Source organism: Hippopotamus amphibius, chromosome 10 (genome assembly GCF_030028045.1).
Source record: "Hippopotamus amphibius kiboko isolate mHipAmp2 chromosome 10, mHipAmp2.hap2, whole genome shotgun sequence".
NCBI classification, from domain to species: Eukaryota; Metazoa; Chordata; class Mammalia; order Artiodactyla; family Hippopotamidae; genus Hippopotamus; species Hippopotamus amphibius.
This window is the reverse complement of record NC_080195.1, coordinates 115,760,958-115,821,905: the sequence shown is the minus strand read 5'-3', so window position 1 is coordinate 115,821,905 and position 60,948 is coordinate 115,760,958. Positions and strand designations below refer to the sequence as shown.

General features: G+C 59.8%; 2 protein-coding genes across 10 annotated transcripts; both read left to right on the top strand.

The window, feature by feature from the left end:
- Positions 1-5,347: 5,347 nt before the first annotated feature.
- DNMT3L (DNA methyltransferase 3 like) lies at positions 5,348-19,666 on the top strand. The gene is made up of 11 exons (XM_057697990.1): positions 5,348-5,453; positions 5,754-5,798; positions 6,511-6,590; positions 6,666-6,778; positions 7,594-7,765; positions 9,697-9,784; positions 10,938-11,026; positions 13,126-13,201; positions 13,626-13,765; positions 16,717-16,802; positions 19,501-19,666. The coding sequence occupies exons 1-11, from the start codon at positions 5,348-5,350 to the stop codon at positions 19,664-19,666; spliced, it is 1,161 nt and encodes a 386-aa protein (XP_057553973.1).
- ICOSLG (inducible T cell costimulator ligand) lies at positions 16,791-35,115 on the top strand. Of its 9 annotated transcripts, none has more exons than XM_057697988.1 (7): positions 24,553-24,728; positions 26,908-26,951; positions 27,890-28,145; positions 28,841-29,122; positions 31,133-31,303; positions 32,250-32,285; positions 32,386-35,115. In XM_057697988.1, exons 3-7 carry the CDS (start codon positions 28,010-28,012, stop codon positions 32,805-32,807), a joined length of 1,047 nt encoding a protein of 348 aa, XP_057553971.1. In that variant the 5' UTR covers positions 24,553-24,728; positions 26,908-26,951; positions 27,890-28,009; the 3' UTR covers positions 32,808-35,115. The 9 variants fall into 9 exon arrangements, with proteins under 9 accessions (XP_057553964.1, XP_057553971.1, XP_057553969.1 ...); XM_057697983.1 differs by having other exon boundaries at positions 24,583-24,728; positions 27,780-28,145; positions 33,144-35,115; XM_057697980.1 differs by having other exon boundaries at positions 24,583-24,728; positions 27,780-28,145.
- Positions 35,116-60,948: the final 25,833 nt, after the last annotated feature.

Here is a 60,948-nt window from a genome sequence, read left to right as displayed (position 1 = left end):
CGAGCAGCCAGGAGCCCGAGCCCAACACCTGCAGACAAAGGACAAGAGCTGAAGCCCAGGCCCCGAAGGACACTCGCACTCCTGTCGCCTCTCTCAAGCCGCCGCCGGGCAGTGGTCCCGTCGTCCCGTCCCCCGGCCGGTGTGCGCTCCTGGGGAGGCGCAGCTGCACCGGCTGCCGGGCCCCCTCTCTCCTTCGTGGGGCCCAAACATCCTCTGCAGATGCCTGACGTATGACCCGAGGGCCCCTGCTACTGTAGGGGCTGTGCAGGAGTGCAGAAGGGCAGCGTGAGGGCCGGGGGCGGGGAGGTCTCTTCCCATTGCCAGGAAACCTGGTTCGTGCCCTGGTGTCAGGCCAGGATCCGCCCAGGCTGTACCTGGCCCCCTCCAGACCCAGCCTCGGGTGAGGGGCCGCGTCTGACGGATCTCAGGTGCCCTTCTGGATGCCCTTGGGCTCAAAAGCCTCCGAACTACACTGGGATGCAGTTGTGGGTCACCCTGTCAGGCCAGCACCCAGAGGGTGACCAGCAGGCCAGGCGGGACCTGCCCACCACGGCTCTGAGGCCCGGGGGCTCCCGCGGGGTGTCGGCAGGCCTTCACTGCGCCCACGCCAGCCCTGCAGAAATCCTGGCTGGGGAAGGCAGGGGGGACGGCAGGGGAGTCAGGCAGCCCGGGCTGGGCGCTCCCAGAAGCTTCAGAACTGCCGGGTGCGGGGCTGTGGGGGAGGGTGGAGCTGGCATCTCCCCATGGAGATGGAGGCCTGCTTTGTGTCCTGTCCCTTACCCCCACGCCTGTGACCCTCGGGCTTCCCCGGGGTGTCCGCGGGTGAGGACACGTGCACCCTTGGCCAGTAGAGGGGCCTGACACGTCAGGGTCTGATGCTCGTGGCGGCCTCAGAGACTGAGCCGGTCACTAAGAGGCCAGCTCCTCTGAGGCCTGTTTCCAAATCACTAGGGCTCCCCTGACTCTGTGCCCCCCTTAAGACAAGTGCTGGTCTCTGCCAAGCTGCAGCAGGGCACACAGTGACCTGAGGCCCTGACAGGAAGACGCCTGCATGTGAGCGTCCTGTCCACCCCCCACCCCCCAGGGGCCTTGTCCATGTACCCTGGGTGGGACCTTCCAGGAGCCTCTGCTCCTTGAAGCCAGGCCAGGTGCTCCTGCCCCTAGGACTCCCTCCACGCTGTTCAGGCCCAACAACGAGAAGATCATCCCTCCTGTGGAGCCAGAACGGGCCCTCGGAGCCCCCACATTCCCCTTCTGTCACAAGAACAACACAAACGGGGCAGAGCAGGGACATGGGAGTTGGGTTATGTGGTCAGGTGACAGGCCTGCACCCCAATCACTCCTGGTCCTTATAATCATTTTTAATCTGGGGTCTTACTTAAAAAAACTAAGCTAACCTACGTAAAAGGAGGAGAAAGCAATCATGACAACGTACTCAGACATGGGGAGATGATTTCATTGTCACCATCAATATTCTCTTCCCTTCACTAAAAAAAAAGTTTTAATAAATTCTTTTAGAATAAATATTCTAAAATGTTTAGAAAGATATGCTTATAGATTGAAAGAATAATATTGTTAAAATGACCACACTAGCCAAGGCCATCTACACATTCAGTGAAACTGCTATCAAAATTCCAAAGACATGTATCACAGAAATAGAAAAAAAAAATCCTAAAATTTATGTGGAACCACAAAGACCCTGAATTGCCAAAGCAATCTTGAGGAAGAAGAACAAAGCTAGAGGTATCACAAACCCTGATTTCAAACTATATTACAAAGCTACTGTAATCAAAACAGTGTGGTACTGGCACAATGACAGACACATAGATCAATGGAGCAGAATAGAGAGCCCAGAAGCAAACCCACATAGATATGGACAATTAATTTAAACAAGGAGCCATGGGTATACAATGGGGAAAGAATAGTCTCTTCAATTAATGGTGCTGGGAAAACTGGACACTACATGCGAAAGAATGAAACTGGACCACTATCTTACACCATACACAAAAATAAACTCAAAATGGATTTGAGACTTCAACATAAGACCTGAAACCACAAACTCCTAGAAGAGAACATAGGTGGTAAACTCCTTGACATTGGTCTTGGTAATGGCTTTTTGGATTTTATACCAAAAGTAAAGACAACAAAAGCAAAAATAAACAAATGAGACTATAATCCTACTAAAAATCTTCTTCAGTATAAAGGAAACCATCAACAAAATGAAAAGGCAATGTACTGAAGGAAAGAAAATATTTGAAAATCATATATCTAACAAATGGTTGATATCCAAAATATATAAAAAATTCATACAGCACAATAGCAAAACAACAGACAATCTGATATATAAAATCTAGGCAAGGAATCTGAATAGATGTTTTTCCAAAGAAGACATACAGATGGCCAACAGGGATGTGAAAATGTGTTCAACGTCACTCATCATCAGGGAATTGCAAATCAAAACCACAGTGAGTTATCACCTCACACCTGTCAGAGTGGCTATTATCAAAAAGACAAGAAATAACAAGTGCTGGCAAAGGTGAGGAGAGAAGGGAACACGTGTGCACTGTTGTGGGAACGGAAACTTGGTGCAGCCACCACGGAAAACAGTATGGAAGTCCCTCAAAAAATAAAAAATAGAACTACCATACAATCCACCAATTCCATTTCTGGGTGTTCATCCAAAAACAATGAAAACACTAATTTGAAAAGATAGCTGCACCCCCATGTTCACTGCAGCATTATTTACGATATCCAAAACATGGAAACAACCTACATGCCCATCAATGGATGAATGGATAAAGAAAATATTTATATATACAATAGAATATTACTCAGCCATAAAAAAGAATAAAATGTTGCCATTTGTGACAACATGGATTGCCCTTGAGGGCATTATGCCAAGTGAAATAAGTCAGACAGAGAAAGACAAATACTATATGATCTCACTTAGATGTGGAATTTAAAAAAACAAAACAAAAACCCCGGGACTTCCCTGGTGGTCCAGTGGCTAAGACTCCACACTCCCAGTGCAGGGGGCTCGGGGTCGATCCCCGGGCAGGGAACAAGATCCTGCCACAACTAAAGATCCAATGTGCTGCAATGAAGATCCCACGTCGTGCCTCAACTAAGACCTGGGGCAGCCAAATAAATAAATATTTTTTAAAAATCCTCATAGATACAGAGAAGATGGTTGCCAGAGGTGAGGACTGAGGGATGGGTGACATGGGTGAAGAGGGTCAAAGGGTGTAAACGTCCAGTTATAAATACATTCCCATAGACAAGGATGCAACATACAGCATGGTGACCACAGTCAATAATACTGTGTTGTTAAAAAAAAGAAGCTGGTTTAGAATAATTTGTATCGACAGAACATTTGTGAAGCTAGGACAGAGTTCCCACAAACCTCACCCAGTCTCCCCTACTATTAACATAGTGCATTACGTGATACAATTGTTACAATTAATGAACCAATACCGATACACCCTTCACTAGACTAATGAGCCGTTAGTCTACTAGATGTCCTTGCCCATCCCCCAATGTCCTTTTTTTGTCCCATTTAGTCATTATGTCTCCTTAGGCTCTACTTGGCTGTAACAGTTTTTCAGATTTTCTCTGCTTTTGACGAGCTTGACAGTTTTGGGCAGGTATTTTGCAGGCTGTCCCTCCCTTGGAATTTTCTGGTGCTTTTCTCGTGGGTGGAGGCAGGGTCAGGCGAGGGGAGGGAGCACACAGAGGTGACACGCCAACCTCATGTCATCGCCTGCAGGGCAGTACCGTGCACTCCACTCTTGACATCGACCTTGACCACCTGGCAGAGCAAAGTTACCCCCCCCACCTCGCGCCCAGCTTTTTTTTTTTTTTAAATAAATTTATTTATTTGTTTGTTTGTTTGTTTGTTTTATTGGCTGTGTTGGGTCTTCGTTGCTGCACACGGGTCCTCTCCAGTTGCGGCGAGCGGGGGCCACTCTTCATTGTGGTGCGCAGGCTTCTCATTGCCGTGGCTTCTCTTGTTGCAGAGCACAGGCTCTAGGCGCATGGGCTTCAGTCGTTGCAGCACATGGGCTCAATAGTTGCGGTTCATGGGCTCCGGAGCGCAGGCTCAACAGTTGTGGCGCACGGGCTTAGTTGCTCCGAGGCACGTGGTATCTTCCTGGACCAGGGATCGAACCCATGTCCCCTGCACTGGCAGGCAGATTCCTACCCACCGCGCCACCTAGGAAGTCCCGCGCCCAGCTTTTTACAGGAAAGTCAGGAGGCCCAGCCCACACCCAAGCAGAGGGGGGGCAGTTATGCTCTCTCCAGGCCCCAGCGGAGCCCCTGCACTGCCCCTTGGCCCCCACGGCAGTAAACGCCCCCCCTTTACCGTCGCCCCGCACCTTCACCCCCACCCCGCACCACACCCCCGCTCCCTCAGCCCCACTGACCTCCCTCCCCCCCACTCCTGCCCTCCTGCCCCTCCCCCAGCCCTAAGCCCCGCCCCGGAGCCCCCAGCCTCCCCGCTCAGTGCCCGATGACTGAACCCCCTCCCCCCCCCCGCCCCCCCCAAGCCCCACTTCCCCGCGCGGGTCTCTTCATCCCTCCCCATCCTGGGGCCTCTCCTCCCCCTCCCCCCTCGCCGGACTCCCCAACCCCCCACCCAGCAGGAGCGCCCCCACATGAGCCCCCTACCCTTCCACACAACACCCAGTGGCTCTGAGGGCCCCCCGCCCCGCCCCCGCCCCGCCCCCGCACGTCCCGTCATCCTTCGGGGCCCCCCCCCAGCAGGCCCAGCACCCGGTTTCCTGCTGGTTTCTGGAAGGCCCCTTCACAGGTTCAATGGCCCTCTCCTCTCCGGGGACTCTGAGCCTGGAGACCCTGGACGGCTTGGACCCTGACCGAGTCCCACCGCTGGGTGGGGAGCGGTGGCCCTCGCCCTGTGAAATCCGTGAGGCCCTTTCTCCTTCTCCACAGCCCCCCTGCCTTTGAGGCTCCCACGGGAGAGAGCACAGGCTGGGATCTGGGGGACATGGGGCGGCAGGAGCGTGGAGGTGGCGGAGGGACCCACAGCTAGGGCCCACAGAGGGAGGCAGGGGCCACTGTGGACCCCAGGTCCTGCAAGGCCCCCTGCCCTCCCATTTGTGGGGAGAAGGGGCCCACCTGCCCACGCCCGCTGAGCTCCCATCTTGAGGTTGGCACTCACCACCCGTCTTCCTGCCCCTCAACCCTGGGTCACCGTGGGAGGTGGGTAGGGGCCGAGCCGGGTGGTCTGTTCAGTCCCCATGCTGGGGGCCAGGGGCTCCAAGACAGAGGCTGATGGAGTGCTTTCTCCCTCTCTGGTGCGTGTCCTGTCTCCTGGTTTGGTGTCTCCATGGCCACTACCCCAGTCCTGGACCAGGAGGCAGAGCACAGCATGGACGTCATCCTGGTGGGCTCCAGTGAGCTGTCATCCCCACCATCACCTGGGCCCCGCAGAGGTGAGCGCCCATTCAGGTACTGCACCCATCACTTGGGATGCTGGCCCCAGGCCTGGGCAGCGTCTGGGGTTTCCAGCTTCTGGAACCGTCCCACATCATTCAGGACCAGGAAGGCTGCACCCAAAGCCTCTCCCACCCCACCAGCTCAGATGTTTAACATGTCCCCGTGAAAGGTGGAGGGGAGGGGGGGTGCCCTCCTCCGGCTCCTGTGACTTCAGAAGATGGACCTGTGAGGCTCATCTCTTGACCTGTTGAATTAGGAGACAGGCAGAGGAAGGGGCTACTTGTTTTCTTTTCCAGATCTTATTGCATATGAAGTCAAGGTTAACCAGCGAGACATAGAAGGTGAGCATCGCGCACCTGCCCAGGCGAAGGGATGTCAGCCAGCTGGGGAAAGGCTTGCAGCCTCACTCACTGTCCATCCCTGGAACAGGGCAGTGGACACTGCTGGTGCCCAGCTCCTATCCCCTCCACCTGCCCCAAGGACCCTGACACTTCATTTAAAGCTTACACTTCAGTGTCTTTTAGTATAGTCACAGATATGTGCAACCACCATTACAGTCTAATTTTAGGGCACTTTCATCACCTGCGAAAGAAACGGGTACCCATCAACAGTCACTCCTTGCTCCTTACGCCTCCGCCTCCCCTCTTTCAACGCTAGGCAACCGCAAATCTACTTTCTTTCTCTATGGGTTTGTCTAGTCCAGATCCCCTGCATTTAGGTATGAATTTTAGAATCAGCTTAGCAATTTCTGAAAAGAAGGAAGGAAGAAAGGAAAGAAGGAAGGGAGGGAGGGAGGGGCAAGCCAGCTGGGATTTTGGGAGGGATCTATAGACTGATTCAGGGGAGGCTTGCCACTTTAACACCATTTAGTCTTCTAATCCATGAACATGGGATACCCTTCCATCCCTTTGGTTATTAATTTCTTTCAAGAGTAGTTTGTGGTTTTCAGTGTACAGGTCTTGCACATTTTTTTGTTATTGTTAAACTTGTTCCTAAGTCTGTTGCTGTGTCTGATGGCATCGTGACACGTTGCACTGTGGGTTTTCGCCTCAGACATGTGTATCTGCTGTGGAAGTTTCCAGGTGCACACGCAGCACCCTCTGTTTGAGGGCGGGATGTGTGCTCCGTGCAAGGTAAGCCGGGAGGCAAGGGGTGGCTTCATGGAGGCCTCGGAGCAGAGGAGGCAGCCTGGCTTTGCCCTCGCCAAGGACAAGTTCCTGGAGTGCCTCTTCTTGTACGACGAGGACGGGTACCAATCCTACTGCTCCATCTGCTGTGCGGGAGAAACGCTGCTCATCTGCGAAAACCCCGACTGCACCCGGTGAGGCCAGCGGCGCCGGGGGTCTGGGTGAGGGGTGGAGGACCACTGCCCACAGACCTGGGAAACGCCCAACCTTCTCCGCTCCGTATCCTGGAGTCCAAGGGGATTTCCCCCTCCCCAAAAGGATGACTTTCTCCAAAGCTTTCAATTTCCATCTCAAATATTTCATGTGGTGTAGAGCCTTGACCTGTGTGAGGGGCAGTCAGAAGCTTTGTGCTTGTGATTTTTCTTTCTGTTTTTATGGCCAAGACAACATAGCTGCTCCCTCGATGGTCAAGTAGGGCAGCGACAGGAACCCACACAGCTGGGGTCAGGCAGGGCGTGTGCCCTCCCTGCTACACGCCCGCCTGAGCTTCATCTGCGGTCCCCTCCCCTCCGTCCTTCCGGGCTGTGCTTGTGTTCATAGCTCTCCCCCGCCCCACATCTGCACCCCCGCCCCACAGTGGCTGCCCCTGCACTCGGGCTCACGGGCACATCGTACCTGGTCTCGCACGCAGGCTCTGCAGTTTGGAGGAGGAAGATAGCTGGCTATGGGGAGTCTTTGAAATCTGTCATTGCCCACAGATCCTGCCCCGTCCTCTGTAAATGGCTGGGTTCCTGTCGCTCTGGGTCCCGAAGAGGGACTGGTCCCCCTTCCCCGGGGCCACAGCCTTGCCTCCCCACCCTGCCAGCTCTGTCTTTTCACCTGAGTGTGCCCTCCATCGCCCATTCCGGAGCAAGGAGCAGGCTGTCCTCTGCCTGCAGGACCACCAGGGTTTCACCTGGTGGCCAAGGCAGTGTCATTTCTGTCTCTGTGGTTTTCTGTTTGACTCCAGATGCTACTGTTTCGAGTGCGTCGACACCCTGGTGGGCCCCGGGACCTCGGGGAAAGTTCACGCCATGAGTAACTGGGTCTGCTTCCTGTGCCTGCCCTTCCCCCGCAGTGGACTGCTGCACAGGAGGAGGAAGTGGCGGGGGTGGCTGAAGGCCTTCTACGACCGGGAGGCGGTGAGGACAGAGTGGATCCACGGCCAGCCCTAACTTTGCCCGTTTCCTCTGGTGACTGGTTGCAAAACGCCCGTCCGCTCTGCTTAGCGATGACGTTAAAGGCTCTTAAGCAAATGCTTTTCTTATGTTCCTCTTTGAAAGCAGTGTCTGTTAGATGCTCTGTCTTCTACAAATCACTTTAGCATGGCAGCTTTGTTTCTTCTAAGCCCAGGAATGAGGCATTTGTAGAGAGTAGGAGAGGGGCCCAGCAGACGTGTGCCTCTAAGTCCAGCAAATGGGAGCACATGCCCAGGCGGGGTCTCCTGGTCCAGCCCGGACAGCTGGCACGAACGTGGGATCTTTCCAATGTCAAGTCTGGGAGCCAGGAGCTGGGCAGGAGTATGGGCTCCTCACAGTGGGCTGAACTCTGCTTCCCAAAGGCACGTCCAAGTCCTAATCCCTGTTAGCTGTGAACGTGACCTATTTTAGAAACGGGGTCCTTGCAGACGTCACTGAATCAAGGACCTCGAGGTGAGGGCATCTTGGATTATCAGGTTGATGTGTCATAACAGGAAGCGGGGGGACAGAGCCGCACAGAGGGAGGGCGGCCACGTGACGGGGAGGGGTGAGCACTGACCCGGGCGTCCGGGGGCCTCGGGCTCTCTTCTCTGTGGTCCCTGACCAGGCTGGTTCTGGAATGCCGTCGCACACACGGCGTGGCTGGGCCACCCACAGGGGCACATGGTGGCCCCAGAGCCCCGCAGGTGCCTCTGTGGTGCTTTTCGGAACAAGGCACCTGCACTCCCCGTAGAGCCACCTTCAGGTCCATTGAGCGGCAGAAACCGCCCCTCTCAGTATAGAAAGACCCTGTGCAGGCAGACTGCAGGAGGACTTTCATGTCAAAGGGAGAAGGGGTTGATACTCAGAACTGCTGTTACTGCCTCCAGGTGCCGGGGTGCAAGGGTGGGGGGAAGCAGTCTCCTGCAGCTACCTTGGGGAACCAGGGTGTGTGTCCCCAGGGGTCCATCAGGGCTGGGCCTGCGCGGCATCTGCCCTGCCCTCCTCACCTCCCCGGCCCCCAGGGTAGCCCAGAACCTCTTGCCCTCCCACTCACCCGCCTGCCCTGGGGGCCATCCACCTGCTCCAGCCCCGGGCAGACCCTTCCCCCTGGGGCTCAGGGTCTCCGGGGACCACCCCCGCACCCCCTGCTTTGCAGGCAGCGCCCCTGCTCAGGCCCGGAATCCCAACCACAGCTGGATGCCCTGCTCGCTGGAGGCCAGGCTCCCCCAAGTGCAAGCTCCTGGGGGTCAGGGGTTCTGGGGGTTCTTGTTTCATGAATGGACCCACCGGGTCTCTGCTGGCCCGGTGCCCTGCAGGGGAGAGCGGGGCTCCCCGAGGCCTCCCCGCTCCTTGACCTCAGCCCGGCTCCTTCACAGAGGGACTCGGTGCTGGCTCAGGCTGGCCTGGGAGAGGCCCTACGCTGGTAGCCTTCAGGGGTGCCGGGTGGCTTGGGGGCCCCCTTCAGAGCCTGCCGAGGAGACGGAGAGGGATGGGGTGAATCCCACGGCCATGCGTATTCAGAACCCGCCCCCCCCCCCAGGTTTGAAACTCTTCCCAAGAAATACAAGGGAAGTGGTTTCTCTTGGGATGGAATTAACTTCTTCTACAATCAGGAAAATCCCCTTGCACCTGCCGTTCCTCTGCCAGGTTTGGGGGTGGGGGAGGTGGGCAGCAGTCCACTGCCTGGGGGATGGGCAGGGTCTCATGGAGGCCTGGGCGTCATCGCGGTCCAGGCGGGGCTACCCTCCTCGGCAGGTGTGTCACCGTTCATCAGGGGAAACACTTCTTCAGGGCCAGAAAGAATTTTTGCTTGTCACTCATGGACTCTATGTCACTCAGGGGTCCTACGTAGTCATCAAAACATCTTTTTTTTTTTTTTTTCTAATAAATAGGAGAGCCCCCTTGAGATGTACAAAACGGTGCCCGTGTGGAAGAGAGAGCCTGTCCGGGTGCTGTCCCTTTTTGGGGACATCAAAAAAGGTGGGTGCAGTGACACCGGAGGACTCACGTTGGAGAACAGGTCCGCCTGCAGCGAGACCCACAGCAGCCGGGGCGTGTGTGGCGGGGGGGTGGCGGGGGCCAGATCAGGAAGTCCCCAGCGTCCCACCCGCTGTGCGTCTGGGGCTGGAGGCTGAGCCAGGGGACGGCCTGAGAGCCGTTTTCAGGAGGAGACGGGTGGGGGTGGGGTGACAGGAGCATCTGCGGCTGCTTCCTTCAGCAGAGATGCCCTGGAAAGAAAATTCACGTAGCAAGACAGTGGGTGTGAAATGCCACAGTGAGGGCCGTGGGGCCCAGGCTCTCTGCCTAGGAGAGCCCGGCCCACGGCCACCAAACCTCAGACCACACCCCTACACACCTGGCCAGCCGACAGGGCTCCCTGCACCCTCCCTCTCCACCCAAACCTCCGGACGGCCCAGGCTGGCGACGTGCCGCACCCCAGCCTCGCCTGGGTGTCCTGCCCTCTGGACCCCGAGCAGACCCCCACTGCTGGTGTCTGGAAATCCTGTGGCTTCTTCTGGGCCCAGCAGATGTAAAAAAGAATCCATGAAAACACTGCTTCGTCTCTGGCCAGATGGAATGGGGCAGGGCACTCTGCTTCTGGCGCTGTGCCGCGTGCCTTGTGTGGTGTGGCCCAAGGGGCCTCGTGCACACCTGTGTTAGGGGCCTGAGGGGCTGAGACACACAGAGTGGGCACAGCTTTCCCCTGAAGGAACCCAGGAGTCACGGCCCACGGCCGCCCAGCCTCTGAGTCCCAGCCCGGACGACACATCCTTAGTTCAATTTGTAAGACCCGCCCCCGGGCTTGTCCTCCTGTGCCTAGACTGCAGACTCCCATGCAACCCAGCTGCGTCACACAGCCTGACCCGGTGGCATCAGTGGGGACTGCCACCGCCCAGTGGTTTCCTAACCCAAAGGGTGACGCTGCGGCCAGGAGGGCCTGGTTTTGCAATACGTCGCTTAACTTTCTGAAATCAGTACTCGGCAGAGCGTGCTTGCTCACCCATCGTGTCGTGGAAAAGACAAAGTCTGCTCGATAACGACAGCGTGTGTTCTGAGCAAGCACTGGCCTGTGGTTCCACGTGCAGTCAGAAACCAACGTTGGCCCCCTGTGCCGTCTTTGTGCCCCACGCAGAGCTGATGAGCTTGGGCTTTTTGGAAAATGGCTCTGAGCCAGGAAGACTGAAACATTTGGATGATGTCACCAACGTAGTGAGGAGGCATGTAAGTACCGCTGTGCTCCTCCAGGCACCCAGGTGAGGGCCGCCTCGGGGGTGCTGCGGGGGAGGGGGCAGGAGGAGCAGGGGGGAGGGGCAGCCCGGCTGCTCAGCCCCCAGCGGGGCCGACCCGGGGGGTCTCGCAGGGGTCACCCACCCGCACTGGGAGAGATGAGAGGGGCATCTTCGCGGCCCCGACGCTGCCCACCGCCCAGAGCCATCGGCCAAACCTCTTGCCTGACTTGTTGAAATCAAGAGGGGCTTTTCCCGCTTCCTGTGATGGTGTCACCCAGCGTGGTCCCCCACCTTCTTCTAAATAAAATGCTGAGCCTTGAATGAAACAACCACTGATTGTTTGAAAACAGCCTCCGCGCGCTGTCGCAAAACGTCCTGGCTCCCTTGAAGGCTATTTCCTGCTGTCCCGGACAGCGGCCTCGGAGAAAGGGCCGGAGGATGACTCCGCAGCAGCCGGCGGAGGGGAGGGGCCGGACGCCTCCTCCCCGCACCACACAGCCTCTCACTCAGGGACTCATCGTCCCCAGGGCCCGACAACCACGGGCACAGGGTCTGAGGGGCCGGAGCACTGGCCGCCGAAGGGGGCAGTAAGGAAGTGGCCCACATGGGGGTCTGCTCTGCCCCCCCGGTGCTCCGCCCCCCGTCTGGCCGGGGCAGGGGTGGGGGGCTGTGTCCCGGGGCCAGCCCTCCTCTGGCTGAGACGGGAGACGCCCCCCTGTTCCGCCGCCTGGGGTCTGCCCTGCCCTGAAGCCCAGGCAGCTCTCCTCTCACCCCTTGGACCCCTTCAGACGTCCCAGCATGAAGCACGCCTGGAGCCTGCGCCCACCTGCACGCGCATCCCGGGCCCCCCAGGGCGGGGTCCTCCCTCGCAGGGCGGGACGGGCAAGCCAGGACTGGGCAGGGACACGCGGCCTCCCCAGGCCGCAGAGCTGCAAGAGCAGGTCAGACGTGACGGGGCCGTCGCGGGCGCGGCCGAGGGCCTGGACGCCCCCCCCATGCTGAGCCATCGCGTCTCAGTGGCGTCATCGTCGCTCGGGTCTCCAACGACCAGTCCTGGTGTCAGTCCTTTCTCACGTGGCTGTGAAATGGGCTCTCCCACCGTGCAGCCCGCCCTAGAGATGGGGGCGTCCGGCTCCCACCGGCTCCGACGTCTGCACGGCCAGGCGGGGCTGCGGGTTTTGGGGGGATTTAAGTGCACTCTGGAGGGCTCTCAGGGAGAGGCGGTGCTCCCTCTAAGACGCGGCTTCCTTCCTGGGGCGCTTACAGCAGCCACCTGCGTGCGGAGTGTCGGGGTGCGCGTCCTGGGCCCCCGCCCCCACCCGTGCATACACCCCCCTGCGCTTGCTCCGGGCCGCAGGCCGCGACGGCACCTCCAGCCCAGTCGTCCCCAGGAGCGCACGTGGGTCGGGGCGGAGCTGGCTGCGACGGGGCTTGTGAGGTCGGGGGCGACGTCGGTGCGGCTGCTGTGGATGACTTGGGAGGGCCCAGGGAAACCACGTCTGCTCTGGACCGGGTGCTGGCGGAAACCAGGGATCCAGTATTTGGGTGTTTCATGAATTTTTTTTAAGAAGAATGACACAGGCTAGAGTCTGACCTGGTCCCTCAGTCACCTGGGGAGGGGCGCGTGGGCCCCTGGTGGGGGAAGGGCATCCTCCGAGCCTCCGCTCTGGCGGGGCTGGGGGGGCCCTGGGTGGGGGGGGGCTGCGGGGCAGGAGCGGCTCGCGCTCGCCAGGGAGGGCTGCCCGCCGACCCGTGGCCCATCAGGGGCTCGACCTGTATTTTCCAGCAACACAAAATCCGCACGAATCCTTGGGGGCCCATGTGGCAACCTCCCGGGAGGGTCTGTGCGGGCCACACCTGGCACAAAGGAGTCCCTGCCCTCGGGTTCCCAGGGCTCTGCCGAGGGCCGTCCTCCCCCAGATGGAGAAAGCGGGGCTCCCTGCACCCCCGAACCAGAGAGGCGGGTCTGACCCGGTGGAATCACCGCCCCCCGCCAACCCCTTCCAGCCTAAATTACACGGTTGGGCGAACAAGGTGCCCAGGCCCCGTGGGGAGTGCCCTGCCCTCCCGAGCGCCCGCCTTCTCCTGCAGGTGGAAGAATGGGGCCCCTTCGACCTCGCCTACGGCGCTACGCCCGCCCTGGGCCACGCCTGCGTCCATCCCCCGGGTAAGAGACGGGGTCTGCTCAGACTCCAGGCCCCACCCCCTCCTGCACACCCCAGCCCTCCTCAGGAAGGGCAGAATTGAAAACTGTCTGCATTTTTTAAAAATAAGAAAACAGCTTTATTGGGGGTATCAGAGACATTCGGTGAGTACACACTTCACCACAACCAAGAGGGGGAGCGGGTCCATCGCCCCAGGGCGGCCTGGTGCCCCTCCCACCCCGTCCGCTGGACTGTGTCCCTGTGGGGCGTTGCCCGGCCTCTCGCAGCTGCCTTGTCTCAGTACCTGCCGCACCTGTGCCCTGGAGGCAGCTGGGGGGCAGGACTGCCCTGGGGAGCAGGCGGCCATGCCCCGGCCAGAGCCCCACCCTCGCATCGCAGGTCCCTTCAGGCGGAGCCCAGACACACCTGGATGCCTCCCTCCTGCAGTGTGGTACCTGTACCAGTTCCACCGCATCCTGCAGTACGCGAGGCCCCGGCAAGGCAGCCCCCAGCCCTTCTTCTGGATGTTCGTGGACAACCTGGTGCTGACCGAGGATGACCATGTCGTGGCCACTCGCTTCCTGGAGGTGTGTGTGGGCCCGGGCCTCCCCAGGGGACCCTTGGGCGCCTCGGTGGGGGAGCTGTGTGCAGCTTAGGTCCCAGCCCCGAGGCCTGGGTTTTCAGAGCTCACGGGGCCCACAAGGGCCATTGCACCGCTGAGGTCCTGGAGGTGCCTTTGTGCTGCTCTGGGTCCGGGATGCCACCACCACAGGTCACGTCCTTCTCCCCCTGTCCTTCTGCGCACACACATACACACACGCACTCACCTGTGCACACCACAACGTGCAGTGCACAGGCCAGTTACACACACACTATCACAGCTGTCCTGGAATGACCCGGGCCGTCCCTCCCAGCTCACCTCCCCCCACACAGGGCAGCCCCAGGCCAGGCCCGGTGGCCCCTCCTCTCAGGATGCCTCCCCAAGTTCAAGTGTTTATAAACTGATAGTGAAAGTCTCCTGGCTACCCCACCCCCGCCGTCCCCATTGCGTTTGCCTTCAGATCCTTGGTCACCTCTAGGTTGTCTTCACAAACCTACAAGTCTGCTCACACCACTGCCCTGTGTCAGGCTTTTTTCACTTAACAGTTTCCTTGGAAATCTTTCCCTTGGAAAAGTACCTTTCTCATACTTTGTTTCAATGTATGTGTTTCGCGCAGCTTTACTTTGTGTGGATGTAAAAATGCCTTTAACCTGTTCCCATGAACGGATAGTTGGGTTGTTTCCAGTCTCTTGCTCTTATACAAACAATGTTCCAAGGAAGGGTGTGAGTGCGGTCGGCTGTGGGATGGATTCCGGAAGTGAGATCACGGGATCTGTGTGCTGATTTCAGGGATGCCGCCACTGCCCTGGGAGGCTGTCCGCACAGCCCCACCTGCAGCCGAGCGGCCGTTTCCCTCCCCTGCCCACAGGGTGTCCCCAGCTCTCCGTGTTCCTTGCCTGCCTTGCGTCCCAAGTGTCCTGCTCTTCTTCCATCCTACGCAATGGGAATTTCCATCTTGCATCTTCCTGGTTTTGATGCGTATTCAAGAAACTATTGACTTTTCTATGTTAGTTTAGCTCCTGCTGCCTTATTGGATTCCTTTGTGGGTGATAGTGGTTTGCAGTTGATTCCATTAGACTTTCTAGGTATTGAGCACATTATCTACAAATCGTGACAGTTTTTCTTTCTAATTTTGTACTTTGGATACGTTTCTCACGTCTCACATTGAATCACAGCAGTGACAGGACGTGCCTGCCTGGTTTCTGACTTTCATGGAAATGTTCCCAGCGTTTCTCTACAAAGCTGATGCTGGCTTTGAGGTTGAAGCTGATAGATTTCACTATGTTAAAGAAATTTCCAGAAGTTTCCCTTGATTTCTGGCTTTTTTTTTTTTTTTTTTTTGAGCCACTTTATCAAGAATCATTGTTGGATTCTGGCAAATGTTCTTTTTTAAGTGTATGGTGATAAATTTCTCTTTTAGATCTATTAATAGATGTACTATGCTAACAGATTTCCTGATAGTGATTTGTCTTTCTGTTCCTGGAAAATACCTGCTTAGTCGTGGTGTGTGGCTCTCTGGACAGATCTGGTGAATAGCATTTCATGTAGGATTTTTGCTTTAAGAAGCACGAGAGAGATGGGTGTGTGAGGTTTCTGGCTTTGTTTTGTGCTGTTTTTATAGGGTTTGGACGTCAATGTTAAGTTTGCTTCATAAAAACATTTAAAACTTTAACAGACTTCTGTGAAATTGCCTGGAGTGGCTGCTGTTGACATTGTTCTAAAACAGGAGCCACTTTTCTGTGGAAACTAATATGTTAAGATTTTCAATCTTTTCTGAGATCAATTTGGTAAGTTATGTTTTCCCAGAATGTCACCCACTTAAAGTTTAAAAATCATTTTCATAGAGTTGAGCAAAGTGGCCTCATGATTCTCTTACTTTCTTTCCCGTCTGCGGTTATTTCTCCTTTTCAGGAAGCCTGGAATTTTTAGATATTGACATGTCGCCTCATACCAGCAGGCAGGACCAGGCTTGTCAGGTGCCTTGTTTATTGAAAAATCTACGAATAAGTAAATCACGAGTCCAGACAAAAAGCGCAGTCTCCAAACATAGGCGCCCGTTGTCAGCAGACTTGGAGGACAGCAAGGATACTGGCTCTTGCTGGTCTTGTGAGCACGTCTGGTAGATCAGAATTGGTCCCTAATCAGAAGCAGGCAAAAAAGAGAACGTCCCGCATGTCATGTAAGTGCTCCCATCTTGCCGCAGAGCTGAATTCCTGCTGACAGCAGGGAGCAGCTAGGGAACAGGACTGTCTCTCTCCGGCCTGCACCTGCTGGGACATCCAGGGGTGAGCGCTCCTCCCAGGCAGGTGTCTGGACACGGGAGGAGGCTGATGTGTCCAGGGACGGTCGGGCTGGGGACCGGTCCACGTGGGACTTTCCGCTGGCCCCCCTAGTCCAGGGAGGTAGAGTGCAGGCCACCTTGCACTGGGTGTCGGGGGCTGGATGGCCTCCCTCCTGCCGTGGCTCCCTCCCAGTGGCTCCTCATCTGACCTTCCGGTACTTTCTAGGGAGACTGGCTCCAGGACCAGGCGCTCTCTGGGCTCCTGATGGGCACTAGGCAGCACCGGCCCTTTAGGAAGCGCTGCTCTCTGCCCGCAAAGCCTCTTATCTGCCTGAGATGACGTGTCTCTTGGCTCGAGAGTGGGGACCTCTTTGTCCTTCATGGGAATCCACCTGTGCTGTGGAGCAGGCCGTGAGTCGCTGGGCCACGTGTCCTGTGGGAGTGAAAACTACCGGTTAAAAGGTCTAAAGTAATATCACAGCTTTTTCCCTTATAAGGTGATTTATAAGAAAAAAGATGTGACGTGTAAGCAGTGTCGACTGGAAGACACAAGCGGTCTCAGAGGGCTGGGACACGGTTCCAGGCTCAGATGTGGCGCCCACGGTGGCTGAGCCTGTGGGTCCCCCCAGGTCACAGCCGACGTTTCCATCCCCCAGACAGACCCGGTGACCATCCAGGACGTCCGCGGCAGGACCGCGCAGCGCGCCGTGCACGTGTGGAGCAACATCCCCGCTGTGAAGAGGTATTTCCTGTGCGTTCACGTCCCCGGAAGCTTGGAGGGATGCTGGCCCCGTCGGGGGTACCGGGGAACCACGTCTGAGTGTCTGAGAGAGCCGTGCCCGGGGCAGCCTCTGTGCCCAGGTCGGGGCTGCCCCACAAATTCCAGACAAGCCCCAGGTCAGCAGTGCCCCTTTCCACTTTGGGGACCTTCTCCCTGCTTCCCACCTTCGGGGCCTTCTGAGCGTCTCCCCTCCGGAGGAACTCCTGGATGTGAGTCACGCGGCACGTGTGCCCCAGTGCTGGTCCCTGCGTCCAGGCTCCGGGCGCCTGCCTCGCCCCGCACACGCCTGCACTCACACACACACACCCCCACTGTCTCACACTCATCACACAGCACACACTCACACACACACAGCCCCACTGTCTCACACTTATCACACAGCACACACTCACACACACTCCCACAGTCTCACAGGCTCACACTCATCACACAGCACACACTCACACACACTCCCACACACACACACAGTCTAACAGGCTCACACTCATCACACACACACACACACTGTCTCACAGGCTCACACTCATCACACAGCACACACTCAGACACACACTCCCACGGTCTCACAGGCTCACATTCATCACACACACACACACACACACACACACTGTCTCACAGGCTCACACTCATCACACAGCACACACTCACACACACACTCCCACGGTCTCACAGGCTCATACTCATCACACAGCACACACTCACACACACACCCACAGTCTCACAGGCTCACACTCATCACACAGCACACACGCACACACACACTCCCACGGTCTCACAGGCTCACACTCATCACACAGCACACACTCACACACACACCCACAGTCTCACAGGCTCACACTCATCACACAGCACACACGCACACACACTCCCACACACACACACAGTCTAACAGGCTCACACTCATCACACACACACACACACTGTCTCACAGGCTCACACTCATCACACAGCACACACTCACACACACACTCCCACGGTCTCACAGGCTCACACTCATCACACAGCACACACTCACACACACACACTGTCTCACAGGCTCACACTCATCACACAGCACACACTCACACACACCCCCCCACCGTCTCACAGGCTCACACTCATCACACAGCACACACGCACACACGCACACACACTCCCACACACACACACAGTCTAACAGGCTCACACTCATCACACACACACACACACACACACACACACTGTCTCACAGGCTCACACTCATCACACACACACACACACACTGTCTCACAGGCTCACACTCATCACACAGCACACACTCAGACACACACACCCCACACTCACACACACACCCCCACCGTCTCACAGGCTCACACTCATCACACACACACACTTGCATAGGCCCACATGCCCACCAGCCCCCCACCGTGTGCGTTTGGGCCGCACTGAGCTGCTTTCAGCCCCTCCAACAGGCCTGTCTCGGGCCTTCACACACACGCACACACACACACACACACACGTGCACACACGCCCTCCTGTGCCCCCGGGGCATTCTCAGGAGTGCCGGCGCTCACGCACACCCCTGACCCCCGCCGCACCCCGCAGCCGCCAGAGCCCTTGAGGAGAGACCGTCTCCTCCCCAAACCCCGTGTGTCCGGCCTTTGCCCTGTGTTGAACCAATGTTGCCTGCATCTTCCGGGACAGTAAGTCATGTGTTCTCCTCCTGACAGTTTCTGGAAACCTCTTTTCACCACCTCCCTGTGCCCCTCTGCTCCCCGCATGCTGGCCAGGCCGCCACCCAGCCTTTCTGAAGCCTTGAGGGTGGCCCGCCTCCTCCGCGGCATCTCCCGCTTCTCTCCCTGGAGGGGGCGGCGGGGCCTGGGCCCCAGAAAGGCAGCGGGCGCCCCCCTCGTGCTCGCACTGTCTCGGTCGTGACGGGACCCGCCCTCACGGGAAGCGGGGACCGTTTTGCTGGGATGACGGGCCGTGGCGTCTGACAGCCCCGCCTCCCTGGGACGTGGAGCTGCCCGGGGAGGTGGGGGGGAGTGCGCTGGCAGGGGCACCTCGGCTGTGGCCGTCGCCCCTCCCAGAGGGAGCCGAGACGTGTGCCCTGAGTCCAGAGAGGTGCCAGGCGCCACATCCAGGAGCCTCGCGTCCCCGGGGTGGCGTCACGTGGCGCGCGCAGTCCCTGCCCGGTGGCCTCCGGCACAGGCGGCCCAGGGCCCGCGGGCGGCCGTGCTCGGCTCGGTGCAGCAGAGCCCTCGGGAAGGCCACGGGACGCCGCTTGACTGGCCTTGCCCACGAGTCCCGCCCTCCCTTCCCTGTGGGTCTGCTCCGTGGTAGCCTCTCCACACTGCACGTGGGACCTGCTGAGCTGGGCCAGTGGTCTGTCCTTGGACCCTCTGTGCCTCTGTCTCAAGGGATGGGCTTCTCCCTGGAGGGGGCGGGAGGTGTAGGGGCCGTGGTGCATGACTGCTCAGGACGTGCCTGCCATCCTGCCACTCAGTGAAAAACGCAAAGAAGGCGGGGGGCGTCTTGTACGGGCGTTTATCTCAGAGACCTGGGGCTCCCGGGCGAGACTGCCGCCGCCCCAGCGTTCCAGGGGCCCGCCCCGCCCGCCGTCCCCGGGGTCCCCCCCGGGAGTCCGCGGGGTCCCCGGGGGGGTACTGAGCCCCCCCCCGCCCCCCGCTCTCCTTCACAGCAGGCGTTCGGCTCTGGTCTCCCGGGAGGAATTACCCCTGCCGACTCAGGACAGGCAGAGAGCAAAGCCCCCCGCCCAGGGCCCAGCCGCCCTGGTGAAGAACTGTTTTCTCCCCCTGAGAGAATATTTCAAGTATTTTTCAACAGAACTCACTTCCTCTTTATAAATGAGTCATTATACCGTGAAAAAAAAAAAAAAAAAGACTTTTCCTAGAACAGAGATAACGTTCCTTCCATTATCTCTTTTTTCTGTTTGCATTGTCATTTTATTGGCTTAACGTTGGCGTCCCCGTGGTTGCCACAGGCCCGTCAGCGCTCTGGGTCTGGAGGTGCAGGGCCCCGCCCCCGCCATGACCTTTAGCTCCGGGTCTAACGGTGGACGAGACCCTGATGTTGTCACGCACGTCGTTCTGCTGGAAATGTTTCTTTGTGTCAGTTGAGAAGTTAAAAATATATTTATTATGAGTGTTCTGGGTCGTTTCTTGGTCTTTTCGTGTTTAAGCGCAGCCTCTGTTTTATTCTGTAGGATGTAGGAGTGTTTGTGCGAAAGACCAGCAGGACACGTCGTTACAGCTGCTCTCTGCACCCGTGTCACTTGTGCACACGGCCTGTGCTGTCACGACTGCCACGTGCCTTGATGGTTAAAACCACTCACCCCAATCAGGGCCACACGAAACACCCCCAACCTCTGCAAAGGGTAGAGGATCCACTCGGTCGGCAGAGGGGGACACGCGGAACAGAGGGCGTGGAGGCCGAGGCCAGGTCTGCTCGTGAAGCCTGTGACCTCTGGTCCTCCTCAACCCAGAGGGACTTGCTGGCAGGAAGCAGGGTCCCAGGTCGCCCTGGGCTCCGGTGAGAACACGCCCACTGGGGCACTGACAGAGGTGGTTTCAAGTCACGTGCGATAAACCCCAAGGGGGTCTTTCCAGGTTAACCAGAAAACTCCCCAAAGGGACCTAGACTCAGATGGGCACACAGATTCTCCCTGCCTTGGGCGTTCCCTGCGACCTGGGGAAGCTCAGGACCAGTGCTGGTGCTGACAGTGGTTTGTGGAAGGAAGGTGGGGGTAAAACTGGACTTTTTGAAGGGTGTTCTAAAAATATCTTGAAATAGAATGGAAGCCGTGATGGTTAATTTTATTTTCTTGTTTTTTTAATATTTACTTGTTTATTGTATTTATTTGGCTGCTCTGGGCCTTCATTGTGGCAGGCGGGCTCCTTCGTTGCGGCGTGCGGGATCTAGTTCCCCAACCAGGGATGGAACCCGGGCGCCCTGCCCTGAGAGCACGGAGTCTCAGCCACTGCGCCACCAGGGAAGTCCCACGACTCGGCCGGGCCACGGTGCCCAGACATTTGTTCACACGTTGTCCTGGAGGTTTCTGTGAGGGGATTTTGGGGTGAGATTAACACTTAAGTCGGTGGACTGTGAGTAAAGCAGGTTACCCTCCACAGCGTGGGCGGGCGCTGTGGACCGAATGCACCTGTGGCCCCTGACCTCACCTAACCTCTAAGGTGAGGGTATTAGGAGGTGGGGCCTTTGAGAGGTGACTCCAGAATGGGATTCGTATGCTCACAAAAGAGGCCCCGGAGAGCTCCCTCACCCCTGCCCACGTGAGGACACACGAGACGCGTGTGACCGGGAAAAGGGCCCTCCCCCTCCCGGGCAGGACCAGGCCACCTGACCTGCCCCTGCCAGCCCCCATCCCTGCGAGCAGGACGTTTCTGCTGTTCACCAGCTGCCCAGGCGCGGAACCCGTTACAGTGGCCCCGTCACACTGAGCCAGTGGGCGACTCCCAAGCCATCGGAGGCCTGACCGCCCCGGGCGAGAAGGGACTCTCCAGCAGAGGGTCACGCGGACTCCAACACCACTCTTCCCTGGCCGCCGGCTGCCCGGCCCTCCCTGCAGACGTGGGCGCGTTGGGCCCCTGTGGTCACAGGAGGCCGCTCCTCGCCGGCAGTTTTCCTCCCCTGCTCCCTCTCGTTCTCTCTCTCCACACCCACACTCACACTCACACACGCGCGGAGACCTTCTCTCCAGGCTAGCAGGGGGACCGTACTGGGCTCTGACGTCACAGGTCTCCTGTCCGGGGGCTGAAGGTCTGTAACGAAACCGAGGCCATGGCGGCCCCAGACAACACGGAGGGCCAGTGGGAACAGGAGCATCCCCACGCTCTGGGTCCACGCTGACCTCAAAGACGGACGCTCGTGCGGGCAGCGGGCGGGACAGGGTGGGTGACACCTACTGACTCCGGCTGCTTCCACCCCAGGCAGCCAGCGCTGAGGGGCCAGATCTTCAGGTGTCTGCTCTCCGTCAGCCTGCTCCCAGGTGGGGGCCCAGAGCCCCCCAGAGCAGCATCCCACCTCCCGCTCTCTCTCAAACACTTCGAGATTCTCCCTCTACGTGTTTTAATCCCACCTACAGAGGCCCCTTGTGACCCGCGGTGGTCAGCTGAATAATGACCCCCGAAAGATGTTCCGGTCCTAAATCCCGGGACCTGTGAATGTCACCTTATGTGGCAGAAAAGGCCTTGGCCCATGCGATGAGGTGGAAATGGGGAGACTGTGTGGCTTGTGTGTGACCCCAAAGGTCCTCGTCGGAGGGGAGAGGAGACCAGACCCCGTCCAGAGGAGGCCATGCCATGAGGGCAGAGACGCAGCTGCGGGACGAGGGGTGCCTGCAGCCCATGAGGAGCACTGGTTCAGGCATCCAGCCTCCAAGACTGGAGAGGGTGCATTTCTGTCATTTCAAGTCCCAAGTGTGTGGTGATGATGGGGTCTTGCTTCCGCGTCTGCACCGGGAGCCTTGAATCTTCAGCGTGGATGCAACTCCTGCTTGGTTGCCAGGTTGGACTAGGTACCCCTCCGGGTGGGCTTCTCTCTCCACCCCTCCGCCCGCTGCCTGAGAAACAGCACGGGTGAAGGGGAAGAGAGGAGGAGAAGCCTCCTGAGCGCAGGTCTGTTTGTTCATTGGTCTTGAAATCCTCTGTTTATAACCCACGTGCCAGTATTTGATGTATTAACTCACAATAACCACACATCAGCTTAGCTGCTTTATGAAGATGTTATAACTATCACCACTTCGCAAATGGGAAAACACAGGCACAGAGGCGTTACCAGTCTGAGGCTCCTGGGGCCGGTCTTCTGCCCGCTCCTGGGGTGCCCCTCTGCCCACCGCCTGGGTCCCCCTAGGATGTTCCCTTCCAGCCCAGCTGCATCGCCACAACTTCCCTGCCTGCTCTACAAGCAGCGCGTTCCTCGGGCCCAGGGTCCCCACTCTTGGGTGGGCCTGGTGGCAGCGCTTGCCCTTTAGGCTCTGGGCGAGAGGGGCTGCCCAGGAAGCAGAGCCAGGCCCCTCCCCCACAGCACCTGCCCGCTCGAGGGTGTCAGCCCCGCCGAAGCGCACTGCGCTCCCTCCCCGCCGCCGTGGGGCTGCACCGAGGGGCTGCAGCTCGGCACACGGGGCACCTGTCCTCCCCGCCCCGCGTGAGCCGGTACTCTGCGAGGGAGACGTTAACCAAGGGGGCTCTCCACCCCCCAGGACCCGCTCCTTTCCAGCAACCCGAGCTTGCATGGGAGGTCGACCCCTCCCGCTCCCCATTCCTGTGAATAGAGTGGGGATCTTCGTGGGAGCCTGGGGGGTGGGGGAAACCCAGGCGTCAGCCAATCCGTGCAGCACAACCTTCCGCCTGTCCAATCAGAGAGAACTCCGGGATTTGCGGGAGGGGCTGGACCCAGGAACGCGGGGGGGGGGAGGGGGGGGGCCGGAGGACCCGGTCGGTCCCTTGTCCCTTCCTCCTCACCTGCGGGTGACGCTGGGGCTGGCCCTCCCCAAACGCTGTCCTCCTCTGCCAGTTGCCGCCAACCCCGGGGGAGAGGATCTGAGGCCACCCATATCATGCCCCTCCAGCCCCGCTCGGCCTGGTTCGGCGCCCACCCCCACCACCAAGTGTCCCCGCTACGTTTGTCCTGGATGCGGCCTTGGTTCTCCTGCTCTGGGAGTGAACAGAGTCCTGAGACCCCATCTCTGATCTGATTTATACCCACGCCCAACTCTCGTGGCCAAATCTTACTTTTCCTCCTGGCCCCTAATTTCCAACCCCTTCACGATGCCCCCCACCCAAGTTCAGACTGTCTGTGCCCTCACTGGACAACTGAACAGGAGTCCTGGCCGGGATCCCTGTCCCTTCTCCAGCACCCCCCCCCCCCAAAGGATAGATCCTGCTTGACCTCTTTAAATCCCGGACCCCAACCCCCTCAGCCTGACCTGGGAGGGGTGAAGCTCCGGGGCTCTAGAGCTGCAGGCCCACCTCCCTCCCTGGCCACATGCAGCCCCCGCCCTCTTCCTCGGCAGCATCTTTGGCTTTCTCCACCAGGCAGAGATTCTCTTATTCTCTTAAGCTTTTGTTTTGACTCTTTTTAAAAAATTTATTTATTTTATTGGCTGCGTTGCGTCCTCATTGTTGCCCGTAGGCGTTCTCTAGTTGCAGTGTGCAGGCTACAGTCTCTATGCGCGCAGGCTTCAGTAGCTGCGGCACACGGGCTCAGTAGTTGTGGCTCGAGGGCTCTAGAGCTCAGGCTCAGTAGTTGTGGTGCATGGGCTTAGTTGCTCCACGGCATGTGGACTCTTCCCACGCTAGGGACTGAGCCCGTGTCCCCTGCATGGGCAGGCGGATTCTTAACCCCTGCACCACCGGGGAAGCCCCTAAGCTTTTGTCTTTAGCGCTCACAGAGGCCTGTCGTGGTAGGTGGACACTCAGTCTTCCTGGGAAGAATGACAGCACGCAGGTGGTGGGGGCCCGGGGAGCCCCCCTTGGCTCCGCCCTCACTTTACACCCCGCCTCTCCTGCTCCCCAAAGGCGGGCCTCGGCATCCCCAACAGCCTGGGCAGGACACACCGCTGGCGCCCCCACCGCACACGAGCCTCCAGACGTGAGGTGGGGTGCCTGGGCGCCCAGGCCCTTGGAGAGGCGGCCTCTGCCGGGAGGGCAGCAGTTCCCTCGTGGCTCCACCCCTACACCTTCCCGGCCGTGACTCAGCCCGGCCTCGCCGCGAGGAGGGAGGCCGAGGGGAAGGAAGAAAACAGCGCGCCTTTGCCCCAGCTCCGGGCTCCGCGCCGCCTTTCCCCCAAAAAAAGAGTGCCAGGTCCCAGAGGCTTGGAGGGGCAAAAACCAGTCGGCTTCCACGCGGTGGGCTTCGTAGAGCCTTCAACGCGCAAATGCGCTGCGGCAGGTGAGCCAGGGCCCGCAGAGGACAGGGCAGCGAGGCGGTGCGGGGAAGAGCCAGGGCTGGCCTGGACGGCGCGGCCGCCCGCCCGCCGCCCCTCCTGCGGCCGCGGGGCTCCGGCCCCACCCGACGCTGGGGGGCCCGACTCCGTCCCGGGAGCGGGGCGGCCCGACACCCAGCCCGCCGGCCGCGCGGGCTCCCGGGCTCTCGGGCGGCGGGGGCGGGAGCGGGGCGCCGGGGCGCGCGGACGCCCTGCGCGACGCGGGGGGCAGCACGCGGCCTCCCGCGGCCCCTCCGGCCGCGCGAGCCCTCCCGCAGCGCCCTCGGCCGCCCTCCTCCGCGGGCCCGTCCCCGCCGCCACCTGCCGGGGCGCCGACTGCGCCCAGCCCTGCAGCCCTCGCGGCCTGCCCTACAGCCCGGCCTGGGAAGGGCTGAACCTTCGGGAGCCGCGTCCAAGCTTCCGTCCGGCCGCGCCGGGCCGGGGGCGGGCCCGGGGTCGGGGGCGGGGCGGGGCGGGGCGGGGGCGGGGCCGGGCGGCGGGCGCTCGGCGGCCACCGGCTCAGCGCCCAGACCTCCGCGGCGCGGCGGGGGCGCAGCTGGTGCTGGTCGCGCGCGCTCCCAGGGCCCCCGCGCCCCGAGCTCGCTGGCGCTCGGAGGTCCCCCGCGGCCCGACGGCTCCCGCCGCCCGAGGTCGCCCGCGGCCCGAGGTGCCCGGCGCTCCGAGCGCTCCCGCGGCCCGAGGTCTCCCGCAGCCCGGGGTCTCCGCCCCCACCATGCGGCCGAGGAGGTGAGCGGGTGCGCCGCGCGCCCGTGGGTGCGGGGAGCCCGGCGGAGGCGCGGCGGTGGGGAGCGGGGGCCGGCAGCCAGGGGCCGGGCTCCGTACGGGCGCGCGAGGCGCGGACGCCTGCCGGCGTTGCCCGCCCAGGGGTGGCGCGGGGGTGCTCGGGGAGGGGTCCCTGCCCAGGAGGGAGGAGGGACGCTGGGAGAGAAGATGCAGCGACCCGCGCTCACTTCCCCCCGCCCCCGCCCCCAGCGGCTGCCCAGAGGAAAGGAGGGTGTGACCGTGCTGAGCCAAGGTCGCTCGTCTTTACCCCGAATGCCGGCTGGTGCCCACAGATTGTTGACATGTGCCCCCACGCGCTTGGGGTTTCCCCCTCCCGCATCAGCAGAGGCAAATTGGGGAAGGGTGCCAGCCGGCTGGTCACTCCTGGTCTCCCGCCAGCTGAGGGGGTGGGGACACCTTTGCTCCCAGCTTTTTGCCAAAATGCCCACTTCAGGGCACTCTTAGGGTAGGCGACCTGTGCCTCCCTTGATGAGCTGGTGAGATACCCCATCCCCAGGTGTCCCACCCACACGGCCCAGAAGCCCACCCACCCCTGGGTGCCAGTCTCCCCAGTTAGAAATGCCAGTAACGACTATTCCCTCAAGGAAGGAAAACAAAAGTACGGGCATGTCACAGCCACCAGTCGCCCACAGCCCTGAGCAGGTGGCCCCGTCTGTGCTTTCTCCTGTCTGACTCGAGGAGGTGTGGGCTGGCACCGGGGCAGGGTGGTGACAGGTGAGGCGGGGCGGCGACTGAGGCATGCAGGGTGCAGAGGCTCCCCGACGGGAGATGCCAGGAGCCTGGGAGTCAGGAGGGAGACCTGCGGGCCCCCACGGCCGAGCTGTCCACAGGTCCCGTGCAGCCACCACATCTGCTTTCAGATTAATCGTGTTCCTTCAGAAGGTTGTCCTGGGGCTCACCCGACGCTGCCACGGGGCATCTTAGATCTTCTCTGTCTCTCGTTTTAAATCCCCTGAAAGTATTTTAAAATACTATGAAAGTGGTTTTCTGAATTTTTGCAATGTCTTGGACGCGGTCCCTGAGAAGCCAGGCCACCAGGGGGCTGGCGATTCCTCTTCACACCCTTCGTCACACTCGCATAATCGCTTTGAGGGGCGTCTTGTTAACGCGGGAGCTGATGTCTTGCAGGGGCTGCCAGCCCCTCGTGCCGTGCCGTGCTGGGCCGGGGTGGGGGGGGGTCCTGTCGCCTCTCGCTGAATTCCCGGCTGCCTGGGGAAGCTGGGCTGATGGGCTGGCTGGCTGTGGATGTCGTCCCACTTGGACGACGGGCGTACCTGTCTCCTGCCCCCGTTCGGAAGCAGCGGGACTCAGCTGCCTTTCTGGTGGTTTTGTCTTTTCCAGTCTGGGACCGCCGCTGCTGCTGCTGCTCTGCGGCCTGCGAGCCGGTAAGTGTGGCCCGTGCTCTGGCTGGAGGCGTCCAAGCCCTGATGAGAAACCTGGGCCCCCAGGCCCGGGGTAACACGTGGGATTGAGGGCCACAAGGGGGCGCGCCCCGCCAGACCCGCGGGTCTCGTTTGCTGCCGTGTCTGCGGCAGGCAGGGTGCAGTTCCCCCCAGGTGTTTCAGAACCTCTGCTTTCCAGAGGAGCTGGGAGCCGGGCTTCCTGTTTCTCACGGCCCCCGCACTCCCCAGAGCCGCCAGCTTCCGGAAGAGCACGGGACGGGGATGCGGCACCACGGCTGAGGCCGAGGCCTTGCCGGGCCTTCCAGCCTGCGGGGACACGCTCCGGGCACATGGCCGCTTTCCCTGCTGGCATCCGTGTGGTTGTAATAGACCACAGCGCCTCGCGGGGCCTCCTCTGGTAGAGTGCAAGCAGCATCGTAACGGTGTTGTTGAGACGCTGACTTTTTAATGTTTGAATTTTTAAAGAAAACCTTTTTATTTTGAATTCATGAGAAACGCCCAAGAAGGAGCAGAAACAGCGGGGAGCCATCCCGGGTGCCCACGGCCCCGCTCCCCGCTAGGCTGGCCTCCCACGTGATGACGGGAAGCCGGCCCTGGCAACGCATCAGAGCAGCTGACCGCCGGCGTCTACGTTTTTAAAATCTTATCGCTTTCCTCTGTGCGTCTCATGAGCACGCTCCTTTCCTGCGAGATGAGTCAGAGTCGGTGTTTGATCTCGCAACCCAGGAGCTCCCCCTCCCTCCGCGGGGCGCCCTCGAGGTCAGGCGTCACGCGCAGAGGGTGAACTCTGTTCTTTCCGGATGGTTTCAGAGACTCAAGGCGAAGAGGTCAGGGCCATGGTGGGCAGCGATGTCCGGCTCAGCTGCGTTTACCCCGAAGGAAACAGCTTCGATCTGAACGACCTTTACGTGTACTGGCAGATCGACGTGCCGGGCAAACGCGACGCCAACTCCGTGGTGACGTACTACCTCTCGGGGAACAGCTCCGCCGGCCACGGCGACAACCACTACAAGGGCCGGGCCCGGCTGTTCCTGGACGCCATGACGCAGGGCGACTTCTCTCTGCACCTGCACAACGTCACCCCCCAGGACGAGCAGAAGTTCAACTGCCTGGTGTTTCGGAAATCCTTGGAGTTAAATAAGATTTTGGAAGTCACGGTCACGCTGCACGTGGCGGGTAAGACGCGGGACGCCGCCCAACTGATTCCATCCCCGCCGTACATCCTGAGAGGAGTGTCCGTGAGACCCGTTTTCTGGGGCTCGCTCACCCGTGTCTTCCCTTAGAGGAAATCTCTGATCCCTCGAGCGGACTCTGTTTAACCGGGCATACAGCCGAGGTGGAGGAGAGAGCTTTCGGCTCCTGAGAAAGTTTTCCAGTAGCCGAGGCTGCCTGCTTCCCCACGAGAGCTCCTAAGCCCGCTGTCCTTGCCTTGACCTCTCCAGCTCAACCCAGATGAGATTTTTTAATGAAATTAGGAGGGAACTCTATGAGGCGCTGAATGAGATCAGAGTTTAGGAAGAAAGCTAGCTAAAGCCCCTCCACCAAGATGCTTGGGTCACCGGGTGGAGAGACGGGTGAATCGCCAGCTGTCCGTGTCAGTAGACTCAAAGGAGGCCGACCCCCTTGGGGCGGGAAGTGGGTGCCAGTCACCGCCCGCCCGGCTCAGCAGCCCCCCTGCGGGTGGGTTGAGCGGGGGCGACTCTTGGGCAGAGCAGGGCCTGTGCGGATGCCCAGACCGTAGCCTTGGTCCCGCCCCTGCTCCGGGGTCAGGGGCACGACGGCTGCCTCCCCACCACCCTGGCCCTCGGCACAGTGTCCCTTCCCTTCTCTGACCTTCAGAACCTGGCACCCCTCCGCCCGTTTCCCTGCAGCAAACTACAGCATGCCCGTGGTCAGCGGCCCGTCCCAGGACGGCGAGCTCACCTTCACGTGCACGTCCATGAACGGCTACCCGCGGCCCAACGTGTACTGGATCAACAAGACGGACAACAGCCTGCTGGACGCCGCCCTGCAGAACAGCACCGTGTCCCTGAACGAGCGGGGCCTGTACGATGTGGTCAGTGTCCTGCGCATCGGGTGGGCCCCCAGCATCAACGTGGACTGCTGCATCGAGAACGTGCTCCTGCACCAGAATCTGACCAGTGGCCAGACAGGTAAGGCCCCGGGTCTGCACATGGACCCCGACCCACGGCGGCGGCTGGCGGTGACCTGGGGCACCTTCTCGGGTGGGCGACAGAGCACCTGTGAGGCGACGCGGCGGCGGTCTCAGAGCTGGCGACAGGGAGAGGAGGTGAGCGGGCAGGGGCCGGCCGCGTGCTCAGGGTGCTTCATCCTCATGCACGCGGGTCGGTGTTGGTGACCCGTGTCACAGAGGGACGGAGGCTCCGACAGGCCGTGTACCATTTCAGAAGCCCCGGCACGAGGCAGCAGCAGCAGCGGAATGGAAGCCCCCGTCTGCACAGCCCCCACCCAAGCTCTTTGCACACGTGGCCCCTGTTCTCAGGGGACCCCTCCTCCGCTAGGGGGTCCAGCTGGGCCTGGCTGCTGTCCCAGGCCCCCGGGGAAGGGTGCAGGCAGGCAACTCCTTTGTAGAAGCCGCAGGCTCTCTCAGCCTGTGTGTCCTGTCACCAGTGTTGAGATGCCGGGGAAGGAGGGGCAGGAGAGCTGGAGGATGGGGCCGGGGGCCTGCCTGCAGCCAAGGAGCGCCCCGGCTGCCCGGAGCTCCCGCGCCCGGGCACGTACTTTCCTGGATCACGGGTACAGCCCTGGGACTCAGCGGTTACGGTCTTCTGGCTGCACCAAAGCCGCCCTCTGACCTCTGCCTCCCAGCAGGGCAGCCAGGCGCAGGGGAGAGGGAACGGGAGGGTCTCGGGGGAACGGGAGGGTCTCCTGAGGCCATGGAGTGGGCGCAGCTGCTCTGGGGGACAGCTGAGAAGCCCATCAACCCCCGTTCCCCTGCCCCATGCCCAGACCCTCTGGATCAGCACCTCTGGGCTGTCCGGGCATCAGGACAAGTTGAAAAGCTTCCAGATGGTTCTAAGGTGCGTGGGAGGCCTAGCCACTGTCTGGCGCGTGGCTTCTCCGGGTTTGGGCAAACACGAGGCACTTGTAACAAGCTGCCCGGGGAGGTTGTTGCTGGTGTGCCCGCGAGAACCACTCTCCAGGGGCACAGGGGCTGGACACCGGGACAGGAGGAGTGGCCCCCTCGTGCGCTGCCGGCGGGATGTGAAATGGTGCGGCTGCCGTGGAGAACAGTCTGCTGGTTCCTTAAAAATTAGCATGCGACCCAGCAATTCCACACTCCTAGGCGTGCACCCAAGAGTGTTGGAACCAAGACTCAAACAAATCCTTGCACACGAGTGTTCACAGCAGCTTAGTCACAATAACCAAAGCCCAAGTGTCCACGGATGGACGAAGGGATGGACACGTGTCCATGCGCACAGTGAAGCAGTACTCAGCCACGAGGAGGAATGAGGCGCTGGCCACGGTGCAGCGTGGGTGAACCACGCAAATGATGCTCAGTGAGGGAAGCCAGACACGAAAGACCACGTGGTGTATGGTTCCATTTGTACGAAATGTGCAGTGTAGGTAAATCCAAACAGACAGAAAGTACATTAGTTTGCCAGGGGCCGGGGGAGGGGTGGAGAGTGGCTACTGAGGGGTAGGGGGTTTCCTTTTGCGGTGGGGAAAAGCTCTGGAATTAGGTCATGGCTGTGGCTGTGTGACCTTGTGAATGTATTAAATGCCACTAGTTGTTTGCTTTAAAATGGTTAGTTCTACATTTTGTGAATTTTGCCATTTTTTTTAAGGCCAGCCATTAAGCTAGAAAGAATTAAATTAAATTATATGAAGTTCAGTTTAGTTTAAAAAGCCAGGAAGACTGTGCTTCCCAGCACACCCATCCCCAGGTGTGGACCTTTAGGAAGGGCTGGGATTACAGGGCGCACAGGTAGGAGAGGAGGAGTGACACCCCAGGAAGAGATGAAGGCTCATCTGAAAGAGGAAACCCTTCTCTCCATCAGCCTTAGAGCTTAAAAATCACAAGATGCCTCTGGAAGAGCTCGTTGGATCCATATGTCCCTGGGCGCTCTCTCCTTCAGGATGAAGAACCTCCCCCCTTTCCTCCTGACCCTTAAGTCCTGGGTTACTTTTGTTTCCTGCAGAAATGTTCGCGGGAACCAAGGACAGCATCACGGAGGACCCAGCAGACGGCGCCCACGATGCGGGAAGCCGGCCGGTTCTCAGCGTCCTTGCGGTGCTGGTCGTGGCTGTGGCTGTGGCCGTGGCCACAGGCTGGCTGTGCAGGAACCGATGTCCCCACAGAAGCTACGCAGGTATCGGAGAGGGCCGCGCTGTAGACGGTGCGCGTTTATTTTGTTGGGGTGAGGGGTGGCTTTTCCCAAGATGTTGACAAGCTCTGCGCGGTGTTGCTTTCACGGGAAGCGCGGCCCAACAGCACCAACGTGCGTGAGCGTGGCAGCCCCAGGGCCCCGGATGCAATCTCGGCCGCAGAGATCCTGACACAGCGGTGCCCCCGAAAGGACGTGTGATCTCTGAGTTCGGAGGGGACGGCGAACCCCGAATGTGGAGTCAGGATGCAGGGCGTGCGTGGAGGTCGGGCTGCCTTCAGTCTCTTCAAGGCCGTCTGTCCAGTTCTGGCCAAACTTGAAGACAGATCCAGAAAGTCTGGGTTTTGACCGTGTGAAACGAAGAAGCGGAACTCACAGTGGGGAGCAGAAAGGCCCAGAATGCGGACCCTGGGACTACCCAGGTGTCACCGAGAGGGCCTGAGGGCTGGCCTGGGCCCAGCACAGTCTCCCCGGGGCGGCCTGGCGGTGGAGGTCAGCGGGCACCCTCAGAGTTCCTGTTAACCACGTCGGCTCCTCCTGGACCCTGGAGGGTGGGGAAGCGGAGCACAGCTGGACCACGGAGCCCCGCGCAGTGGAAGCCCTGCCTGGCGGGAGGGGTTTCTACGTGCTGCCTGGAGTTTCCACTTCTTGCCGGTTTCATCTGCCCAGAAATACTTCCCGTCACCCACGGCCCCACTGCAGAGCTGGCCAGGCCGCTGAAGGCCTTTGAGCCTTCGAGCCTCTTGAAGCACTTCCCGCTCTGACCTCTTACAAAGTCACGTCCTGGAACTCAGGGCGGCCTGAGGAGCCCCTCAGCCGAGCAGGAACCCGGAGGAGCCGTCGAGTGGGGGGCTGCTGAGCGAGGGGCCCCTGGGGTCTCCCGAGAGCCCCCTCACTGCCCGCCCTGAGCGTTTCTGGTTTGTCCCAACAGGCGCCCAGGCTGCCAGGCCGGAGCCGGAGCTCGCGGGTGAGTTTGCCGGGAGGGAAGGAGGCCCGGGTGGGCCGGGCACGCGGCTCCCCCCGTGCCTGCCTTTCTGCGCGGGCACCGCTCGCTGACCAGGAAGTAGGTGTTCCCAGCTTCAGAGGCAGTGAAAGCCCAGGCGAGGGCCTTTCCTCCTGGCCGCTGTCGGCGTGTAGCCCTGTCGTCTTGCGGACACCGCGCTGTGGGATGTTCCAAACGTACGCAGAAGCAGAGAGCCTGGAACCACGGCCCCCCACCGCCCGCACACACCACTCCCCGGCCGCCCGGCTCCGTCTCCCGTTCTCCCTCCGTCACAGCCCCGCCCTGTCCCTTGGGGGTAGGGGGTCTCCAGCACGTCCAGACCCTCTGTGCGGGCGAGCACCTCACAGTCCCAGAGCAAAGGTCAGGGGACTTCGCGCCCCGTTTGGGAAAGCAGCCACACGCGGGGCCTCCGGTTCTGGTTTCCCACTGGCGGGTGCCTCGGGCCGCCAGGGCCCTTGTGGTCAGGCGGCTGGGCCCCGGGGCTGAGGCCAGTGGCCGCACCTCTGAGCCCCGTCCCTCCACCTGTGAGCGGGTCGTCAGGGGAGGGTGGGCCTGGGGCGAGCGCGACCCCCACGGCGTGACGCGGGGGCACGCGGCTGCCTGGTGCCACAGCAGATTCGCTCCCGCGGCCACTTTCAGACGATGCGGGACGCAGCTTGCTAGAGAACTCGGGCCTGCTGACCCGAGAGGCCGAAGGGGCGCCCGTCCGCAGGCGTTTTCAACCCTGTTTTCACCTCCCTGGGTCCGGAGGAGATGAGTCCGTGCCTCCGGGGTGGGACGGAGCGGCCCCCGTGCTCACCGCCTCCCCGCTTTCCTTCCAAGAGCGCGTGTGACGAGAGCGCCGCCAGCACGAGGACGGGCTCCCGGGACACGCCGCCTGCTGGGACGTCAGACGGCAGCTTGAGGACGGACCGGGCAGGCCGGGCCGAGGGGACCGTCTGTGCCCGCAGCGGGGGCTGCACGGACACCGAGCCTCCCGGCCTTTCGGGGACGTGCAGGCGCCCCCTGGAAGGACCACGCGGACCCCGGGGAGCGCGTGCCGGGCGCCGCCCCGACCCTGGTGGCCCTTTCGGAACGTCAGCAGCTCCTCAGGGATGCACGTGCCCCCGCGTAAGCGGGCTCCCCACCTTCGCTGCCAAACACGGAACGCGTGGAGGACCGTGACGGCTCTTTCCCGCCACCAGCCGCCAAGAGCCTGGAGCGCTTCTCGGCATCCCAGACCCCCCGTGCTGCGGATGAGCTTGCGGCCGGAGGACGGGCGTCCGCTCTCTTCCGAGATGACCTGTGCGGGGCGGTGGTCGCTCCGGGGGCAGGGGCCGCTCACTGGCTCTGGTGGCCAGGCTCCCGCCCACCTCCAGCCCGACGGCCAGGCGTCTGTGCTCACGTGTCCTGAAGCACGAAGCGGGGGACACTGGAAACCCCCCTGGAATTCCTGTCCCTCCAGGACGCTCCCTGGGAGGAAAACCCGACCTCATTTGTTTCAGTCAAAAGCTAGGTTTCCCTCCTGAAAAACACAATGGAATTCTGCAAGAAGGTCTGTGCTGGGCGGTGCCGCCGGGCGTGCTGCCCGGGGCTCAGGCTCTGCTGCGGGGGACACGCGGGCAGGGCTGGGACACGTCTCCAGTGGACACCGGTGTGGACAGGTGACCGTTATGGTCCTTCAAGCTGGGGCCGTGAGTGGATGGTGGGCGGCCTCCCAGCTGCGTGGCAGCCTTTCTTCAAACGCGGCAGAAATTCCCTCAAGTCTCGCTGGGCGGCCCCTGCCGACCCCGCACCGTCGCCCGGGGCCCCTCGGCGGCCTCCCCTGAGGACCTGCGTGGTTGTGACAGAGACCTCGCCTCACACGCTGGGTTCCTGGGAGCCCCAGGCCCCCGAGGCGCCCGGAGTGGGGCTGTGGCCGCGTCCACGGGGGCGCGCGGCCGGCGCCCTGACCCTGCCCGCGTGGTTGCACGTTGATTCCTGGATTACATGCAGCAGTTCAGTGTTTCCAGAAGGTTAGCCCGGTGGGCACAACCCCAGGAAGGGGGCCTGTCACCCCAGGGGCCCCTCAGCACCGGTGGGCGTGTGAGGCCTGTGCGTCCCAGACCCGGGCTCGCAGCGAACTGGAGGAGGCCAGCTCAGCGCCAAACGTGAGCCAGGGGCGTTCCCAGACACCGTGCACGTGTGCGTCTGGTTTGCACCAAAAAGCCCTCACGTGACTTTTAAATGAATGTGATGAGGGGTCTACACAGACTTTTAACATGAAAGCGTTAGAGCACACGTGTGGCTCCTGAATGACAGGAAGGTGACTCATGGCGTCACGAGAAAGAAGCCCAGGGGCCTTGGGTGCAGCAGGTGGGGGGGGCAGGTGGGTGCAGGCCCATCCACAGTAACTGGGATGTGACACCAGAACAGATGTGCTGCGGGGCCGTTCCACTGTCCTGCCCGAGGCCCAGCCTGCAGACCCTGGAGATGGTCGGGGCGGGGGTCTCAGCCTGGCAGGACGGGGCAGCCGCAGGGAGACTGTGTGCTTCCGGCTTTCCCCTCAGAAGGGGTTCCCTCCTTGGGGAAGCAGCAGGGCCGGGCTGCCCTGGCCTCTCCCCCGACGCGCTCCAGGCTCCGGGCCCTGAGTCATCGACTCCCCACTGGGCCCGACAGACCCACACCACTCCCTCCAGGCCTCTGGGGCCTCAGTGCCCTCTCCGCCCCATGGCCCGTCCACCCTGGGGGCCGCTGCCTGCTCACGCTGTGTGTGGACAGCGTGTGAGTGCCGTGTTGTGATGTTTCTGGAATCCTGGTTTTGGAGAATACAAGCTGTCGGTGTGCCTGTGTCCAGCCGCTTCGGTCACTGTGCAGGCGGGCTCGGTCCCCTCGGCCTGTCCTGACTGCGGTCGGGGACCCTGCCCCTGCCCCATCCGTCCTCACCCTGGGTGGCCCCATCCCCCAGGGGACATTGGTCAGTGTGGAGGCATTCTGGTTGCCACTCTTGGGGGTTCCTACTGGCATCTAATGGGTGATGGGCGGGACACTGCTCAAAGTCCCCCCAGGGACAGGGATCCCACCCAGAGGCCGGTGACCCGAGGGTGGGGATCCCCATGTCACCTTCCCAGGGAGGGCTGTCCCCGTCCCCTTCTGCACAGGGCACAGGAGAGGTGACTCACGGCGCGGGGCCAGGCCCGGGGACCGTTCCAGGTGGGGCTGGCTGGACGTGAGTCCGGGGTGCTGGCGTTGCCGTGGGCAGAGGCCGCCCCAGCCGCCGGAGCCCTGGTCTCTGGGATCCTGCGGCCCCCGCCCCCACCGCCCTGCACACAGTAGGGGTGCAGTGAACACCCGTCGGGGGTGGAGCCAGGCCCGCAGGTAGAGGCTCGTCTCACGGGCGGGGGACGGAAAGGCCGTGTGACCGGAGCGCCGCAGTGTCCCCTCCGCGAGGCGAGGCGGCCGGAGCCAGGTTCTGCCTCCCGGGCCCCGCGGTTTGGACGCGCCCCGTGACCGCAGCGCCAGCCCGCGGAGGGCCGCTGCGGCTTTGGAGACGCGCAGGAGAAGGCCGCCGCACCCTGCCGCTGCCCGGCGCGGCCCCGAGGCCACGACGCGGGCCGCTGGTCAGGGGCGGGGCCCGCAGGCGGCCCAGCGGGCCCACCTCCTCCGAGCCCCACGCTTCAGAAAGAGGCCGTTGCCGACGAGAAGGCAGCGGGTGATGTGGGGTGATTCTCTCCTCGGTGCCTGACGCCCTGCTTCCCCAGCCCGACGATCACCTGGGGCTGGAGGGGGCAGGGAAGACCGCAACGTGACCTTCCGGGCCCACAGCCATCCTGCCCGGCCCGACGTGCCCCCCTCCCCCGGCCCCCCCCCGCCCCACGGGCCACCACCCGACCCCCTCCCCGCCCTGCGTCTGCGGCATTCCTGAACGTCCTGCAGCCCCTGCCCCCCCAGCCCCCAGCTTCCGGGCGCCCCTTGCAGACTCCTGAGCCCGTGGGGAGAGCCTCCTTAGTTACCGGTAAGCACGCCACGTTCTCCCCGAGTCTCTGCGGGCCCTGCCGTCATCAGGCAGAAGCAAGAAGCTGGGCTGTTGTGACCAGGGCCGGGCAGCTCCAGGGAGGGTGCTGGACCCTGTCCCGGGCTCTTGAACGGCAGGAATGCGGGGGCTTGTCTCAGCGGCCAGAGATGTGGCCCACCCTGGGCTCTGGGGGGGGCTTCTGCCACGGCCCCCGTTGGGCGGGTACAGGACACACTTCCGGGCGGGGGCGGCCCTTCAGGACCCACGTTGAGGAGCTCCAACGCCCGGGAGCTGCACAGGCCCCTGGTCAGCCCGCCCGTGCCAGGGCCACACCAGGATGGAAGGCTTCTAAGGGCCCCATGTGGTCTCGGGGGAGTGACCAAGGGGTGTCCAGCCCCGACCTGAGCGGGCTCCTCCACCCCTCCCCCACCGCGCCCCTCCCCCCCATCCTTCTGTCCCACCCCCTCACGCTGTCCTGGGGCCCAGCCGGGCCCGCCCTCTCCCCCGTCCCCGCCAACCAGCGATTCAGCGCTCGGCCCTGCTCCGGGCCTCGTGACCCCGACGTCCCAGGTGCCTGAGGCTCCTGCGGGCGGGCGACCAGGAAGAGGGGGCGCTGCCTCCACAGTGGGGTTTCCCGGGCTGGCCCCCTCCAAAGGCGCGGGCTGCGCTCTGAGAGGCAGCGGGGGGGCCGCGGGAAGCGGCCGGCCTCCAGGAAGGAGAATTCCTCAGAGAACACGGCGCATGTGGTTCAAGATGCCCCGGACGCGCCGCCCCCAGGCTCTCAGCCGGCCCCCCGCACCTGAACCCAGGAAACGACTCCGTGACTCAGGAGGGCCGCTGGGCCCAGACCCGGGGACCCCGGCGGGCAGGGCCTCTGTGCGGCTGTGAGGCCGTGCGCTCCTGGGAGGGGCCCGGCGGCTGACACAGCAGAAACCATGCGCTCTCGGTCTGGAGGCCAGGGTCCAAGACGGCGGCGTCGGCAGGGCTGCTTGCCTCCCCTTTCTGTGTCTCCTCCAGCTCCTGGCGCCGCGGGTGGCCCCTGGCGCGGCCCACAGCCCTCCGTCTCTGGCGCTCTGCTGCCCTTACGAGGACTCTGGTCACTGCATTGAGGGCCACCCAACCCAGGGTGATCCCATCTTCACGCGTGACACCCGCAGAGACCCTGTTTCCAAGTGAGATTCTGGGACGTGAATGTGGGGGACCCTGTGCCACTCGCTGCCGCTCCCAGGAGGAGGAGAGAGAAAGATGGAGAAGGGGGGAGGGCACGTGAGGGCGTCAGGACGCGGCAGAGACGGCATGGGGGGAGGGTGGCCCAGGGCGCCAGCCGGCAGCCTGGCTGAGGTCCAGACCCAAAGGCATGGCCACCAGCCCTTTGTCCCGTGTGACACGTGCACGGATGTGGCCCTCTCCACGGCGCCCCTGCAAGGCGCCCCCGCCGCGGGCTGGGCCCAGCGGGTGAACCCCGGCCCCACCCCCGTGCGGGTCAGGGTCCTGCTGCTGTAGCCGCGTCCTCGCGAGGCGTCACACGGGGACCACGATCCCCTCTGCGTGGGTACTGGCCCTGGCACCCTGCGTCGTCCTCCCCATGACCACCACCCCTGGCCAGTCCCCTGCAGTCAGCCCCGAGCCCACAGCGCGGCCCGGGGAGGGGCAGGCCCCCACCTTGCTCTGGGCCTTCCCCGGGACCCGTGCCCCTGCCCGCTGGGTCAGAGCCCTTCAGGTGGTGGGCACCCCCCCACCCCGACCCCCGGCCGGGACGTGCCCTCGGACGTGGCCCCACGGCAAGCGATGCTGGGAAACGGAGCCTTTGGTCTCAGCAGGCCGCGCGGACCTGGCTGAGGCTGGAGGAGGCGGAGGGTGCAGGACAGGCCGGGGAGGGGCGGGGAGGGGTGGCTTCAAAAGAGAAGCGGCTGACCCTGAGGAGTGACGGGGGAGAGGCAGTCGTGGCCGAGGGAGGACCGCGGTCCCGCGAATCCTGTTCGACCCCGAGCGCCAGGCTCCATGCCCTCAGGGGCCCCCCCGCCCCCGGCCAGGCCCAGGGTCACTGCAGACCCCCTGCGCTGCAAGGCCGCTGCCCGCGGAGGCCAGCCTCTGCCCTGGCCCGGACAGAACGTCACCCTCGGGGCTCCACTCCGGACTCTAAATCAAGAGGCTTCGGAGCCACACGTTAGTTGTTTAGGGGAAAAAGTTAGTTAAAAACACACAAACCTAAGAACCAGGGGTGGGGTGTGAGCTGCAGAGCCTGGACTCTACCCAAGCTTTCACTTAACTGTGAATGGGGCACAGCATGGGGGGCGCGACCCGGCAGCGTCGCGGGGAGAGGCCCGCCGCGCAGGGCACACGCGGGTCTGGCGTGGCCAAGCCCGGAAGCCGCGGCAATGCCTGCCCTGAAGGGGGTGCGGTCTGCGTGAGCGACCCCCGTCCTCGGCCACAGCTTGAGGGCTGCTCCTGCGGGGACTGGGCCAGGCAGCGCGACACACAGGACGGGGCACGGCCGCGGCCGGTGCACAGGAAGGCACGGGTCCCCGACGGCTCCGCCCGCCCGGGAGCCTCGCACCTGAGTCGCCAGGGACTTTCCACCTCTGCCCTCAACCGCTGGGCTGTGTGCACGGAGGCGTGTAACACCTGACTCGCAGAGACATTTTCCGTTTATATCCGTGCCTGCAATCATAATCTTGGAACCGTCTACATTTGTTAACGGATTGGGTTCTCTGTTCGTCTTCCAATAAAGCCTCCAAACTTGAAAAAGAAACTCATTTCCTGGGAGTCTAAGCAGACCCTCTGGGAAGGAAGAGCATGCGTGTCACCCTGTGGATTTAGAGTGTCCTCTGGGAGGGGCCGGGTGGGAACGGGTCCCTGAAGCGGGGGAGGGTTTGGGCTGGCCGGGCCAGGACTGGTGATGGGAAAACCTGCACTTTGTGCTTCGGAGCTCCGCAAAATCTCCCCGACTTGGGAGGGGTTATTTATAAACCATTACTTAATGATGGGATAAACCCGGGAACCCCGCACCCTCTATAATAAAATAAAGCATCAGACAAAAGATAGTGGTGATGCACCGTGACAAGGGCGCTAAAATAGCTGTTAATTACGAGGTCTCAGGTCTGGGAAAGCCTCCTGGCCCTAGATGAGAGGCCCATGGCCAGAGGGGATCCCATACTCAGAGGGAGACCCCACAGTCAGAGGCGGACCTGCCGTGCCCTGAAGAAGGGAAGGTTCTGGATTCTTTTCCATCAGGAAGAGTCAGGACACAGAGTCAGAATCAGTGGCTTCGACTTTAGCGAGACGTTCCTGGAAGGACTTGTTGAGGGAGCTGGCAGCTGGCGTCCTGGACTGGCCATCCTTCTTGGGGACCGTGGCTCTGTCCCCGGGGGAGCGGGTTCTGTGTGGGCATCTGCTCCGGGCGGGGTCTGGGCTTCGGGGTTGATGGATGGGGGGTCGTAGGGGGTCTGCACCCAGCTTTAACCATCGTGCACACCCGCGTGGGCCAGAGGCGTCCCTGACAATCCCAGGCTCACAGGCTGGGAGAATCGCAATAACACTCAGCCCGGGTGGAGGCAAAGCAACAGACTCGGTTAAAATTATCTCCCCAAACTTCCTGTCTGCCTTTAGGGCCTAAAAAAGGAAGTGACACTTATGTAGTCGAGAAGCCAAGTCAGAAAGGACCCTCTTGCGCGTGCAGGGCTCCCAAAGCTCGCCTGGCACTCCTCCCAGAATCAGGAGATTGGCGCGCAGCCCGTGGTTCCCACAAGGTGTGAGGGCAGCGCTGCGGCCACAGAGAGGGGCCTGGGCCTGAGCCAGGCCAGCCAGGCCCCTCCACGGGGGCAGTGCCGTGCTCACCCGCCAGCCCACCCAGGGCTCTGTGAGGACCACTGCGAAAGGGCCTGTGATGCTCCAGAAAGTGACAGGAGGCTCTTAGGGTGCATTCAGGACCAGACGGCCCTCCTCCTCCGGGGAGCCGGGGTGGGGGTTGCAGGCTGGTGAGGGGGCGGGGCGGGGCAGCATGGTCAGATACCGGGGGGAGGGGGAGAGCAGGAGCCTGTCTGCCCCGTGTCCAGCTGTCCTCAGGCTGGGCAGAGACAGCCCCCTCCCTGGGGGAGGGACATCGAGGCAGACCCTCTGGTCAGAGCTGGGCCGGCCTGCCTGCCAGGTGGGCTCAACGTCACACCTGTGGCGCGGTGCTGTCCGAATCCCGTGCCCAGACCTGCCAGTTCCAGCTCGAAGCGGTCCGGCTCCCCCTCGGCCTCACTCCTGGGGCTTCCCGGGGAGGCTGCAAGGTGACTGATGAGAAGGTGGACCATGGAGTCAGGGGAAGGGCGGCGCGTCCCTCCCAGACCCCCGTCGAGGTCCTTCAGAGGAAGCGGGTCTGGCCCAGGGACAGACAGGACGCGCAGCCTGGATGCTGCAGGGCCCATCCCTCAGGCCACAGGGTTCCCGGAGCCCCAGGCATGTCAGCGGGTTCGGATCGCCGGTCACCTGCAGACGTGCGTCCCCAGGCAGGTAGGTCAGGGAGGCACCGGCAAGGGGTGAAGCGGACACGGCGGTTAGGGTGTAGGTGGGAAACCACAGTGGACGGAAGGGTGTGATTAGATACGTATGCAAACTAGTTTCATATTGTTTGTATCAAATTCCAAAACGCCCGCAATTGTTTTCTGAAACAATCTGGACTAGCCAGATTCACTGCACTAGACTCTCGGGGTGACCTCCTGGTCTCACCCCTTAAAGAGGAGACCGGGCTCCTTTGCTCAGACAAGAACACCTAGGAGGGGCCTTGGATCCCAGGACCTTCCCTCCCCTTTGGGTTCAGCCAGTGGGGGTGGGGGCAGGATAGCAGAAGGACGGCACCCCCCAGCGCCTTCCCAAGGGGTCGGGCTGTGCCCTGGTCCGGGCCTCCAGCAGGGCGGTGGCCGCTCCGCAGGTGCTCACCCGCGGGGTGGAGCCGGTCACCCTCTGTCGCCTGTGCGCGCGACCCCCGGCCTTGTGTCTTCCTACAGCCACACCGTGACGCGCGCGTATTTGCATGGCACGGAAGTCACAGCTTCCCAACAACATCGTCACGCAGGTGGGACACAGGTGACTGCTGCTCCCCGAGGGGAGGCTGAGCGTGACCCGCTGCCCGTCACAGCGCCCGCGGCAGAATCTTGCGATGCCACCGTCCTGCCTCGTCCCTCTGTGCCCAAGGCGCCCCTGCTGCACCACCTGGACTCCTGGGTGTCCCCCAGGAGGTTAGATTCTGAGCACACACCCGGGTTCCATGAGGGCTGCCTGGGAGCTTTGGGCAAAGTTCCAGACTGGGCCAGGTGCACCCGAAGGCCTGGCTGGGCCGCAGGCTGGGAGTCGCTGCTGGCACCCCCGGAAGCCTGGCTCCGGGACTGGGGAAGGCGGCCCATCACGGCTCCCGCCTCCCGATGCCACAGGAAGAAGACAAGGTCCCGGGGCTGTGTGAGCAAGGCAGTGACCGAGCTGGGCCCTTGAGCAGGGCTGCCCGCAGCGGGCACAGCCAGCACCCGGGGCGCAAAGTCGAAGGCGGAGCCGCTCACGGGCCCCAGGCCACACACTTGAACCTGCGCTTGCCTTCCGCCTGCGGCCGGGCTCTCTGGGCGCCGCAGACCCCAGGCAGCGGGACCAGCAGTAAACGTTCAGGAACTTTGCGGCGGGTTGTGATAGGGCCGGTAGCTTGCCAATAACTGCAGGGAGAAGCCGGGCACAGGCACGAGGGCTGGGGGTGGGGGTAGGCTCCCTGGTCTCTGATGCCTGCTCTCAGCTCAGGACCCTCCCCAAGTTATCAGAAATTGCATTTCCTGTCCTAACGCCCTCCCCGGTGAAGTGCCGTTCTGTCCCCAAATCCCCGGTACAAACCGGCCAAGGGCACATTCCCCAAATACCAATCCTCTGCATGGAGCCATCATTTATTTGCCAAATCCAGGAACAAATTGTTGGTGTCTTTTGTTTTTTAATGACAGTTCAGTGACTGCTTGTCACAGGACCCCGTCTGAACGCAGACCCTCGACTCAGCCTCTCCCCGGGAAGTCCCCAGAGATGCTGTCCTCTGCTCAAGAAATGGCCCTCAGCTCTCGGACACCACTTTCACAGCTTGATTTGCTCTTTTCGATAAAGGGAATTTCCATCCGTTCGTTGAAAACATTTTTTTAACGGCCTCTATTTTTAACACTGAGGTTTCTCGGCTGAGGCCCCACGTTTGTCTGTGAGGTTCACGACCCCATAGATTTCTCTTCTTGTGCAGCTGTTCCCCGGCAGTGCTTGGGGCGCCGGCGGGCACCAGCTCTGTTCACTTATTTGTCCAGCCAGCGGTCACCCATTCAGCCCTAACCCCCCCACCGCCCACGAGGGGACGTGCCCACGGAGAGCCACGCAGGGGGCAGGAACCCTTGCAGGCATTGAGTCATAGGCGAGCGGCACAGAAGTCAGGTAACCGTGATGACATGGCGAGATCAGAGCTCTGGAGGGAATAGAAGAGGAGATGGAGTCGAGGGGCCGTGTCTCAGAGTTCTGCGGGAGCTTCTGAAGTGACGTGTATCCAAACCTGTCCCCCTGTGTCCCTCACTCATCCATTCGTTCTGGGCACCATGACACACCTCCGCCAGGGAGCAGTGACCCTCTGAGAGATGACACAGTCAGTCATCAGTCATCTCCCAGAGGGGCGGCCTGGGCAGACGTCCAGGCTGATGGAGAAACCAGGGATGTTCTTCCCGTGGTGGCCGGGGAGGCCTGCAGGGGGGCGCGTCGGAGACGGCGGAGCCTCCCCGCCAGGGCTGGTCTTGCCCAGTGGTGAGCAGGGGCCCACCGACCCCTTCCTCAAGATAGAGGGTGGTGGGGCTTGTCTTGAGGCTGGCGGGTCTCTTTTGAGGAATTGGAGCGTGTTGAGAGCTGACAGGGATGCTCGCTCCTATCTCGTGGTGAACGCTGCAGCTTTCCTTTCGTTCCCAGCTCCCGTCCCGTGTCGTTTGCCTGAACCCTCAGCCCACTGCCCAAGGAGGCTCTTCCTGCCACAGGGGTCCTGAGTCATCCGGGCACTGGGCTGGGTGCGCTATGGTGCCCGACCATCCCCGGTGGGGATTGCTGCCCCAGGATGACCTGTCAGCACAGGCTCCAGCTCCCTTGGGTGTCCCGGCGCTGGCGGGCAGGGTGAGGGCTGACACGTGTGTCCGGAGGGCGCTGCCAGGGTGAGCAGGGTGGATGGTGCCTGCCCTCTCCTGACACCCCTGCCACTGTTGGAAAGGCCCCACATCTCAGGTTAGCGCTGGAGAGGCCTGCCCGCCGAGACGCCTGGGGTTAACCGGGGTGAGCGCTGCTGGCGGGGGTGGCATGTTAGCGCAGCTCTGAGTACAGGGTCCATTTTCCCGTGGTGGCTGGAGGGCGGAGGGAGCTCTGAGCTTCTCCCAGGCTGGTCGGGAGCTTGGGGAACCTTTTCCCAGAATCTGCTCCCGTGACGTGCTCTCACCTGGGCTTCAGCCGCAGAAAGGCCTGGAAATGACCCGTCAGTGCCCTTGGCTTTCAGAGGTCCCAGTGGCCACATCAGGTGTCCATGTGCAAGTGCTGGGGTCCTGTTCTGCGGTTCTGCCCCCCGGGGCCCATCTCTGTGGTCCTGACCCCCCAGGGCCCAGCTCTGTGGTGATGGAACAAGCTAGACCTTTATCTTCTGACCTGGAGGCGTGCAAGAAAGTAAGACTGAGAATAAGGAGGCCAGGACCACAGGTTAAGAACAGCCCTGCATGTGGGCCCAGGGAGGTTTGCACCTGTGCCTGCAGGTAAACACCTGTGAAGGGCATCGTCCAGGTCAACCTCCCGAGGTTGGGCCTTCACCCCTGCCTCCCTGGTCAGCGTCACACACCTTCCAGCCGCACAGCTAACCCAGACCTGCAGGGCTCTGTGCCCTCTGCTCCCTGCACCCCTGCCAGGGGCTCAGGCCTTCTCTGTTCGCCAAGAGGCCCTGTTCTCACCCACCATGGGCTTCTCCCCCAGGTGTCCCCCCTCCCAGTGCCCACTCAGCTCCGAGGCCCCATCTCCCTACGGAGCCTTCCTGGCGGGCCCAGTGGGGACTGAGCTGACAGGAGCCCAGGCCTCCACAGGGGGCAGGGCCACCCTGTGGGCCCCGTGGTCACCCAGGCCTGGCGCCCCTGTGGGGCTCGGACCGAGCCAGGCCTCCAGCTTTGCCCTCTGGGGTCCACTCGGAGGCTCTGCACCCCAGGAAGGAGGGCGGGAGGCCCGCCGGGGGCCTGGGAGCAGCGTCTCCAGGGGAGGGAGAAGGGAGTAGACGTGGACGGCGGGCCCACCACGCGGGGCTGGAAAGAGAGAAAAGTGGGGTCATGGGGGGTGTGTTGCAGGGGCCGGTCGCGGATGGGGGGGCAGCCAGTGCACAGACTGGGCAGCAGACCCAGGACAAACCCAGTCCGAGGAACTCAGCGCAGCTCTCTCCCAGAGCCGGGCCCGCACTCAGCGCCCCGCACACCTGGGGCCACGTCCCTCCGTCCCGGCCCTCTGGGTGCCGAGCGGCCACCTGGGCCCCCCACGGCCCGGCGGCAGCACCGGCCCGGCAGCGACACCCCAAAATGTCTCCAGACATTGCAGGTCAACGTCACGCCAGGTGAGAGCGCTGGTGTCCACCGAGCCACGTCCCCAGACAACCACCACGTCCAAGCCGCCTGCCCCAGAGGGTCCGAGCCTCTGGTGGGGCCGCTGGTGGGGGTGATGCTGGTCCCTCGCTGTGCGGGGCAGACACCCCTGCCTCCCCGATCCCGAGGCAGCACTGGGGACACACACAGCAGTGAACGAACAGGTGAGGGAAGGAAGGAAGGAAGGAGGACCAAGGACATGCTGTGTCACCCAGCCCCTGCTTCCCTGCCCCGGAGGTGAGGTCACTGTCCCACTTTGGAAAACCCCTCCAGAAAAGTCTAGGGTAAGAGCAGGTGTGCGTTCACGCTCGGGAGGAACCAGAAACGAGAGTGATGCACCAACGCTTGGGCGGCCACCCGCGGACGGAGGGGGAGCGAGAGGACCCCTCTCTGCACAGGCTGGGGGACTCAGCGCCCGGCCGGTCCCCACGTGTCCAGGGCGCCGTGCTGGGCTGCTGAGTCGCCGGGCCTGCAGCGGGGCGGCGGGGGGGAGGCTGGCGGGCCCAGGACAGAGCCAGTCCCGGGAGAGGGCAGCCGTCCCCACGGGGCGGCCGTGGCCCACAGAGCCAGCCTGAGCCCAGCCTGCCACGGACGCCGCTAGGGTTACTATTACTGCCTTTGGTGTTGTCCACGCCCTTATTGATTTCAACAGCCTGGGCTGGGGGCCTGGCATTTGGGTGGGGGGAGATGGAAGAAGGGGAGGAGATGCGGCGGGGGTAGGGGGGCTGGAGGAAGTGGTTCGGGATGGAGACCACCTGCCTGGCCTGGGCTGACCAGGTGCAGTGGCCTGCAGTTCGCGGCCTGGGGCCCCAGCTGTGACATCCCCACACTGCCACCGAGGTGGCCCCAGGGACACAGACCTGCCATGGTCCTCAGCGTGGCCCTGGGCTGGGGGGCCTGGTGCAGTCCGGGGACCCCCCTCCCGCCACCTCCGACCTCACCCGCCAGGCTGCCTCGTTAGGAAGCCAGCCGGTCCCACCTAGCCGGCACCCAACGCCCATCCCAGTCGTTTCCTGAGGCTTGCATGTGTGTCTCCTCCTCAGGGCCCCACCAGACCTGCTTGGGGGACATTTCCTTCTGGCTCCAGAGCTGATGCGCCTCGTGGGGTTAAGGCCACTTTGACTTAGTTTTTTATTTTCTTCAATCATGGGTAAATGATGGGGCAGGTGCTCAGATCAGCAGCTGAGAGGCTCGTTTCACATCCAGAAGCTTCTATTTTGCCTACATCATTCGTGTTAAAAGAAAATCTTCAAAAAGAAGCAGAATCACAATCCTCAAGCTGATACAAAATGAATGCACGTTAAAGATTTTATTAACTCAGTTTAGTGAGGGAACCGGTAAGAAGTTCCTGCCAGTTCAAAGGAGAGTGGAGAAAGCATCAATTTATAGGGAGAGAAGGAATGGACAGAGCCAGCTGGTCCACTGATGGGGCAGAGGGAACTCGACTGGCTCCGAAGTCATCTGCACGCCGACTGGTCTCCTGGGTACAGACTGACAGCTTAAAACAGCAGAGGTTTACTCTCTCACAGTTACTGAGGCCAGAGACCTAACCGAAGACCCAATGCAGTGGGGAGAAGGAAAAAAAAAAAAAAAAGCACTACTGAAAATTCAAGGGGTTGGAGATAAAGTAGTCTCTCTGAAAGCAGTAAAAGAAGACAGGAAATAAGAAAAAAAGGACAGGATACAGTGAGGACCCGCAGAGAAAGTCAGATGCACGATGACCCAAAATTCTGGCACGAGAAACCGGAGAAAAGTGGGGCAAGGAGGCTGTCGAAGATGTAGCAGAGGAGAGTTTCTACACCCGAAGGGAGGTAAGCAAGGGTCCACCGGAGTGTCCAAAAAATGAGCGATAATACGAACAAGTCCCCCGTCAGATGTACCCTTGCGAGTTCCAGAACATCAAGGGGGAAAAGGAGATCCCGAAAGATTTTTGAGAAACAGATTTTGAGAAACAGAGAGCGAGGACGGGCTGCCTGCAGCTTGCGATGACGGGAGGCTGCAGGGCGGTTCCCCTGGAGGCTGGCAGGACTTATTTTTGCTGAGAATTCATTCACTGACCAAGGTGTCCATCAAGGGTGAGAGAGGCTAAGGCTCTTTTCAGGCATGTAAACACTCAGAAAATGTACTGCCCACACCCTTTCGCAGGACACTCCTCGAGGACACACTTCCGCAAAATGAGAAGATAAACCAAGAAAGAGAAAGACCTGGGTCCCTAAAACAGCTTCTCCAACTCCTGAGGACAGTGCCAGGAAATCCAAGATGACCCTCTCAGCAGGTCTGGAGAGCAGCCCGTGCCACGTGGAGCAGGAGGAGGGGGCTCTGGAAGGAGATCCCAGGGGGCAGGGCTGTGATAGGACACCTGAGGTGATGGGTTGAGTTGTGTCCCCAGAAAGGTGCGTGTAAGTCCCAACCCCTAGTGCCTGTGACTGTAGCTTTATTTGGAAATAGGGTCTTTGTAGATATAATCAAACGAACATGAGGTGATCCAGGGTCAGAGTGGGCCCTGATCCAATGTGACTGGTGCCCTTATAAGAAGAGGAGAGACAGACACAGAGAGAATGCCATGTGACCAGGAAGGCAGAGACTGAGGTAATGTGGCTTCAAGCCAAGGAACGGCAAGGACTGTTGGCAACTGTCAGAAGTTTCAAGAGGCAAGGAAGGCTCCTCCCCCGGAGGCTTCACAGAGGGAGCCCAGACCTGCCAACACCTTGACTTTGGACTTCTGGCTTCCTCAACTGTGAAGGAATAGCTTTCTGTTGTTTTAAGCCACCCAGTTTGTGTACTTTGTTTTGGCAGCCTCAGGAAACTCACACACCTGACGCGATGGAGAGTTGAAAAAAAATGAGGATGCGATTAAAACATTGTAAGAAAAAAAAAAGGCATGTAGAAAGGCCAGGAAAAACATAAAGCAGTATCAGAAAAGAAGTGAAATCATAGTACACCACTGGCCTTTGCTATAAACACTACTTTTTCAATCAAAATAACATAAACACCGTTTATGGGTTAAAAATTATGACATTGAGGGGATGAGGAGGAGAAATCCAGGTGCAAAAAGGATAAAATACAATCCTTCACAGAAGAAGCCAACAAATTGGTCTAAAAAAGGTAAGCCAGGAAGTGGCGGAATGGACCAGGTTTCCCTCTCTGCTGTAACAACCCCTTCCCCGCTGCCTTCCTCAACCCCATCCTACTGACTGCTGGAATGGGCTCTGCCACGGCTGACCCTCTGGGGTCCCCACAGTCAGTCATACCATGAAAAAAAATGACAGTGACCATCTCAGGCCACAAATAAGGTGTTTACACTACATCTCCAGTGAACTGATCAGGAGCACATGGACACGTTTTATTTCTATTTGGCCAGCGAGAGAATTCATCTCATAAAAGCTTGTACATGGATTCTTCCTGGCAGAGATATTTTATAGAAAAGAAGAAAGATGGCTGGATGAGTGCTGTTAGACTAAGTTTTAAATACATGTGTACGTAAAAGCCTCCCACAAAGCTGAGGGTCCTTCGGTTCCGGGACCAACCTATGATTCAGGTGGAGTGAATCTAACTCCTCAGAGGGGTCTCCCACCCGTCAAAATCTCTCAGAAACCTGTGTAAGTGTTTTGTTGGGAGCGCCAGGCTCTCCCTAGAAGGGATCCAAAGGGCATCACACAAAATAACATTCTGCCCCAGACCTGGTCGGGGAACATCTTCTTTCTCAACAGTCTGTGTGGGATTTTAATATTTGTTTTAGAAACTAACATAGATAAATTTTATTTTCTTGCAAGAAGCAGCAGGAATGGTAACACTTAAACCTCGTCTCACCACAAAGAACAGTATTCCCAAGGAATTTCACATTCTGAAAAAAAAAAAAGCAGAACTGTTGTTTACTTTGCTCCATCCCATAAACAACCTCAGCCCTTGGTGCCGATCGAACTGCTCCCAGCTGTGAGGGGGATGCCAGCCCGCCCTGCGGGGCACCTTGGTGATGGGGGTAACCGCGAAGTTTAGAGAGAATGAGCATGCGACCGCTCTGGGTGCCCCTTCGAGGCATCAGCCCCAGCCGTTCAGACTCAGGGTGCAAAGCAGCCTGCGTCATGCTGGTTTCATTTCAGGGGTTCCCCAGACCCCAGCGACGTGGAGGCAGATGGGAGAGAAAGTGCGGCCGGTCCCCCTTCCAACCCCCCGCCCCCACCCCCTCCAGGCCTCAGTTTGCTCCTGGAGTGACCAGGCTGCCACAGCAGAAGCCAGCTGGAGCCCATTTTCCCTGGACTCCGGAGTAGAAGCCAGCTTCCGGCGTTTGGATGGGTGTGTCTGTGCTGTGGCCGCCAGCGAGAAGACGATGCTGACGTCTCCCTAATCATGCAACTAAGATGAAAGTCATCTGACTCTTTTAAGGGGCAGAATAAACATCAGTGTCAAGGTTCTGGACCAAGGCCACTCCATTTAAGATGTGTTTGCAGCTGTTTATTATTATTATTATTATTATTTTTTTTTTTTTTTTTTTTTGGGCACATGGGCTTAGTTGCTCCGCGGCATGTGGGATCTTCCTAGAGCTGGGATCGAACCCGTGACCTCTGCATTGGCAGGCGGATTCTTAACCACTGCGCCACCTAGGAAGCCCCTGCAGCTGTTTATTATTATTAAACAATTGTGTCTAATTTTTAATTTGGCTTCTCTTGAATGCGGTCGTGTTATGTGAGTTTCTGTAACCACTACACAAATGTCTTTGTTCCCGTGCTGCTTAAGAATGTTTTGTGGGTATTTTGATAACAAGAGAACATTCGTTTCCTAATAAATGACCACCATCGAGTGGCTTAACACGAACGTACCATCTTGCAGATACAGAGGTCAGGAGTCGACCCCAGTGGGCTGGATCGAGGTATGGAGGGTGGATTCCTTCCAGGGGGGCGCAGGGAAGGATCATTTCCTGCCTTTTCCAGCTCCTGGAGATGCCCGCCACATCCTCCTTCCCCCATCTTCGAAGACGCAGTATCGTTTTCTGCCTCTGTTTCCATCATCACGTCTCTCTCTGACTTTTCTGCCTCCTTCTAAGGATAATTTCCCCTCTCAAGATCCTTAATTTAATCCCACCTGCGATGCCCCTTTCACCCTGAAAGCTGACATAGTCACAGGTTTCGGAGATTAGGCTGAGAGTCCCTCTGGGGGACCTCGATTCGGGGCACCTCAACTAGATTTTGTGCAAGTTTGTAGCAAAGCTTTCCAGTTAAACAGGAAAGTATTTGAAGATGAAAAAATACAAACAACAGCAGAGATGACCCTCAGAGAAGAGTTAGACGTGGTCATCTCGGTGGGCCGGCCCCAGATGGGAAGGGGCATGAACACTGAGTGTCTTTCACATTCCAGATTTGTTTGTTTTACTAAGTGCAGTTATTATAAAATAATATTTCTTCAATTACACACACACACAAAGAATGCTATGTCTCGCTTTTCCCAGGACACTGGCAGTCAGAGGAGGCGCGCCTGCATGTGATACTCTGAGATGCAGGTGACCAGGCAGCAGAGGAGGCGGTACCCAGGGCCAGGTGAACCCAGGGGACGAGGGGCCAGGACAGAGGGGGCTCTCTAGGCCAGGGAACTGCAAACTGGGGGCACAAAAGTGCCACATGCTTTCCCGGGGACACAGGGAGGGGACCAGGTGCCGGAGCTTCCACGTCCCTGTGTCCCCTTCCAGAGTCAGCTCACAGGAGGCACTGCCCCCGTGTCCCTGGAGGCTTGCACGCGTCCCCAGGGGCTCCGGGGCAACCCTGAGTGCGGGGGCAGGAGGGGAGGCGATGCTCTGGGCCCCTCAGCTGTGGTCAGGGAGCCAGACCCTGGGAGGACCCCAACACCGACTCCCCAGGTGCAGGGGTCCCACCTGCTCGGGTGCCCCCCCGCCCCTCCGAGGGGGTAACACGGCGGGAGGGAAAGCACCCAGACCAACAGTTCAGGCGAGGCTCTGGCCTGTGAGTGAGTGGGCAGTTTCCCGCACGGCCGCGTCTTCACACTGCCCTGGACAAGAGCATCTCCTCGTCCAGCCGACAGAAGCAAGCCGCCTCCCAGCTGGGTCCCCACCGCAGCATGTGACACCTGCCTCCCGCCTCGTCTGCTGAAAACACGGGAAAGCTGGCCTCTCTGATGGGGTCTGTCGTGTCACCTGAGTCACACTGGACTCTTGCATCACCGAGGAGCACGGCGTCCAGGTCACCCCCAGCACACGTGCACACACAGGTGCACGCACACGCACGCTCATTCCCGGGCTCACACACGTGCCACACCCCCCCCCCCCCCAACCAGGGACGCCTGGCCTGGGGCAGCCCCTCCCTTCCCGAAGAGCCCATCCTTTAGCCACGCTGACAGCGCGCTGCTGAAACGCAGTGACAGGACGGGGCACGCTGATGCTCGGTGTTCACGATTCGTGGGCGAGTGTTTACGCCCGCGTGCCCTGCGCTGGCTGGTCCCGCGCCCGCGGCCCCACGGCCGGCAGAGCCACCTCGCAGCTGAGGCCTCAGCACCCGCGTCCGTGCATCGTCTGCCGGCTGCTACCACGTGCACTCGGGAGGAGACGTCCTGGTTGTGAGAGACTGAATTGAACCTGGACCGCGGCCGGGCCACATAAAAGATGAAGCTCTGACCCACCACCTGCAGCCACCTGCCCGGGCGGCCGGCCCGACGGCCTGTGCGTCATCGCGGCCCGGGGCCAGACGACAGCTGGCAGCAAGGAGCTGGGGGCGGGGGACTCCCCCGGGGCCGCCAGCCTCCCTCGCTTCTCTCCCTGCTTCCAGCTCCCAGCAACAGACCACCCGTCCGCTGCCTGCCCGCGGGCCCCTGCCCAGCGCACTCAGTAAGGAGCCTCTGGTCTGGGGGGGCTTTCTTTACTTCTGCAGTTGTTAACTTAAAAACGTACTGGGGGCCACAGAAATTCTCAAGATTCCTTGAGGGGTCTGGGAAGGAGGGGGAGGGCCGTGCCGGCTGGGGGAGGGACCTGGAGGCCTCAGGCCGTGTGGGGGGGGGTGCACAGGGGGGACGGGGAGGGGGTGAAGGGGGGGGTGTAGGGTGGGGAGGGGGAGGGGGGGGGTTTCTCTTCACTCTGCTGTCCTCAGGCTCATCCTGCGGCTGAGGCAGGTCTCCGGTCCCCGAGGGAAGCGGATGTCTGTGGTGGTTCGACCCAAGGCAAGTTTGCATCTCACCCAGCAGCGTCCAGCCCAGACGTCAGCACCGCGCAGCCCCTGGGGGCCCAGGCTCTTCCCCTCTCGTGGCTCCGCCCTTCTCCCACCAAGACAGCCGAGAAGGAGCGGGGGGCTCAGGCAGGGGAGGGCTTTAGGGCCAGGCCTGGGGGTGCACACATCACTTCTACCCAAGCGCCACCAGCCTGCACTCAGACCTGAACATGCAGGAGGCTGGGGCGTGGATCAACTCTGCTCCTAGGAGGAGCAAGACCAGCCTCACGTGCATGAAGGCCGTCAGGGTCACAGCCAGAGAGAGCACACCTCTCCCCCTCCAGCCCTGCCCCTTGGAGCTCCCTCCCAGCAGGGCGGAGACGCCACCTCTCCCGTGTTCTCCCTGGTCACTTGAGTTTGGATTCTGGGTCCTCCCTGCTCACCGCCCCTGCTATGCCTCTAAGTACTGTGTCCTCCTTATTTATTTTATGGCCTCTGTCACGTGACACATTGGTATCCTCTCTCAAAATAAATTTAGTGTCTCAAATTCTACTGTTAGCTATTCTTTCCTTTGGGTTATTGTATCAGTCAGCATTTGCTGCAGTAACAAACAGCCCCAGCAGTTCAGAGGCTTACAGCTTTAAACATGTGTCTCCAGCTGACGTTAGGTTGTGTGAGGATGGAGTCCACTGCAGTGGAGGGCTTGGGCGGCTCCATGTGTCTGCTTGTTCCAGGATCTCGTGGTGGACGAGAGGAAGAGGGGAAGAACCGAACACATGGACCATTTTGGCTCAGATGTGCCTACATCCATTGGCCAAAGCAAGTCGTGTAGTCAAGCTCAATGCCCATGGGGTCAAGGGACACTGACCATTGTGGGCAAGTGGTGTACCGGCCATGCTCCCACATCCATCTTCCTTCAAGCCCTGTCAACGCCCCCACAGCAGGGGTGGATTAGTGTGTTGGTCACTCCTCCCTGCCCGCCCCCCAGCAGAAAAGCACCAATGGGAGGCATGGAAACAGGCCAGGGGGCGGGACGGAGACAGGAGGGGGAGGGGAGGGGAGGCCCTGAGCTCTGACAGCCGATGGCTTCTGTTATCACCACCCCGTCACTCTCTCCTGGGGAGACCCAGGAAGAGCTGCCCCCCGAGGTGGTCAGGGCCTCAGGTCTGGATTTGCCTGTGGTGGGACGTTTTCCCCCAGGCCTGAGGGGCCCCCTAGGACATCAATCCCAGGTGCCGGGAGCCTGGGGGAAGGAGAGGGGCCAGGAGTCAGTCCGGAGCTGCTCGAAGGTCTGTCTGGGGCAGTGCCTGTCCTCTTGTGTCTCTTGGGTCTCTCCAGGGACAGGAAAGAAAGACCCTCTGCTGCTTTGGGAATTCTTGGCAGAAGGCCTTTCTGGACATCAAGCCTGGTGACCCCCGGGTGCTGCTTTGTGATGTCCGAGCTTGTGCATCTGGGGAGGTTGTGGAAGCCACAGCCATGCCCACAGCTGCTAGACCGTTCTGAGGGGAAGCCAGTTGGGCGGAGGGCAGTGGGCCAGGTAGCCCCGTCCAGGCAGTGGGGGCAGAACCTGGGTTTTCTGAGGCTGTGAGGAAAGCACTGTCACCTTCCCAGGTGCGGCCCGACATCTGGCCGCCACCATGGGCTGTGGGATTGAACTGAGCTGGGGCGGAGGAGGGCCCCACCTGGAGGGGCCCGGCTGTGGGTGTACAGCTGGGCCTGGCCTGTGGCCCGAGAAGTGGGTCCACGCAGCACTCCATCCCCGGAACAAGCCACCTGTCCGGCCATGTCGCCAAGCCCCTGGGACACAGCGATCGTGTGAGGGCAGGAGGGGGACCCCTTGCCCCCGGGAAGTCCAGTCCCCAGGCCTGACCCCCGAGAGGACACCTGTTCGTGGCTGTGGAACCAGAGCTGGACGTCTGTGCATGCGGGAGACCAGCGAGGGCACCATGGTCTCCCGGTCACGAGGCTGGTATGAGACGGGCCAGGTAAAGGGTGAGGATGAGGGTGCAGAGGCCCTGCCACTCACCCCTCTGCGTCCATGTTCTTCCTTTGAAACATTAGCATCCGACAGGCGCCCCCAGGGGGGTCAATGTGGATGAACCTTGGTGTCCACACACAGGGTCAGAGCACAGCCAGCCGGGGCCGGTGCCCCCGGTGTCAGTGAGCATCCCCACTGCAGCCGCCCCTCCCACAACCTGGGGTCCCCGCCCAGGGCCACTCACGGCCACCCAGCGCCTGGGGTCCCTGCTCTGCATCTGCTCATGTGACATCATAGCAAATGTTGGGCGAGATGCCTTTTCGGCCCTGTGTCCAGGGAGGGAGGGGCTCCTCCCACTATACAGCATCCCTCCCCGGCCCCTCCCCAGGCCCCAGACCACAGACGACGCTGGCTCCCAGGACCCCAGACAGTGCTCGAGCCTGGAGCACACAGGCCCAGACACGCGAGCCGTCCCTCGAGCCGCTGCCCCGGGTCACAGACGAGACCAAGAATGACCCGCGGTCAAGGTCGAGGTCGGCGACGAGATCGGGCAGCCCAACAGGGACGTGTCCTGGCCTGCGGCCACGTGAGGAGAGGAGGGTCGGCAGGCCCAGGGGGCTGGCTGCAGTGAGTCTGGTGCGGAAGGGACACCTGAGTCCTTGAGGAGGAAGAGGAACCAGAAACATGGCTCAGAAGCCACTGTTGGGCCCTCTGGCTCACTGTACCTCGGCCATCCTACCTGGACTGTGAGCGGCCAGCGGCTCTCAGCCTTTCTCGCCTGTCTGCTGCTGGCTCGGGAGGAGGCCAGGCGGGAGGGGGCCGCGAGGCAGCCTCAGGACAGCAGGGACCAGGGACACCACAGTGAGGACCCACACGCTCATCCAGCCTTCCCGCCACCAGGAGCAAGCTAGGAGCCGGGGCAGCGGGACCTTGTCAGATTTCCATCTGTATGTGGATTCTCATTGTTTTTAGCTGAGACTCTTCAAGTGGTTCAGGATGTCTGGGACTCTCAGTGTTTACTTGCAAATCCAAGCCAAGATTAAGCAAATGGTCTTAATCAAACATTCACTCTGTCCTGCAACCTGCCAGAAGCACAGCTGGGGGCAAAACAAAACTAGAACGCAGGAAAATCTCCAGTGAAAGGGCACGGCTAACACTTCCTGAAGAAGCCCACCAACATGTCCATGAGAAAGAATGAAGCTGGACCCTCGCCTCACAACACATACAAAAATTAACTCAAACCAGCCCAAAGACCTAAATGTCGCACTAAAGCTATAAAACTCTTAAATGAAAACAGAGAAATGCTTTATGACATTGGATTGGGCAATGGTTTCTTGGATCTGACCCAAGAAACACAAACCAACAAAAGACAAAAACAGAGAACTTAGATAAAATCAAAATTTAAAACTTGTGCATCAAAGCACACAATCAACAGAATGAAGAGGCCAAGCACAGAGTGAGGGAAATATCTGCAAATCATGGATCTGATAGGAGGCTAGTATCCAAAACAGACAAAGGACTTCTACAGCAACAACAACAACAAAACAAAGAACCCTGATTTAAAAATGGGCAAAGGACTTCTATAGAAATTTCTCCAAAGAAGATATGAAAATGGACAATAAGCACGTGAAAAGATGCTCAGTATCGGTGATCACTGGGGGATGCAAATCAAAACCACACAGGAGGGCTTCCCGGTGGCGCAGGGGGTAAGAACCCGTCTGCCAGTGCAGGGGACACGGGGTCCATCCCTGGGCTGGGAAGATCCCACATGCCACAGAGCAACTAAGCCCATGTGCCACAACCACTGAAGCCTTCACACCTAGAGCCCACGCTCGGCAGCAAGAGAAGCCACTGCAATGAGAAACCCGCACATTGCAACGAAGAGTAGGCCCTGCTCTCTGCAACTAGAGAAAGCCCGCTCACTGCAACGAAGACCCAACACAGCCAAAAAATAAATGAATAATTAATTTTTTTAAAAAGTCTATAGCTTGAAAAGAAAAACACACCCAACAGCTATGACTTCCTAACCAATAGAATAGCTATTATTAAAACAACAACAAACAAAACAAAAACAAAATGCGGGTGAGGATGTGGAGAAAGTGAAACCCTTGTGCACTATTGGTGAGAATGTAAAACGCTGCAGCTGCCGTGGAAAACAGTGTGGTGATTCCTCAAAACATTACACATAGAATTACCATATCATCCAGCAATTCCACTCTAGGTCTGTACCCCAAAGGAGTGAAAGCAGAGACCTGAATAGAAATTTGCACACCCATGTTCATAGCAGCATATTCACAACAGCAAAAGAGGGAAGATACACAACCCACACACCCACCTGCGGGTGGTAGATACACGGAACGTGGTCCTTCCACACAGTGGAAGATGATTCAGCCTTCGAAAAGAAGGACACTCTGACACCCGCTGCAACATGGATGAAGCCTGAGGACATTAGGCTCAGTGACATAAGCCAGTCACAGCAAGGCAACTACTTTCTGATCCACTTACTTGAGGTCCCTAAAGGAGTCAAATTCATGGAGACATAAGAGTGGTTGCCAGGGGCTGCATGTAGAGTTTCGGTTTTGCAACATGAAAAAGTCCTGGGGATGGACAACAGTGACGGTTACACAATGATGTGAACGCACTTGATGCTACTGAACTGTACGTTCAAAGTGGCTAAAGTGGTAAATTCCGCGTTGTATACATTCTACCACAATTTAAAAAAATAGAGGCTAAACATAACTACGTATATATTTTATAATAAAATGTTAAGCTTTACAGATCATTAAATTCTTTACAGAGATATTAAGTTAGCATTAAGCTATAATGTATTGAAACAACAAAAAATTTTAATAGAAATAATGTTTTTGTATTAGTTCTCTTTAAAATTAAGTTTAGGGATGACCTATCATTTCTATTAGAGTTGTGATTTTAAGCTGAGAGATGTTAAATAACTGAAGTGTGTAAAACAGTATTAGAGTGCGTACGTGAACTGGATTTATTATAAGCTTAATCTATTAGATAAATAAGAGTAATTTACGTGTTTGAGAGGTTTGGTGTGTTCGTGGTGTAAATGTTTCCTGTCAGGTATTTGAAATGTTTAAAAAGAAAAAAGAATACATTAAATTGTAATAGAACTTAAGACATGAGAGGGAATTTAACCTTCATAAAAAGCTGACTAACGATCAATGTTTAAAAGTCATGAACTGTGCATTAGGAAACCTGGAGGTTAGCCAAGTTTGCTGGTCCTGAACTTGACTAACCAGTTTTCAAACAATAAGATAATATCTGGTGAAGACCATTCCAAAGTGGTGGGGTAGGAATGGCATTTGCTGATTCAGACGGCAGTGCTGAGGACAATGCCCTTCTCAACTCTCCCTGCAATGTCTGTTACCCTCTCTGCCCTGAGAACACACCCCCTGCTTGCTTCAGAAGTGAGAGTGTCCTATCAGTAAGCACAGCCACGTGACAACCTGACATAATCCAAAGGGAGTCCTCAGACCCAAGCTGGACCCGCGGCCCCTGCCCGGCCCCTGCCCAGTCATCACGGTAGAGGTGTGGGCAGGGAAGCAGGGCTGGACAGAAGACCCAGCCAGGACTTCTTGGCTGTGACGAAGGGAGTTGAACCCATCCCCATGAAAATATGGAGGGGATGGTTGTCTTTCCAGCAAAACAGAAATTACCAAAATCAATCCTAGAAGAACTGGAACGTTTATAAAGTCCAAATACCATACAAGAAATGAGAAAGGTGACTTAAGGTCTATCTTTGGAAAAATCCCTCCCTGAATTTCAAATTCAACTAAATTTTATTTACTTTTAAAATAGATATTTCAATCTTGTGTAAACTTTTCTAGACCACAGAAAAAAGTTGGAAAGCCTCCTTTAATTTATGAAAACACAACTTTCATAAAGATATCATATGAAAATGATGCTATTTCACTTATGCCCATTGATGCGAGCATTCTAGATAAAATAGTTGCCAAAAATGCCAAAAGACTCTACCAGTATATCAAACATTGTGCCAATGTATCCAGTCATCATACGCAATCACCAGGAAGGGTTTACGTTAGCAGTGCAAGGATGGTTCAAGAGCAGGACCTCTGTCAGCATTAAGAAGAAAAATGAGTGAAGGAAGATGATGTAGAGAACACAGACTAAGCATCAGAGAACAAAAGCCCCCGGGAGGCCTAAGGGAATCCAGAGAGTGCCTGTGGCCTGAGCCGGGGTGAACGACGTGGGTGAGTGACAGGAGCACAGGACCTCCACCAAGGAAGGGCCTTACTGGGGGGCTCAGTGAAGGCACAGCAAGGTGAAAATCCAGTCCTGTGTCCAGACAGGCTGGGAAACTTCTGGGAGACAGAGAACATCGTGTCGTTGGAGGGAGCAAAGGATAAGGGAAGGGCTTGCTCTTGGTTGTGACACATCGACTGCAGGTCACGGAACCCAGCTCAGTCTTGCAGATGCAGACAGGGAATGCGTGAGAAGGATGACTGGGTGTCCCAGCCCCGGCCAGGAGCAGCGGATGGCAGGGACACCCACCACCTGAACTCTGGTCTCAGCCCTTGTCTCTGCTCCTTTCTGGGGCCGGATGCCCCCTCCCTCCCTCCCCTCCCCTTCTCCCTGTTCTAGTCCACAGGGTGAGGACCTGAGCCACCCCCAATCAGAGAACATCTCACCCTCAGTCCAAGCATCGTGGGTGGATGGCTGTAGCCGCAGTTCCACACTCCTGAGGAAGGGGTCTGATGGGTCTGATGGGCCCTCTGGTCAGAGGCCAGGGCCAGGCTGTCTGTGGACAGGAGTTTAGGCAGGGGACAGGCAGGTCAGAGATCACCTCCCTCCCCTGGACCCGCATTCTCTCCTGGCCCCTCCCAGGAGGCCAGCAAACAGCATGCCAGGGACTCCCCTGGTGGCCCAGTGGTAAAGAATCTGCCTTCCAATGCAGGGGACACAGGTTCGATCCCTGGTCGAGGAACTAAGATCCCACATGCTGCAGCAACTAAGCCCACGTGCCACAACGACTGAGCCCATGTGCCTCAACTAGAGAGCCCACGCGCTCTGGAGCCTGTGCCACACTTAGAGAAAAAAGCCCGCACACCACAACTACAGAGAAGCCCACATGCCACTACGAAGGTCCTGTGTGCAGCAACTAAGACACAACACAGGCAAAAATAAGATAGATACATTAATTAATTAATTTAAAAACTTAAAAAATTAAACAAAACAAAAACAAACAAAAATGGCATGCCAGGCAAACTGGGCTAAGAGCACAGCAGCCAAGGTCATGCTGCGGCCTCAGAGGAGATGCGGTGGTGTGCGTCTTTATGTGGTCGTCACCTAATAGTACAAATAAGCAAAATAGCTTTTTTAATCTTTCTGCTCGCCTGCCGGAGGGGTGCCATGACTGCCTCTAAGATACGGATGGGGAAATCGAGGCAGGGAATGGCTAGAGAGCTCACCCACGGCCAGACAGCTAGCCACCCAGGTGACCAGGCTCCCGTTTGGGCTCCTGACCCCTCACCTGCCTGCTGAAGTGTGACAGGTAAGGACAGCACAGTGCATTTGGGGAGAGGCACCCCGTCCCTGGGCCCAGGATCACTGACACACCTTCACCTGCGTGTGTGTGTGTGAGCCGGCATCTCCTGGGCCCGTGGGGCGTGGAGGAGGGGGCAGGGGGCTGGGTCCTGGAGCTGGGTGGGCAGGGGGCTCGTGTCTACAGGCTGCGCCCCTCTCCTAAGTCTTCAGGTCCCAAAGTTCTGGGACAAGTGGCTGTACGTGGGGGCACACTGGTGCCAGCAGTGTAGGGGTACTTGGGGGGCTGCTGAGAGCAATGGCAGTCCTGCTCTGGTTCTACCCAGGCTTGCCTGGTTGAGTGGAAAGGCCCTCAACGTGCAGACAGAGCGCACGGCCCAGGGAGCGCCCCGAGCACAGGGTTTACAGGAACCCAGGTGTGGTGGGCCTGTGAGTGGAGGCCTCTCCCGGGGCCTCCTGGATGCTGGTGCCACCTGACTGTTTCAAGGGGAGAAGTCAGTAGCTGAGGGAGAGGCGTCCGGAACCCAGAGCCCCGGCGTGGAGGCTGAGCCGTGAGGGCAGCCAGGGCCGGGGTGGAGCCTCAGCACTGCGGGTGCCAGTGGCTACGCAGGAAGCTCACGGCAGGGCCCAGCGGCAGAGCCCTGCTGCGACCCGCCAGTGACCGCACCCAGACCCGCCAGTGACCGCACCTGGAGGGGCCTGGCTGGCTCTGTGCCCTGGATCCGGAAGGCCGGGGCACAGGCTCCCTGATGGAGCAGGGCTCAGGCGGTGCAGAGGAGCTTCTGCCCCAAGTGGAGGGGGGAGGGTGGACCCAGCCTGCGGGGCCCAGCCCACACTGGGCTTCGGTCCACAGGACAGAGAACTGTGGAATTTCCCAGGGCCCATCCCCCGAGCAGCGGCAAACACCGCCCACGTAGTGACAGCAGGAAACAGGAATGTAGCCACAAAATGCAAAGGGAGGCGCGTCAGGAAGACCTGCTCTCCCTGCCTCGGGGGGAAACACCTGCCTCTGTAAGACTCTGATTGTCCAGGGAGCAGTAAGAAGAAAAATAAAACCAGCACAGAACCATTCTTTTTTCTGTTTCATAAACCCAGGAAAACGCAACACATATTTGTGAGAAAAAAATTCCAAAGGAAGAATAACACATCCCGCCCAGCTGTTATTTTCACTCACTAAAATTCAAGAAGCCCTTTAACGTAGGAAATAAGGGCTGAGATGCAGACGATACAGACTGAAATTGGGTGGAAGTTGGTGGACAGACAGATGTCCACTGAGAAGAGAGCAAGAGAACTGGGAAATAGTGCGGAATAAAGACACAGCCGTGAGTTGAAAGGACATTTGAAGACAAAAACTAGAGACTCGCCAGGTACAGAA

Excerpts from the sequence above, each read along its gene's own strand:
- DNMT3L (XM_057697990.1), top strand. The coding sequence starts at position 5,348 with ATGGCCACTACCCCAGTCCTGGACCAGGAGGCAGAGCACAGCATGGAC. Across the intron at positions 5,799-6,510 it reads TAACCAGCGAGACATAGAAG|ACATGTGTATCTGCTGTGGA; the intron begins GTGAGCATCGCG and ends TTTTCGCCTCAG. Across the intron at positions 9,785-10,937 it reads TTTTGGGGACATCAAAAAAG|AGCTGATGAGCTTGGGCTTT; the intron begins GTGGGTGCAGTG and ends TGCCCCACGCAG.
- ICOSLG (XM_057697980.1), top strand. Across the intron at positions 28,146-28,840 it reads GGTCACGCTGCACGTGGCGG|CAAACTACAGCATGCCCGTG; the intron begins GTAAGACGCGGG and ends GTTTCCCTGCAG. Across the intron at positions 29,123-31,132 it reads TCTGACCAGTGGCCAGACAG|AAATGTTCGCGGGAACCAAG; the intron begins GTAAGGCCCCGG and ends TGTTTCCTGCAG.